Source organism: Vipera ursinii, assembly GCF_947247035.1.
Source record: "Vipera ursinii genome assembly, chromosome: 3".
Lineage (NCBI taxonomy): Eukaryota > Metazoa > Chordata > Lepidosauria > Squamata > Viperidae > Vipera > Vipera ursinii.
The window spans coordinates 37,724,637-37,796,725 of NC_139516.1; the positions used below are offsets into that span (position 1 = coordinate 37,724,637).

At 38.0% G+C, this 72,089-nt stretch overlaps 1 protein-coding gene across 1 annotated transcript; it reads right to left on the minus strand.

Moving 5' to 3' along the window:
- Window positions 1-14,249: 14,249 nt before the first annotated feature.
- Window positions 14,250-54,907, minus strand: LRIG2 (leucine rich repeats and immunoglobulin like domains 2). The gene is made up of 18 exons (XM_083358272.1): window positions 54,610-54,907; window positions 43,454-43,525; window positions 41,260-41,334; window positions 40,700-40,834; window positions 39,030-39,173; window positions 37,783-37,926; window positions 33,465-33,608; window positions 33,134-33,277; window positions 29,781-29,861; window positions 27,939-28,010; window positions 27,769-27,837; window positions 26,881-27,044; window positions 25,629-25,949; window positions 23,759-24,040; window positions 22,892-23,341; window positions 21,974-22,123; window positions 20,417-20,701; window positions 14,250-18,701 (listed from the first exon to the last, which is right to left on the minus strand). The coding sequence occupies exons 1-18, from the start codon at window positions 54,822-54,824 to the stop codon at window positions 18,472-18,474; spliced, it is 3,177 nt and encodes a 1,058-aa protein (XP_083214398.1). The 5' UTR covers window positions 54,825-54,907; the 3' UTR covers window positions 14,250-18,471.
- Between the last annotated feature and the right edge of the window lie 17,182 nt (window positions 54,908-72,089).

Below are 72,089 nucleotides of genomic sequence, written 5' to 3' on the forward strand. Positions count from 1 at the left end.
CAAAAGCTCCCCACTCACTCACACTTTGCTTACAAAAGCCTCTAGTCACTCTCACTCACTCCTCTGTCTCTTTCAAAGGCACCTCGTTCAGTCTCTCCCCCACTCACTCCGTCTCTTTCAAAGGCCTCTTGCTCGCTCACTCACTTACTGTCCCATCGCTTCCAAACGCCACTTGCTTGCTCACTCGCTTACTTCATTTGGAAGTGATGGGGCAGTAAGTGAACAAGTGCCGGTGCTGAAGGCCATCAGCTGTTTGGTGCCGCAGACCACTGCCACGAGGAACACAGCTCTGGGTCGGGGTTCGGAGCAGCTCCAGGTGGGGGCTCAGCACAGGCCGCGGAGTGGCAACTGCAGGGAGGGGAATCCCCACAGTGGCTGTGGGGAGGAGAATCCCCGCGTCATGTGGCTCCAACCCACAGGGGCGGGGGTGCAAAGGACGGGCAGCGATGCCGTAGCAAGACACCAGCATCGCTCCCAGTGACAGCACCTCTGAGTTCCGGCACCTTGTTTTTTTTAGAAAAAATGCACTGGTCACTTTAATTTATACAAAGAGGAAATGAAACTATTGTTTGAACTTTCCAAATTTGCACGGCAGATAACTTGCCTTTTTCCCCTCTGAAATATGATTTCCAAACACAAAGTAGCATCTCATAGGAATAGTTGTTAAAATGAGCCAACAAATCATTTTCAGTATACTGTGAAACTGTTTTTAACCATTCTATGAATTAAAGATGGCCTAATTAGAGAATCAAAGATTATAGGTGCATTTTAGAATAACTATTCAAGCAGTATAGTCTGAGAAGTTCAAAGATAAAAATACATACAGGATTTTTATATTGCAACGTGTTCTATATAAAAGTACCAGTCTGATTTACTGATCTATTTGAATAGCATTCAAGGTCACCCACAAGAACCTGAGATTTTGGCAAAATGGTGAAATGTGGTGTTATAATGTCAAGACACAAACTCCCTGCTTCCTCCCTTATGTACTTACATAAAATGCTGCAATGCAAATATGAAAGGGGAGAGGTTTGTGTCATAACACTGCAATACACATTATGCTTTTGGCACATGTACACACCTGCTGCACAGATGTCCATGGTGACATTACATTGGAATAACTAGGACAGAGATAAGAAAATCTTACTTCGCAATATTGAAAGTATTCAAATTAATCTAAATCACATGTACATGCCCACCACCAAAGTACTGGCATCTCAGAGGAGAGCACTTTATTTTAACAGAGAAATTGACTGGCATTTGTCAATATCTTATTTCTTCTTTGCCACCAAATGAACAGCTAACCAATTCTTTTTTATTATAAAGACATACAAATAGCATTTACGCATTAGAGTAATAATATGTATTCTAAGATTTGACATTAGTATGTATAGGCAGATATCATGAATACTTTATACAGGTAACCCTCGAGTTACGAATGTAATGGAGCTTGCCAATTACATTCGTAATCCGAGGATTTGTAGAAGTGAATCATGTAACTTGAATTTGATCACTCCCTGCTTTCGCCCAAGCATGCTAATCCAACGTGCGAGTCATTAAGTGCACAAGGTATCTCAGGGTGGGGAAGGCCAGGGGAGCCTAGTGCTTCTGACCATCCAAGGCCTCCCCCAACCCACTGAGATATGCTTCCCCCTCCTCCCATCCTGCCTAACCAGGTTACTTACCTTACATAGATCTCAATGATCAAGGGAGCTGCCTCCTTTCCAACCTTTCTGCAGCAATTTTGCCTTGAGCAAAGGTTTGTCGAGGCCTGCAGGGACAAGATATTGCATCCCTATAGGCTCTGGACATTTTTGCAAAAAGCCTTTACCACTGAGAACAAAGGCCCAGAGGGGTGCGCACAGTGGTAAAGGCCTTTCCTCTTGGGTGATCTTGTGGTATTTTAGGCCTCTATTCTCTGTAAATGCACTGAAGCAGGCCAAGAAACCAAAGGCTCACTAAATCTACACAAGGTGAGTATCCACATGCCCAGTGCCTGTGGAGACCTGGCCGGGGTGGGGGTGGGGGAATAGGCAGGGTGAATGTCATTCATAAGAACATTCATAACTTTGGGATTGTGTTGTAAGTACTTGGGGAGGTTATGTTATAACTTCAAAAGGTCACTAAGTGAACTGTCATAACTTAGGGATTACCTGTACTTGTTTATTGTAGCTTCTTTAAAATATATTCACTATTAGAATTGTACAAAATGTGGGGGGAAAAATGCCTCAGAATGTGGGGAAGCACAAATGAAACCTCTTGCTCTGGATCATTAAAGCTTATCCAGCTGCTCAAAATCTGCTCCTGGCTGTCCACATGCACGTGAGGTGTGCTGAGTGAGACATGACATTTTACTGGGAACCAAGAACTGGACTTAGATCAGCCAACCTCTTGGGGCATGTAATTTCACATATTTATTTCCAGTCTCATGACTTTAGAAAGACCTCAGAATTGTCCCTGAAAAAGAGCACCAGAACAGCCCTGGATGTCTGTATTAAAGTAAGAAGCAGTTTCTGGAAACATGTCCAAGAATTATTAATAATTTAAACTACTCTTAGGTCAAATTATAAAGCAGAATAAACTGCATTTGTAATAAGCATCAAAGTCCTGAGCTGTAAAGACTCCATGGTTAGAAGAATGATATAGCAAATTTTCACTGCTCTTGGGCAGCAGAGTTCCTGGAACTTTAACAGGAATCATTAATAAAGGAACTTATTTTTTAAAGCAATATTTGCTTGATAATACAGTATTGTACAGATGTAAACAGTTCAACTCTCTTCTCGCAAGTCCATTTGCTTCTTCCATTATGGATAATTCTACAACAATAAAATGAACAAATATTGTTCGTTATGAAGTTTCAGGAATCTCTGCAGCTTGCAAATGGCATCCTTGGGGGGGGGGGGCTGAAGGAATGGTTCTGGGTATTCTGAGGTTCTGTGCAATCATGCAAGCCTGACAGCACAAATCAATGCTGCCAATGGGTCATCTCAGTGGGTTTCATTCTCAAAATAGTGCACTCTGGATGCTTTGGAAAGACTTCATAAAGCTTCTGAGGCCTTCTGAAGCATTGTGAGAGTAGAGAGCACTGTTTGGAGAATGGTGTAAGGGCACTCAGAAAGAAGGCCTATCATGGCAAGCAGCTGCTTTGTATTGGCTGAGCAGTGTGGGCAGCATGGCACTGTGGCACTAAGATGGCTGGCCATGGTGTGGGTCTTAAGGTGACATTCCTTGTCAGTGGCAATGCTGGGGATGAAGTTGAGACCTGGGTGGTGGCAGCCAGCTGAGACTGCTGAAGGTCTCAGATATGTTAATATCTAATGAGTGAATATTGTTATTTTACATGATTTAATAAATAAATATTCTAGGAACGCATCGATTTTAATTTTTAATAAGGTAAATATTGATAAATATAACTCATACAAACAAAAGCTCTTTTAGGATCCTTCAAATTTATAAACGTGGAAGGGGTTCCTGAGATCAAAAACTTTAAGAAATATTGTATAAACCAAGAGATATAGCAAAGCTCTCTACATTAACTCTCCACTGAGTTATCTGATCCACCCATAAAGCTCTTTGTTTTCTCCAGATAGCATAAGCAGGAGGCTTTGTTGCTCAGAATCTGCTACATTGATCAGTAAAGAGATAACATTTTTTTTTCTCCCCAATGTGGACAAAGTGGCTGTCAGCCAGTGAAATAAACACAGTGTGAAATGTTATTGGGAAAAAAGAGAAACAGCCTTCTAGCAGCTGTAATTCAGGATCCCTGTGGTAGTGAAAGCAAAGCATGGAATGCAGATGAGAGCTAAAAGTGGCATTGCTTGGATGACCCTTTAACAGAACCCCATCAATATATATTTATGGTTTAATCAGCAAGCGTCCTTTTAAGGAAGCAAATCAATAGCAGCTCACCAGAAAGAAAATGAGATAAACAGAAACTCTTGTGTGTCCCTATTCCTTCAAGTTACGAATTCCAGAATGTAAGCCAACAACAAGGCCACCCCATGAATGAAATGAGAAATCTCGTGATTCAAAATTTCAGTCCTGCATAGGCTGGATATTGAGTCTTAAACAAAATCCTGTTATAAGCCTAACAAGCTGAGGGGTGTGCATAGAATTTGAGATAGAGAGCACTTCAATTTTCATAATTATTATGTTTATATATTTTTTATTAATTTTATTAAAAATTACAATTAAAAATATAAAAAACTAATATAAAAAAAAATAAAAGAATAAGAAAACAATAGAATGTATAGAAAAAAACTATAAAATAAAGAAAAAAGAATATATTAAAAAAAGAAAAGAAATATATAAAGAGATGAGTTTATATTCCACCTTCATCATAACAAGTGTAAATAACCTTATCATCATCTTCTCTTAAAATAAAATAGGTGATTTGTCAGAAAGAGACTGCTGAGACAAGGGAAGGAGTCAAATGGGGAATTAGTCTGGTATCCCTATGTGGACATAAAAGGGCAAAGTCTGACATGCCCCCCCCTTAAATGCTATTGAATCCTATCTAATCTGACCCAGCTGCAAATAATCAAGTCTGAGAATATTCCTGAATTGTATGTTTGAACAATATAATAGCTAATTGAACACTTTGGTGTGGATCTGATTGTTCATGCCTGACAGATCTCTTCTTCCCATCTCTTATCTATAAACAAATCTCATTATTTCAGTCCTCATCAACAAAAGTTCATTAAGGTTTACCAGAGATAACAACATATCTATTTTAATCTTGATCAAATAAACCAACTTTACATTCCTTCCTTTTTTCAAAAATCTTGTTCTTTAGTCCCCTCAAATAATGATATAGAACTTAATTTCTTTTAATTTTTTTCATTGCCTTCTTACAAAATTCTTCAAAGCTTCAAACCTCTTTTGTAAATCCAATATAGGAAAATTATCCAGTGCACTCTCTTTGTTATTTTAATTTTAATTATTAAGACCGCTTTTTATTAAGCTTGATAGATGTGAACCTGATTGTCACTGATTAGAAAAAAGTTATTGAACATATAGGAATAACCAATCTATGGCTGCCTGTTACAAAAGAAATGTGAATACCATATTGATTATATTTAGGGAACAAATAAAAACAAACTGACATCATAATACTCTTAAATAAATCAGTGTGTCAACCTGCTTCAGCTTGAACCTCTAAGTAAGAATGATCCTTAACTCCATTTGTTGAGAAAGATATAGTTTAATAGAGATCAAGTGAATTACAGTAATGCAAAGCCAGAACTGAGATTCACGCGCCAAAATCATTAAGTTCTATTCCCTCCCCCATTGTCTGCCTCTCACTGCCCACCAATCAAGTTCTTGCGGTTTGTTCTATAACAGCCAGTCTGAGCCCACGTTTGTATGTGGCTCCCTCCTTCTTCCAGCTGGGTGACCTTGGAATGGCATCTCAAGGTGGCTTCTACTTTCGTTTTCCCCCTTCCTTCATTCCCCCTTCCTACAATTCATGGCAGACTGTCACCGCATAATAGAGAGGCACAAGCATGCATAAGGTGGCAGCTGGCACAGTATTATGAGCACGTTTACAATAATGTGCAGGGTCCCAGTTATTAAACTGCTAAACTTTGTTGAAGTATTGGAAAGCTAAAAGAATAAGCTCCAAAAAAGCTAAAAACAAACCCTTAATAAAGAAAAACATAGAACACTGAGTTTTTCAATCTCAAAAAAGCCCAAATAAATGAATAGCAACATACATATAACATTATACAGCATGGAAAATTGGACTTTTCCTCCCATTTTATAATGCTAGATTTGATGAAACAGAACTGTGTGAGATTTAGGTTAGACAAAATGTTCTTCATATACATTTATATACATAGTGAAGATACTGAATTGACTGCCATAAGATATATAATAGCCCCCACCTCAAAGCCCATTAATGAAAATGTGAATTAGAGTGCTATTGAACTTGTGTCCTGCTTGAGGGCTTCTTATTAGGAAAATCTGGATGATTACTGTAAGAACAGAAAGCTAGATTAGGTAAGATTTTGGTTTATCCAGATGAATTTATCTTAAGCTTTTAAGTATAAACTCTCGCAGTTCTCTCAGGCATAATGGAAATGCTGCCAACTGTTAATTGCATAGGAAACCCTAAGAACACACAGCCCTGAAATTTTAAAAAAATTGCATTTCATTAAAGGAGAAGCAATAGAAGAGAGAAATAGCTACAATAATATCAGGAAGAATATGGACTCACATCTTAGAAAAGGGGAGATTCATTTAGAGATTAGGCCAGAATGAAAAAGGTGGGCTACAGGAGAGAGTTAATTATTTAGAATGTATCATTAATTGTTCCCAATTGTTCCCGAATAATGATATACCTACTTCAAACATGCAGAATAATCCTTAATATGACATTTAAAAATAATCAACAGTTACTCAAATTCATTTGCTTGATGAAAAAGGGGTACAGTCAAAACATCTATTAATATAATTTCATATTGTGGGGAGAAGAGGAAAGCCATATTTGACTATTCAATATCACCAGTAACATTAAAATTGCTGTACAATCTACAATCTAAACTGATAAGTCAAGGTGGGGGAAGTACACAGAGTATGACCTTTGGGATTCTTTCCAACTTAACAGAATAACAAGAGTGAGAAGGGACCCTGGGGGTCTTCTAATCCAAACCCCTGCTCAAGCAGGGGACTCTATGATTTCAGACAAGTGGCTGTCCAGTCTCTTCTTAAAAACCTCCAGGGATGGTGCGTCCACAACTTTTGAGGGCAAACCAGTCTACTGATTAATTGTTCTCACTGTCAGGAAATTTCTTCTTAGCTCTAGGTTGCTTTTCTCTTTGATAAGTTACATCTTGTCTTGCCCTCAGGGTGTTTTTGGAGAATAGGCTATAAATTTGCAATGACTGTAGGAAGTATTTGTATTTTCTTGTACATAGAAAAAAATGTAGTGTATTGCATCAGTGTAAATATTTCTGCTGTCCCTTTGTGTTGCAGTTGACTGTACATATGCCCTGGGAAGCATGGGACACGGTCCATATGTTCCACTCTGGATCCCATGACTGAAGCATGGGGGCCTAGAATGAAGGAGTCAGCAGGATGCAAGAGTGTATTGGAAGCTGCTCTTTTTTTCCTGGAGATTTTTTTTCCAGAATACCCATAGAGTCCTTTTTTAAAAAACTCAGTTTTTCTGCCATCTCAGAAATTCTCAGGTTTTATTTCTGCACAATTGCATAATGGATGTGAACAGAATTGCAAACAAAACCCCACCATTTTAATGTAAAAATGGTGAAGATTTTGATTTAAAAGGGAGAATCAAATAGAAACAAGAATATTAATTATATTTAATGTTACTTGTTAGTCAAAATATACCGTACTCAAATTAGTAAAATAAATACATTTACAAATTTGGGAATACTTCTTCATAGCTTTCTATAAGCTTTATTGATCTCATAAATTACTGCAGTTTATATATATTGTGAGGAATGTACAACCCAGTATAACAATTAGGGGAGTCACATCAGCTTTTGTGTTTCTGGAAGGTGATTTCCATACTGTAGCGAAATAGATGCAAAGCCAGAAGTGTTCCTGATTCCTGAAAATAGTGTCTAGTTATGATGAACAGAAGGAACAGGCTGAAGAAAAATGCATTTGTGGTGTTAGGTAATGCTCTCTAGGATTGGCTTAACAGCAGTATCAGACAGCTGAAAGATGTAACACTATACAAGACTTACCTGGCCGGCCGCATAGAGTATTGCATGAGCAGAGCAGTGTTAGAATGTCAGAAAAATGAATTTTTACAAACTATAAACATCAGAACAGAATGTAGATGTGTGCTTCAGTTTTTTGCAAACTCAGTTAAAAGCTGGAGCTTGACAGCTAAAATAAAACATGGCAAAAGACTATGGTGTTGGGCACAGAAAAGAAGCACAAAATCTTTGAAAACAACACATATTTTTAGCTGTAAAGTTGCTGATTTTTATATGTTCATGCAAGCCACAATACTGTTGAGAAAGATGGAGGTTCTTTTTTTTGTAAACATAACCCTCTTCAAAATGTTTTTCAGTATTTGATAATTTTCAAGCAAATACCCAAACTAGGATGCCTTCGCGATAGTTGATAAGATCATCTCATAACTAAAGTATTGCAACCCGTCTTGGAAACTACAAATTGTGCATAATGCAATGGCTAGAATACTAGTTTGGGAAACACAGAGTTGCAGTATTCACATCCATCCTGAAGTCACTGGACCCAGTTCACAATTCTGGGTATTACCTCTGAAACTCTACATAGTACATAGCAGTACAAAATATCAGGGCCAGGTATAATTCTGCCCACTTAGTCCAAGCAGTGAGGAAAGACCTGCTAAGGATTCTCTCCCCCATTGCCCAGAAATGAACGGGCATAGATTAGGAAGCAGGCTTTCTCAGTAGTAGCCCCCACGTTCATGAAAACATTCCCAGCACTGTGATTGGCCCCTTAGGTTTCATTTAGGAAATACCTTAAAACCAGCCTGGTTTTTTTTTGGGGGGGGGGTTCCTCAAATCCTAGATAATTGGGAATTGTGTTTTAAATTTTATTGCTTTTAATTTCTGAATAATCTGGTTGGATGAAAGGGGTTTGGGGTTTTTTTTGTTTGATGCTGAGCTTGTCGATCAGAAGCTCGGCAGTTTGGCGGGTCAAATCCCAAGTGCCACGTAACAGAGTGAGCGCCTGTTACTCGTCCCAGCTTCTGCCAACCTAGCAGTTCGAAAGCACATAAAATGCAAGTAGAAAAATAGGGACCACTACGGTGGGAAGGTAACAGTGTTCCGTGTGCCTTTGACGTCTAGTCATGCCAGCCACATGACCACAGAGACATCCTCTGACAAGCGCTGGCTCTTTGGCTTTGAAATGGAGATGAGCACCGGCCCCTAGAGTTGGAAACGACTAGCACGCATGTGCGGGGGAACCTTTACCTTTACCTTATGGGCACTGCCCAAACTTGCCATAGAATGGAACAGTATAAATTTTGTAATATAAATATAAAAATACAGTGGTAAATATAAACATGTGTCATTGTTTCAGAGGCAACAATTAATATGTGTTAACTGAACTGCCACAGCATGTAGTAAGTTTAACTGTTTATTTAATCAGAAACATTCCATTAAAGAGATGGAAGCCAATAGAATCACTCTGGAGGTACAAGTGTTGAATTATGATATTAGGTTTCTGTTTCTAATGACAAAAATCACTTATCTGTTTGATCTTGGTAATGTATGTTTTAGTTTGCAGTACTCATTCTTTACAAGTTTCGCATTGAATAAGCTTTGCTAGCCATTGCCACTACGGGAATGGAAATCATGAAACTAGATGACACCAGGCTGCAAAAGACTGCTTTAGAAATTAGTAACCTCTGCCTCCAGGATCACAACACAATTTTTTAAAAATATGTAAAATAAACTGCTATTGTGCTTGTTCTGGGCCTTGCCTACTAGGTTTCATGTTGCATGATTGTGGCTGGTGGAAAAATACAATCTCACTTCAGCACAAATGCCAACTTGTAATCAGGTAACTGGATACTCCATTTCCATTATTATACAAAGAAGCTCTTGATTACAAAGCTCACTACTCTTCAAGATGGTTGAAAGTGTAATATTTTTGAGACAGCGGATGAATAAATTCATTATATAAATTTTATTACCTAAAGGCAAAGAACGAGGACGAGGTGGAGATAACAGACATGAAAAGCCCAGAGTCATTAGGAAAAGTAAATATTACTGCTCTAAACTAGGATTTCATCAGTGCTGGTAATTATTCATTTTCTGTGGAAATGGCCCACTGGATATTCAATATATTTTTATTTTCTTGTTATTATGCCTTCCAGTTGCACTTGCCAAAACAGAGCAAGCCACTACACCCTTCAGATTCTCTGTAGCCTTTTTGGCAGCTATTTAAGCAGTGATGCGCTGCCATCTAGGGACATTTTGCATATAATATGCAATCTACATTCTCAAGAGAAAAGTAAACTGGTTGCTGGAAGACAGACTTCCTCCACCTGTAGGTACTCATTAATATTTAAAGACTGGTGTTCAATGAAGATTGCAAAGAGGCCACAAACTGTTTAGGAAGAAAGCATTGGATTCCAGCAGTCGGAAATTAAGGATAAGAGAAATGCTTCCAACACAGTATCTAATTATCTTTCAACTCTCAGATGATTAAGGCAGTAATCAGATAAAGATAAAGCTACCAAAAGGAGGTAAGATATTAACGAAACTCCAGGGAAGAAATATTTGTTTTCCATCATCATGTTTTGTTGTTGTTAGTTGCGAAGTCATGTCCGACCCATCGCAACCCCATGGACAACATTCCTCCAGGCCTTCCTGTCCTCTACCATCTTCTGGAGTCCATTTACTGTAAACTCACGCCTACTGCTTCAGTGACCATCCAGCCACCTCATTCTCTGTTGTCCCCTTCTTCTATTGCCCTCAATCTTTCCCATCATTAGGCTCTTCTCCAGTGAGTCTTTCCTTTTCATTAGGTGGCCAAAGTATTTGGTTTCAACTTCAGGATCTGGCCTTCTAAAGAGCAGTCAGGTTTGATCTCTAGGACTGACCGGTTTGATTGATAGAACAGGAATTTATCCTTATTCCTGTCTTAAGCTAACCAATAGTTTAGCTGTCCTTTTTCATTTGTGGGTATTTATTTATATTCAAAACAAGGAGGGAAATTTACTGAGTACTTAAGAGTTGCATGCGAAAATTTAGGATCTTGCTTCTGTTCAAACATTTCCATGAATCCCTAAGAAATAGATGCTCTTCAAATTGCTCCAAATAGGTACAACATTTAACACAATGTCTTGATACAAATTTTGAACACATACCTACTATTTTCATGTAGTTACCTACTGATTCGAAGTGAGAAAACAATGAATATGGCAGGTGCAGAAATGCAGACAAACTTCCAGATGATTCCTTGCTCTTTTTTTAAAAAAAAAGGAAAATTGTTGTTAGGCTTAAATACTATGCACCTATATTAACCCTTAGGCACAATAGGCACAGCATCAGGAAGTTGTGAAAATTTGGGAACACAAAAAGTAATGATAAAATCAACATTCTACACAGTACATGTAGTCCTTGACTTATAACAATTTTTATGATCAATTGAAGTTACAATGGCACTGAAAAGAACTGATTTAAGAACTAATTCTCATACAATGGTTTCAGCATCTCTACAGTCATATGATCCAAATTTGGGTGCTTGGCAATCGACAAGCATTTACAATGATTGTGGCAACTTGGGGTTATGTGATCATCATTTGTGATCTTCCCGGCTGATTTCTGAAAAGCAAATCAATGAGGGTAGCTGGATTCACTTCATAACCATGTGATTCACTTAACATTTGTGGCAAAGACGGTCATAGAATGAGATGCAACTTATTTAACAACTGCCTTGCTTAGCAATGGAAATTCTGCTCCCAGGTTGTGGTCTTAAGTCAAGGGCTACTTGTGTATCCTAAAAATAAATATATTTAACTCATTCTTGCTATTTACTATGATTTACTGCTGTGATTTATTGAAGAATAAGTCAAGGGCATACCTTTATAACATCCAGAATACTGTCACAATGAGTGCTTATGGAGATGAATGCATTTTGTCTATAAGAGTCTTAGTGGAACTGTGGACCAAAATATGACTGAATTGTTAGCCAAATGAAGAAAATTCCCATGATGCACAAATAATGCTGACTTTTCTAACACTTCTGGTTGTAATTGTTGTTTTCTTTACTTTCAACAACAAAGGGATCCTCTTCATTCCGCCGGGACCTGAAGACCTGGCTCTTCGAGCTCTCTGGCCCAGGCTGAGAATTATTCTTAATTTTAACTGGGGTTTTATTTATGCAGGGACAAATATAATTTTTTTTAAATTTGTTTTTAACTTTTGTATCTTGGTTTTTTAATCACCCTGTAAACCGCCCTGAGTCCTTCGGGAAAGGGCGGTATATAAATGTAATAAAATAAATAAATAAATAAATAAATAAATAAATAAGTAGCAGTCTGAGCGTTTGTAAATGAAAATAGTCCACTCTTACAGAAACAGGAGCAGTCTGTAAAAAGAAAATCTCTAAACACTTTCATTTATAGATTCAGCTGTAAGAAACACTTATGGAATGTAACTCAAGTGTAACTGAAGGAATCAAGGCAAAATTTGGAAGACCAAAAAACCATCTTTTGCCAGAATTGCCTGAAAAGTAATCATATAGGCAAAAATAAAATAGAATAAAATAAAATAAAAGAACCCACAGACTATTGTACATTCTGAAAATTGGAGTTAGCTGACACCGGACTAGTTCTCCAAATACCATTGCTGATATAAAAGTAATATCTTGGGAAAGTTATCAGAAGCAAACCTTTTCTGTGACCTTGTCACAAAAGTCATCAACTCGTGCATGAAAAAAGAAAATTTTAATAAACCTGAAACATTTTGGAAGAAAAGTTTAGGATCATGCAAGAGAAAACAAGGGTGAAATGGCTAGCTGGTAATATACTGCATGATAGGAAACCAAAACTATCCAATGCAAATTAATTAATTAAACTATGTTCTCAATTCTTAAGGAACTTCCAGAGATGCTTTTTGAATTAGATATAATAAAATGAATATGGGACAAAGATTTTTATTACTCATATTTTGAATGATTAATTTTATTAAGCTATAATCTTGTCCAATGCTACTACAGATGTCTGTGTGTCTCTTTCTTTATACAGATAAGGAACTGTCGTTTCAAAGTATCCAGTGGTTTGAGTGCTATGGCCAGCAAATCCTTTACTATTCAAACAGATTCATGTATCATTATAAAAAAAAGAGCTTTTAAAGTACTTACAGTATATTTGCTGATGTGGGAAGAAGATTGACACAGCTATCCATGGCAGCTCTATGAATCTAATGCACTACCATATACCCATAAAATTTGTAACCAATACTTAAGATAACCTTTATTGTCATTTTTTTTTGCTGTCGGCACAATGGCACACATCAAAAATGAAATTTAGTTGCCCGTTCTCAAAGTGAAACACGTACATGACACACACCTAAACATACTATATACAACGTATGTACAGACCCACACTCCTACATATACATAACAAATAAATATTAAATACTATTCATCTTGAATATATAACGGAAGGAGGAAGCCTGAGAGTTCACAAGGTTAATGCTGTATGGAATGAAACTATGCTGAATCTGGATGTTCTGCTTTGGATACCATGAAGCCTCCTCCCAGAAGGTAACAGGGAAAACAGGCTGTGAAGAGGATGTGTAGTGTCCCAGACAATCTTACAGACCCTGCTCAAGCAACGCTTCTATGCTATGTCCTGGATGGGAGGGAAGGAACTGCCAATGATCTTTTCGGCCATCCTCACCACTCTCTGCATTGCCTTCCTGTCTGAAGCAGTGATGCTTCCAAACCAGACTGTGACGCTGTATGACAGGATGCTCTCAATCGTCCCCGTAGAAAGTGGTAAGGATAGGAGAAGGAAGATGTGCTTTTCTCATGTGAATTAATCTAATCCTAATTAGAAGGCAAAAATAGTATTTATTCATTTATGTGATATGAAAAGTAAAAATATAACAGAATAAGAGTTGGAGGGGACCTTGGAGGTCTGCTAGTCCAAGCCCCTGCTCAGGCAGGAAACCCTGTACCATTGCAAGTAAATAGTTATCCAGTCTCTTCTTAAAAGCTTCCAATATTGGAGCATCCACAATTTCTGGAGGCAGGTCATTCATTAATTGTTCTATCAGGAAATTTCTCCTCAGTTCTAGATTGCTTCTCTTCTTGATTAGTTTCCATCCATTGATTCTTGTCTTTCCTTCAGATGTTTTGAAGAATAGGTTGATCCCCTCTTCTTTATGGCAACTCCTTAAATATTATCACCCCTACTCCTTCTTTTCATTAAGTTAAACATACCCAATTCCAGCAACAATTCTTTATATGTTTTAGCCTCCAGTCCCCACTGCTGGCTCAAATTTAAGTGATTGTCCACTAGGACTCAAAGTTCCCTGTCACAATTATTACTATTGAGTCAGATACTACCTATACTATACCTGTGCATTTGGTTTCTCTTGCCTAAATGTAGAACCTTACTTTTTCACTATTGAATTTCATTTTGTTAGATAATTCTAGTTGTGACAAATTCAAGGCAGCCCGGGTGTTCAAACATGGAGCACAAGTAATGCAAACTATGCAATTGTTCAGAAGACTACTTACCTAACAATTAGACCATGACAAACCCAAAAAGTTAATTAAGTATTCCTTTATTGGATAAGGTATATTACAATAGACAAACATTTTACACATGCTGTACAAAATATACATTCTGATTACATGAGAAAATATAAATAGTTACAAGGAAAGAACAGCTATAAGAAAACATTGATTTCCACTGCCTTGGATATTTACAGCTATAATTTCTTTGGCATTGGAAAAAAGTATTAGAAATTTCCCCCCCCTGCAAACTGCCAAAACAACCACTTTAAAAAAGCACAAATAAGTGAAATATTTCAAAATTGCCTAAATTCTAATCCCAGACACAATTGCTGATAGATTTTGTTTTCAGAATAGTACAAGTATTGGCTTGCTAGGAAGTCATTTTCCCAAAACATAGCTTAAAGAAGCTATAAAATGTTTAAATTCTTTGCTCTACAATTTACTTTTAGACATCCTTGTGCTCATATTCTCAATACTTCATTCATTCCAGATTTCTAGCCTGACTGCTGAACCCATCCTAGCCCCAAAGCTGTCTGAATTGTTTTACATAAGGATATGTGTCTTGAGTTGTTTTTGAGCACCTCGTTGACTCAAATATGTGCGAAATCCTTTGCCTGTATCAGCCCAAACTAGGGCCATCCACAGGCAGCAGTTGCAACTGCGACAATTGTTGTATTAATTTAATTCTTTGCCAGCAATCCAAATTTATTTAATAAGGATATGTAAATATGTAGTTCTTGTTTAGCCACCATTGTTATCATGGTGATGAAAAAGTAACTTCACAATCAATCCCCGCATTTACAAGTTTCACAGATCTATAAAGAAAAAGAAAGCTGAAGATCCTAAGACAGCCATGGTTTCACTTTCTGACTGCTTAATAGCTGAGTTGCCAGTCCCACTTGTGGTTGCTAAATGGGAATTTCCTTAATCTAACAAGGAAGTTTGGATTACCAAATTTGTCTCTGTACAGTGAAGCTTCTGAACTTCCAGAGTGAATAATAAAATATTGAGCTGTGCAATATGTCATTTGCAATCTGGCAGGAAGCATATACAAAGATGAAATGAAGTTCTGGTCTTACATATTTTTCCAGCTTTGCCGTATCAGATTCTTCACAAACTGTCTCAATTTCCCATAACCTGTTTTCATCACTTAGTGAAGGAAAATTATCTCAAGTGCTAACTTCACATCAGGTAAAATAGAAATGCTTTAACTATCTGGTACATGTGCACCCTGAAGAAGATGCAAAACCAGCAGCAAGAAATTCTAATGCAGAACTTTCTGTTGCTGGCTATTTTAGCACACATCTCAGAGATACAAAACAGAGTTTTAATGCAGTCTGACTCTTATCCTTTTCAGAGTACCTATATTTTACCAAAGGTTTTTAAGTGGAACCTTTCTCTTATACATTTCTAAAACTCACACTTAAAATGATAATAAAGTGCCTCTGTTATCTTATTAACAGAAGTATCATCACCTTCCTGGCCATTCTGTATATTTTATATCTCCATTTTTGCTGCTAAAGTTCAGGTATGGTTCTCACATAAAATAATGTAGCAAGCATTAAAATTGTAGCTGCAAGCAAGATTAATCAAAAGCTAACTTTTGGGGGGTTCAATACTTTGAAGCAAACATCTTGGATAAAAGAAGACTGTTATTTTGTGCCCTAGAAAGCCGAGCTTTATCTACTTGCTGACAATAATCTGCCTTCACTTTTGTATTTTCAGCACTGCTGCAGAACTCAGACAAGAGATCCCTGTAAGATTTGGGACACTGATATTATGAAGAAATAAGCAATATGTAAGTTGGCACTTTCCACTGGTACAAAAACCAAAAGGGCAAGCAACCACTACTTAAATGAGTTCATTCTTTCATTGCTTAGTTACCTGGCTGGTTACTTTTTGTAAGTGGGACAAGCCCATAGGGATTCTTAAGTTACAAAACAAAACACAGGAATTTTACTGCTTCCAGCCAGAAATTCAGGCTTTATATAATAAGAGTCTTAACAGAAACACTAAAATTCCAGCTAGTAGAAAGAGGCCTTTTCCAGTTAACTATTACTCATGAGCTTAGTACATATTATTTCCATTAGTGGGGATACAGTCACTGATTGATTAATTTACTATACAATTTTTATGTCAATGCACATAAAGAAATACTATAAAGTAACATAGAAATAAGGCAGATAAAACCCAGTACAATATAGCAATAGCACTTAGACTTATATACCACTTCATAGTGCTTTATAGCCCTTCTCTAAGTGGTTTAGAGTCAGCATATTGCCCCCAGCAATCTAGGTCCTCATTTTACCAACCTTGGAAAGATGAAAGGCTGAATCAACCTTGAGCCAGTGAGAATCGAACTGCCAAACTGCTGGCAGTTGGCAGTCAGCAGAAGTAGCCTGCAGAATTGCATTCTAACCACAGATCAAACACCAAAAGCTCTCCAGAAAAGCTCAGTCTTCATTTTTTTCTACAAGGCAGGAATATTGGACACAAATGAAATATATTTGCCTTAATAAATTTTCATGCCAACATTTTACTATAGAAGCACACCAAATGGTTTACAAAGTACCTTTTATTGAACTCTGAGAAAAGATGTTACAAGAAATTCAGACTGTAGCTAATTTGCTAATTATAGGACTACAATCCTATAATTACTTACTTGAGAGTAAGCCTACTGCACTTAATGGGACTTAAATCTGAATAAATGTGTGGGATTACACTGACAGCTAATATTTTTCCTACATTTTATCAGAATACAAGCATTTGCCATAGCAAACATTTATGAGATGTTTTCTAGCTGCAATCTAGAACTCTGTATTATTATAATAGGAAAAATTAGCAAACAGATTATTCAAGAATAGCAAAAAAGATTATCTCAGTATAAAAAGCAATCTGAGACTATTGAGGGTCTATACCAGGGGTGTCAAACTGCTGGCCCACGGGTCGGACGCATCATGAGGAAACCGTGCCCACCCCAATGCCAGCAATGGGGAAAAAGCTCCGATACGTCGCACGACGTTGCGAATTTGACATATCTGGTCTATACCCTTTGTTATTCTGAGATAATCTTCCTTTACTGTTACACTGTTATATCATGTGTGTAGACTCAGCCTGCATCAGGGAGTATGGGGAAGACAGCATGGCTGGCTGGGGAATCCTGGGAGTTGAAGTCCACACATCTTAAAGTTGCCAAGGTTGAGAAACACTGTTTTCTGACTAACCATTGATGTTCAACTCATTTAATTCTTCACATCTTACACACTCATTGCTTAATTTCTCAGCCATGGGTGTGAACAGAGATAATCAGTTTAAACTTTCTAAGCTTTAAAAAAGTAAAATTTCCAGCATCCATGAAATTTTAAAAATGATTTCACATTAATAGTTCAGATTTCCAATAATACATCAACTTAACCATCTCACACATCATACATATCATATTCTGTGATAAAATCCACAGACCAACTCACAAGAAATTCTCCTTATGCACAATCTTCCTTCCATCAATTACTACCCATACATAAAACTATAAAGTGGAAGAGCCACCAAAGAATGAAAATCTCCAGTGAATGGCAGAGCATTTGATAACTCCAATTGTGGAGTGCAAATAATAATAATAATAATGAATCAACCCATCTGCATCATTCTTAGTAAACAATTTCTGGTTTCTGGAAGTTAGGGAAGTCAGAATGATGTGATATTTGGCATGATTTAAAAAAAAAACACCTTACATTTCAGTCTCTCATCTCCATTAGTGTATACAAAATATTTATATTATATGTATATATTTACATCTGAATACTTCAGAGAGAAAAAGTAAATAGATTTTGTGATCGGACATACTGAGGGGAATTCTTGCTAGTTGTCAGATGGATCAAAAAATCAAGCAAGTTTCATATTGATGAATACTAAGAAATCTTGCAAAGAAGCTCTTTTAAAGTTTTTTTTCCCAGCAGGAAATATAACGTATGTGAACCATTCTTGGGAATGTTTCCAAGACAACAGAGACACTTTTTATCAATTTCCATCACTGTGTTGTATCTTCTTTTTTTTCACCATCCGTTTAAGACTGAACTTTAATATATGGTACTTATTGGAAAATAGCAGAAGTGATTTTGCCCTCCAGCATGCAGTGTTCTGTTCCATTAGGCCTCTGTTGGAAGCATGAAACATTTTTTGCCATGAGTCAAAATGTGAGGTAGCAACAATACTAACAAATGCTTCAAGCTGCTAATGTTTATTTCATTTTTATGTAGCTTCACGATGCTCTTGCATGTCCCGAGTCCTGTTAAAATCAAAGTTGTATTCATGTAATCTGTGATGAAGCCTAGGAGGAATAATGTGCTCTGGCTCCTTCTCTGTGATGCCTTCATTTCGCAGAACTTCTGGCACCTCATGGGTCTTAGATGGAGATGAACAATGAGGGTGCAACAACCCCAGATCATTATTGATACCCCATAAAGACTGTTGAAAAAGATCTGTGGAAGGAAAAATTAGAAATTTGAATTTGTAAACAACCTCAGCACTAAGATTCTCACCAACAACACCAATTTTACCTATAATAGTACATTTAAATCATGTATTTGCTATTTTTCTATGTTTAGGAATATTTTTGTACATTTTATAAAAAGCTATATATTCGGATATATCTACAAAAACATAAGGTAGCCAAAGTGTATTCCAAACTACTAAATACACTTATTAAGAACCACATATATCTAATATTTATAGAAGCATCCTGGCTTCCAAGTTAGTAAATTTATTAGACCTTTTTTTAGTCAAAAATTATATTTTATTTCCTGCATTAAATGCTGCAAGGCATAGTTGAAAGATATTGTGTAATTCTGATTCTTATTTACATGACAGTTTACATTGTGGGATAGTCCCAGTTTGAAAACTTGAGCTTAATCTTTTTTTTTGGGGGGGGGGGGAATTCATGAGCTAATAATATTAATTTCTGATTCATCCAGTCATCAAAAAATTGAAAGAAACATTCAGGTTATCTAAATCTATGGAGTGGCAACATATTAAATTAAAATATCTTTTATTTTCCCTATTTGGTCAAAACCACATTTTTTAAAGAAAGTTGGAACAGAAATTTGGAATAAACCAGATTTACAAATGAATTGCAAGAATCGTAAACATTAAATCTTATTTAAGTCTTATAATCTCAACGTGAAAGCAATTCAGAATTTTCATGTTTATTGGACACTTGATAAAATGTTTTAAAAGATACGGCCATGACTTCATTATATTGGAAAATAAAATTATGGAGAGGGACACATATGTTTTCCTATTTTGCTTAATATCCATAAGTTTGTTAATATGATTTTAGGAAAGAGCAAGATAGTTATTATTATGTGATTTGGAATTATATATCAGCTATTTCAAATACATTACATGAAGAATAATGAACTTATCAACTTATGGGGCACAACCAAAAATATTTACTCTTTTACAATGGCAAGACAGAACCATCCTAGATTTACAATCTTGGATTGATGAAATATATTCATTGTCTACTTATGAACTGGCTCTCTAGTGACATAATGGAAAACTAATTAATATTGCTCTGTATGGTCATAGTTAAATGTTATGTTTAAAAGTATCTCTCTCTCTCACACACACACAGAGTTTTTACTTTTTTCCTTTTTTTGTATCTTTTTCCTTTCTTTTTATACAAGAAATCAAATTAAAAATAGACTTCTGGAAATATGAAAGACAATGTTTACATAACCTATTCTTTTGGCTTCATAAACAAATTACATTTAGATATCTTTTGAGTAATGGAGCTTGGAGACTGGACATCAACAATAAGAGTAAAATCTGAGAGCCAATTAGATCTAGTGGTTAAGGCAACAAGCTAGAAACTGGGAGTCGATGAAGTCAAGTTCCACATTAACCGTGAAAACTAGTTGGGTGATTTTAGGCCAGTAACACTCTTAGTTAAACCCATCTCACAGGGTTGTTGTATGGAAAATGGGAGAGACAGGAGTACTAGATATGCTCAATGCCTTTGAGTTATTTATAAAAATAAGGCAAGATAAAAACAAATAAAATAAAAACAAAGCTCTGAAAAAGGCAGATTCAGAATATATTTTGCAATGTAGCTATGAAGTATTTTACAACAGACAATTCATTATTCAGATGAAAATGAAATCATTTAAACATCAACCAAAAAAAAAGCCCTTACCACTGCCACAGGACTGAGAACATGGTTTCCTCTCATGTAGCCTGTCTTGACTGCTAACACACAGAGACCTATCTTGGCCATCTGAAAAGTTATTAATAGTTGTGGTTTCATGCTGAGGGCATCCAGGATAAGGCTCTTTAGACATCTGTACCATTAGGCTGGACAATGACTGATCCAGTGGATCCTCCTCTGCGTTGTATGTATAAGGACAATACTCCCTGTTTCTGGAATAGATGTTGGCATTGTCATAACAATCCGAGCAGATCACCAATGGCTCTGTGCCACCTAATGAAAAAATAATAATGGTAAGTTAGAATACTTTGACAGGATCGCTTCTACTAAGAAAACAAGCATCGAAATCAAGCAACTTTACTATCTATGGGAAAATCTTGGAGGATATGGAGTTTTGCAAACAAAAGCCAGAAGAAATAGAATCAGACATTTAGAAGGGACTTTTGGAAGTAATTTAGTTCAATAATTCAACTCCTGCTCAGTGCAGGAGCGGCTTGCTCATAATGAGCATTTAATGAGTCTAACAGCAGGAGGGTGGGGGAGAGAAGAGAACCCAATTTCAGCATTGTGTCATCTGAATTAGGAGGAGAAACTAGCAAACCTTTGCCAATTTATCCCAGGCCTTGCCCCTCAGGCTTAAGAGATGCTTTCTCCCAGCACTTGACTTTGTAAGTGCTATTAGGAGAGCTTCAATCGGTCAGAAGTATGATAGGATTTTAGTCCAGGAAAACTGGAAGGCACCAGTTAGAAAGATGGGGGGAGGGAAGGAAATGCTTCTTTAACTATTCTCCCCTTTCATGACTGTCAGGAATTGGTTCTGGGTTTGCTTGCTTCATACAAGTGCATCCAGAAAAGTACAAGAATTTTCCCTTCTCCTTATAGCCTTCTCCTTTACCAAACATTCTTAGCTTCCTCACCCTCCACCACCTTCCTGATTTTAATCATTTTGATGGGAGTAATTTTTTTAAAAAAGAAAGCAAATACACACAAAAAAAGAAAATAAACCAACCAATGGAATCATTTTTTAAATGATTGAATGATTCTAAAACTAGCCCCGCAGCGATGGTGAACTGACTGAGGAGGTAGGGCAAATGTTATCTAAGCTGATGCAAGGAGTATATCAATAAAGACAACATTTTCACACCTGACACCCAAATTGGTTCACCTAGCCATGTTGCAAACTCAGAATATGCTTATAGAAGTAGTCCTCAACTTACAACCATTTGTTTAGTGACTACTTGAAGTTACAACGGCACTGAAAAAAGTGACTTATGGCCATTTTTCACACTTACAGCATCCCTATAATGTGATCAAAATCCAGACGCTTGGCAAGTGGTTCATATTTATGATGACTGCAGTGTTGAAGACTACCAACAGTATGTACTACATAAGAGATTAATTATATCTTTAATTGTGCTTTGATTAATTGTAATTCGGTTTACATTCTTTGAAAAATCTCAACAATCGAGAATTTGGTGGGTCACAGTAAACTGGCTGTGGAAAATAATCTAATTTTTGCCTAAGAATAAGATAAATAGGACTTACCATCTGTGCCTTTGTGTATGTAACTATTGGAGGGAGGCATAAGTTGCTGATTGCTTCCTGCCTCAGAATTACTATAGCCTTCCTGTGGCTCTGACAGAGTCCCTTGAGAAGATAAGTAGCTAGGAATATCAGGAGGCAAATTTACCTCTTCTGGAAAAAAAGGGGGCGGGGAACAATAGTTAACCATTATATTTTTAATATGGTATTAAACTATCCAGCAATTAGGTATCTATTAAGACAGTGACATTCAGGCAGCGTATCAAGAAACAACCTCACACTGTACAAAGCAAACTTACCTAGTATGTCTAGAACAGGCATGTCAAATTCGCGATGTCACATGACGTCATGTGACGTATCGTGACTTTTCCCCCATTGCCAGCAATGGGGAGGGCGCAGTTTTGTCATGATGCATCCGGCCCGCAGGCCGGCAGTTTGACATACCTGGTCTAGAAGAATAAAATGTCTTGAAATCATTTTCATTTATTCTTTTCTAATGCTAATTTACTGCCATTTATTAAACTATAAAAAATTAATAATTTTCACACTAATTCCATAATATAACACTAATTTTTCTGAAGATATGACAAAATGTAATTTTTGAAAAAAATTATGCAATAACCCCAGTTAAACACTGCAACCTTATCACAAACAACAAGAAATTTGTGTATATTCATTTACAGCTTTCTTAAACTTCAGTATTTTGACTTTATATATGATCACTTCTATAGGCTGTATATATGGTAATCAAAGGCTCTGGCATTACGTTTCTGAAAGAGGTTTGATGGTTCATGAAACAGGTATTTCTGGATGTGCAAACAGATTTCTACTAAGCCACTTTAAATGGAATTAACTCAATTCCCTTTACCAATTGTCATGTTAACTATGAAATCAATAAAATTAAATTAGCAGGTTTCCCACCTGTGTTAGTGATGCTATAATCTTCACTTTTTCTTCTCATGTGATAGATAACAACCACCCAAACTAGAGAGGTGCCTACAACACAGCAGACCACAACAATGATCACAATCCCAACTGTTGTCCAGCCATCATCTCCAATTCCAATGCCACTTTGGGATGAGTCACAGTTCGGTGAGGATAATACATGTAGATAAATATGGCCACGCACTGTACCAAGGGTATTAGACATAATGCAAGTATATTTTCCAGCATCCTCTAATCCCGCATCTACAATGATGAGCAGTTGATTGGCAGCTGCAAAGAAATGCCGTTCGGTCACTGTCAGAGGACCATCATCTTTGGTCCAGTTTAGGCGAGGGGCAGGGCTGCCACTAGCAATGCACTGCAGAACAGCTGTTTCACCTTGAGCTACAGTCCTGTCTTCCAGAGGCCTAACAAATGAAGGAGTTTCTGGAAAAATAAAGATAATATTTAAAGTACTTACAAACACAGAGACTAAATATCTTTATACTACATATTCAAGGGAAAATATTTCCATAAATATTTGGAGATGTTCAATTTGATTGTGGGATCTGACCACATTTAAATTCAAACCAAATAAACAGTACTGTTTTTCATTGCCTAAATCTAAGGCTAGCATTTTCTGATACTGCACTATGTCACTATTATTTTATTATTATTTTAACCACAATCCTAACATTCCTCCCTTGTAAAAATGCCAAAGACCTAACACATAATAACTGATTTTAACTTTCTCAGTGGGACAACTGGGACTTCTGATCTTATCCCTGTAGGTGCAAATCTCCTGAAATATATCCAAGTATGAAGGTCTAGTAAAATGACTCATGTAGCTTTAAGTCTGCTTACCTAACACAGTCAATGTTACGTTTGCTGATATACTGCCAGCCACATTTTGTGCCATACAACTATAAATCCCCATATCTTCAATTTTCACATTTACTATGAAGAAGACGTCATCTTCTGGCATCACATGCATGCGCCTTTCACGAGCTGCAGGGAAATCTGTGCCACCATCTTTTTGCCAGGATATCTGGGGTGGTGGATGGCCTTCTGCAGCACATTCCAATTTAGCCATGGCTCTGGTACGTACTGTCAAGTCCATGGGAGTTTTCACAAAAGAAGGCAACTCTGAATGACAATGCAGTAGAATTAACATGAGAATTTTCCTTATGCAGAACACATAGAATCCACAATTCTCTCCTTGTTCAAAGCCTTAAACATTTTTATACCAAACATTTGGAAAAGATCTGGATTTTTTTTGGGGGGGGGATTAAAAATTACCCGAAAATGCACTTTCTGACTCAAAAGATAGTTGTTGTTTGCCCACTGAAAAAAAAATCCAAAAACAAACTCACAACCATCAAAAACTAGATTTCATCAATCCGCCTTGTTTCAAAATATAATTTACTCCCAAGATTTAATAATGATTTGGAAGGGGGAAACAAAAAAGCAAAATGATTTTTAGTTTCTCTGGAACAACCCATATTATCTTAGCTTTTTAAAATCTTTTCATCCTTTAAGATTAAAAAAGTAGTTTCATAATAGTAAACACAATAAAACATCCTCAGTCTGGGCAATCTTACTGGGATGATGTGATTTAGTACATTAAGAAATAAAGTGCAAATATTTTCCATGTAATTTACTTCTTGGTTAGTTCAGTACGATTCCTGTGAATTGGTTAAGATTTTCCCCCATCTGGAGGTAGAATGCACCATTTCCCTGCAACGGCAGCATTCACATGCCCAAATACTTTTGGGCAGTCATTCTCCTGATGTAAAGGAAGGGGCATGCTGCTACCACTAACTTCTCAGGTTACAACTCTCTTGACTCTACTACAGGGGTCTTCAACCTTGGCAACTTTTAAGACTTGTGGACTTCAACTCCCGGGAAGCTGGCTGAGGAATTCTGGGAGTTGAAGTCCACAAGTCTTAAAGTTGCCAAGGTTGAGGACCCCTGCTCCAGTAGACATAACCAAACAGGCAGCTCCAGAAAAACACAGAAGCTGTTGTTGCTGCAGTTGCCCCAACCATCTCCACCCATGGAACTGCTGTGGCTGTCTCTTCCTCTTATTCAGCTTAGTCCTTTTGGGAGCACTGAGCCAAGAAGCAAGTTGGCTGTTATCTAATTTAATTAACACACTGGGTTAAACTGTAACATGGCTTATTTGTTTTGGACTTAACTCATTTGTTATGGCTTTTTCCCTAAATTACAGTTAAAAATCCTTAGTAATTTTGTGCTGTTTTTTGTTTCCCCCTTTTTAAAAAAATGAAAAAGGTCCTTATGCCTAGCCTCTATGTGAGAAGTCTTTCATAACTTTTCAGCACCAGTTAATTTTTTTTACCTACTATTTTAGGGAGAAACTGAAAAGGGAAAGACTGTTGGCACACATTTGGAAGCTAAACAAACTATGAAATCCTTTTTTTTTCTGATGAAACCACAGAAGTGATCTGTTGGGTTTGTATCATGTATCAGTGAAGCTATAGTCAAAGGTTATGTAAACACACATTTCTTTCTCTTAGATGTCTCTTCTCTCCACACAGCACTACCTGGGAAAAGCAAAATCACTTTTGCCAGAGATCTAAATTGCTTGCTTGCAATGGACTGTTGGAATTACATGAAAGATAAAGGCTCTCAATTCCATCTTTTAAACATATTCATTTCAAGGATTTTTTTTCTTCTTAAAACAAAGCAAAACAAAACTCTCACTGCTGCATACCATTGATAGTCAACTTGGCCTTGTTGGAATAATTGGACCCAAAGTGATTGAAGATGATACACTGGTATTTTCCTTCATCAGTAAAGTTCACGTTGAAAACATGCAGGATAGAAGTATATTCCAGGATTTCACCATCTTGTTGTTGGTACCTGACATAATTTTCTATATCTGTGCCATATAGTATTTCACTGTCCTTTCTCCAGGCAGCAGATATAGGCAAATCACTGCTGCTCACTGCCTTGCAAGTCAGGGTAACATTGGTTCCTCTAAGCGCAACTGTTGTCTCAGGATGTGTTCTAATTTGTGGCTTGGGAAAGTCATCTATGAAAAAACAAAACATGGAGACAATATATTGGTTGCTGCAAAGTGCCCATCTTCAAAAAAATGTCAAAGCTAACATTATACTGTACAACTGCTAATGTAAAATAAAACCTTTCATAAAAACTGTGGCCAAAGATTTGCATGTGGCCCATTCTTCTGTAGCTCCCAGAGCTTCCTCACAATTGATGGGAGCAAGAAATTGAGCACTTTCTATTTTTGTAAGCAAACTAATGTTTTAGGAGAAAAATATATAAACATTTAAGTGCTGCAGATTTTTAAAATATACATTTCATTCATTAGAAAAATATTTTTCAATCTTGGCAATTTTAAGGTAAGTGTAATTCTGGGAATTGAAGTTCACACATCTTACAGTTGCCATATTTGAAATAGTGTCTTTTATTTCACCCTGTCAAGTTGACTTTTGGAGACCTCAGTATCCCATGCAAGGCCAGGCATGATCCATAAACCAATGGAACTTACCCCTAAAAATATTAACAATATTGCTTTCAAAGAAAGAAAATTCCAAAGTATTAAGGCCACTGTACTTATATTTTTTCTCTATCATTTAAGCTTTCCTGTAACATCCAGGTTGACTTATTTGAAGATCTGGCTCTGCTGAACTTTGTTCACTGAACAAGTTTGTTAACTGAACAAACTAGCAAAAAATGTTCCAGACAACTTCTGAAATCTGAGTCTAAGGTTTTTGAACCAACATTTGGGCTAGCAATATATATGCTTAACATATACACCAAAAATCATATCAAATTCACACAATCAAATTCACATAAACCAGAATGTTTGATGGGCAAGTTAGTGAACTCATATTTTCCTTCATAATTCATACATGCAACCATTTTTGGGATAAAAATTATCAGTAGGTTCATTATAAAATGACATTTTATTTTTTTAAAAAAGGTAAGAGAACACAAACCACAAACAAAATCTTCAGTGTTCACACTGAGAATGCTCCTTCCAGCTAGCCGTTCAGGATGAGCACAAACAACATTGACAGTGTCCTGCAAACGGCTGTGGAAAAGCCAATGTGGGAACCATTTCAACTGGCAGTCACACAATAAGCTGCTAGTGTTCAACAACCTGAAAACATAAGGCACAAGGAAAAATGCTGTAAGCTGGAAGGCAAAGAAATAACAGCTTGCTTGTAGTTACAGGCATGATTCTTTTTTTCCTGCTTATTCCTGCTAAAAATGTTTGAAAATCTTCATTAACATTTCAGTATTATATGCCTGATGTTCCTAAAATGTATTGTAGATGTTAACCTTTAATATTTTACATTCATATCAACCAACTAACTTAAAAAAACATCATCCAACAAAGTATAATGAGAGAGAGAGAATTCTGATAATATACTGTACAGATCTTTTCTTAAACACAATCTTGTATATAGCTGGTGAAACAATATGTTGGATCCTTTGATGTCTTGATGCTGTTGGTCTTTATCTGCTTTTATTCTTCAATAGTTATTACATATGTTATCTGAAATGTTTAATGCACTCTGCATTTTACTTTTCAGAATTTTTGTATATATTGCCTAACTTAAATAAATTTTGCCTCTGAAGTATTGTGTTTTTTTAAAGTAAATAATTCAGAGAAACCACTTCAGAGATACTTGTGAGCAAAGATTTCCTGAGCTCTCTCACAGGGAAGATAATTCAAAACTAGTTTAACTAATCAAATTATCGCTTTAATCAGAAAAAAATCCATATCGATTAAAAAGTGTGTTAGAGATAGAAATTCTTTTCAGTGCAACTAATTTATAAATATTGATTGCATTTAACATTTTGCAAGATTAAATACTTACAATTCTTTAAGAAGAGGCTGGGAAAAACCACCTTCTTGAATAGATACTATAGCATTGTTGCTCAGATCTCTACAAAATAAAACAAGAACCACGTGTTCATGAATTTGTTTCATGACTGAATTTTTAAAACTCGGATATGTTCTACAGAAAAACAGATAAGATATACTTACAGATATTCAAGGGCCTGAAGATCAGAAAGTGCTTTCTTTGTAATTGACTTAATTTGGTTTCCTTGAAGAATCCTTTGAAAAAACAAATAGCCAAAAATATTTATATGAAACAAAACAAATATTGGTGTAAAAAAAAACAACCTGAGGCCTTTGATAACTTATGTTCTCTGCCTTTTGTAGCAACATGGCTATAACAACTATCACAAAAATAAAGTGAAAAGTATATGAATACTAATTTATTTTAATAAAAAAATAATTTACAAAAGCACAGGAAACATTTTAGATAGACCACAAGATGGTGCCAGTCCGCTATAATTAGCAAGTTGTGACAGGATCTAGAAGAGAGATTGCTACTACATTAAATTTCATTACACAAGTTGACAAAGGAAAAAATGAATAGTAAGTATATGATCACACAGAATACCCAACCTGTTCAAAGACAACAAAGCCTATATAATACCACACAGAAAAAAAATAAAGTTAGAACTCTTACCAGTTTTTATTTCTACTTAAGTATTGCAGCACCATACAGAAAAAATAAAAACTCTTACAGCTTTTATTTTGACTTGTTAGGTATACCTTAGAGACAAAGAGATTATTGAGGCTGAAGTTCTCAACTTTTCGTGTTTGGAGGAGGAGGAATGCTGCCTATGACCTCAGGAACACCATCCCCCACCATCAAAGATGGAGGAGGAAACATGCTTTGGGGGTGTGTTTCTGCTAAGGGGACAGGAGAATTTCACCGCATCAAAGGGACGATGGACGGGGGCCATGTACCATCAAATCTTGGGCTAGAACCTCCTTCCCTCAGCCAGGGCACTGAAAATGGGTCGTGGATGGGTATTCCAGCATGACAAACACCCAAAACACTCAGCCAAGGCAACAAAGGAGTGGCTCAAGAAGAAGCACATTAAGGTCCTGGAGTGGCCTAGCCAGTCTCCAGATATTAATCCCATAGAAAATCTGTGGAGGGAGCTGAAGGTTTGAGCTGCCAAACGTCAGCCTCAAAATCTTAACAACTTGCAGAGGCTCTGCAAAGAGGAGTGGGACAAAATCCCTTCTGAGATGTGTGCAAACCTTGGTGGCCTACTACAAGAAACATTTCATCTCTGTGATTTCCAACAAAGGTTTTGCCACCAACTACTAAGTCATGTTTTACGAGGAGGTCAAATACTTATTTGACTCTTTATAATGCAAATCAATTTATAACTTTTTGAAATGCATTTTTCTGGATTTTTTGTTGTTATTCTGTCTTTTATTGTTAAAATAAATCTACAATTACAATTACAGACTGATCATTTCTTTGTCAGTGGGCAAATGTACAAAATCAGTAGGGGATCAAATAATTTTTTCCCCTCGCTGTATAGAAGTCTGTCCAAGGAAATTTATAGCAGGACTTGCAAGTATTTTTTTTTAAAAAATAAAACTTTTGTAGTCTTGTGTATACTGATTATTTTTCTATTGACCCTCAAATTATAAAGGAAAAGAGTTTTAGTGCGGCAGGATGAAGGCTTCTTCCACATGTTTCCAACCAATAGGGTCCTAAGCTTTCTTTTGCCAATTGGGCCCTCAATACTTGCTGATGTCAATCTGTACATTATAAATAAAGTCCTGCCTTCTTGAAGGCATAAGTTTTTAGGATCCTATTTTTAATAAAGTGAGATGAGAATCTTTTTGTATCACATTTATAAGACCTAACATGCTCAACTAATCTTTTTTTTAATACTCTAATATCAGACCTGAGTCTCAAATGATGTGAAAGGTTTCTAAAAATGTCAAACAGTCCCATACTCTGAAGGTTTCACTTTTAAGTCAATCAGTTCTACAACTTTTAAAACTTACAGTTTACTGAGTCTCTCAAGACCTGTAAATGCTTCATTTGCATCTTCTATGGCCCAGGATATCTCATTATTCCGTAGATCTCTAAAAATATAAATATATATTCCTAATAAATATTTGACCAAGCAAAACAAAAACAAACAAATTCTTCCAACCCCAATTTCTCCTCTCCCTTTCAGGTCTTGTTATTTTTAAGGTTTGGTTTTGCAATAAGTTATCCTCATACAGATGTTCATACTTCCATTAGTATAAATGCTGGCCTAAAGAGATATTAACTTGGTTAAAAGAATATGACTGGAGAATAAATACATGAACATAACCCCAATGGAAAGTGGAATTATGTAAAATCACTAGAGCTAAAGCCAAGCAGCACTGTTACTCCAGCTGAGTACTATCTATTAGTCTTTAATGGCTTTAGTATGTCATTTACCACCAACTGGTAAGCCTCTACAGTTGAATTAATGTTGTACCATTGTTGTAAATTCTTTTGTGTTAATGAAGCAAGAAGCTTATAACATTAGCATAGTAATAGATAAGATATAGGTTGATTGAACAATTGTTATCCAGGAAAAAAAGGTTTTCAGAGACATATGTGGGTGGTTTTATTCACAAATTCTATTATATGCCAATTTGACTTTCATTTATGCCTTTATGCTCTACACCTTTCTAAAGTATTGAACAGAAAGCTGTTAAAATCAATTCAGTGAACTCCTAAGACAGGCTTGTCAAACTCACGACGTCACATGACGTTGTGTGACGTATTGTGATTTTTTTCCCCCAATGCCAGCAATGGAAACTGCAATGGGCGCGGTTTCGGCGTGATACATCCGGCCCATAGGCCGGCAGTTTCACATGCCTGTCCTAAGAGGAAAAGAGGATGCTTTGCTGAAATCTAATAAACTTAGCAATGCTAAGGACAAAGGATAAATTTATAACAACTTTTACTTCCCTCTCAGTTTAGTGAATTCAGAAACTTAAGCAATAGTTTATCAATGATAATGTACAAAAAACTTTTTAAAATACTCAATTTCTGTCATTTGGTACAGGCAGTCCTCAACTTACAACCACAATTGAGCCCAAAATTTATGTTGCTAAGTGAGAAATTTGTTAAATGAGTTTTGTCCCATTTTACAACTTTTCTTGCCACCTTTAAGTGAATTACTGCAGTTGTTAAATTAATAACACAGTTGTTAAGTGAATCTGGTTACCCCATTGATTTTGCTTGTCAGAAAGCCACAAAAGGTGATCACATGGCCCGGGGACACTGCAACTGTCATAAATGTGAGTCAGTTGTCAAGCATCTGAATGTAAATCACATGACCATGGGGATGCTGCAACGGTCATAACTGTGAAAAATGGTTGTAAGTCACTTTTTTCAGTTCCCTTGTAACTTCAAATGGTCACTAAGAGAACTGTTGTAAGTCAAGGACTATCTGTATAATGTTCCAACATTTTGCACCATCAATATAACCTCCCTGAAGTTGTATTCATACTGCAAAATGTGAGAATATTTAAGATGTTTATTATTTTCATGAATTAATTTCTTAACCATAAATAAATGGTTAACTAGTTCCTTAATAAAAGCAGTTTCACGGTAAATCTCTCCCCTACCCCTGATATAACTTAACAGAAAGCTTGTATAGGAAAAAAAATGCTATGCATAATAATAATAATAATAATAATAATAATAATAATAATAATAATAATAATAATAATAATAGTGGTGGTGGTGATGATGAACCTTGGAGGTCATCTAGTCCAACCCCTTGCTCAGGCAGGAAACAGTATACCATTTCAGACAAATATGGAACACATATTTCCAGCCTGAAACCAGGGCAGTTAGTTAGTTTACAATGCAAAGCCACAGACACAGGAAAAGATCTATTAAAGGACAACTTTTCCGGCTGTTGAAATTGACACATTCCGATGTCATATGTAACTAGAACAAGTTCATTTGAGTAGGTCCTTACTGGGTGGGCCAATAGGCATTTATTTTTCATGCCCAGTTAGGCATAAATACTTGGAGTCCTGTTAATCACTCTCAGACCATTGTCTATAAACATCCAATGACCCTGAACCAAAAAACTAGCCTCTCAGCAGCTTGATGTTTCTCAAGATTCCAACAAAATTCACTAATTAATCTGCTGTTCTTTTGTTTCATGCTACTCCATGTTTAAAACATTAGCTTTAACTAATCCCTTTAAAAGCCTGCATTGAATTTAAAACAGTGTGACTGATTATGCAAGTCTTCTGTAGGCTGTTAACTATTTGGGCAACAGATTATTCTCTTTTCTTCCCCAATAATACTTAATGATAGCTGGGAGTGATAGGATAGTTCCATCGCTTCCTCATGCTATGTTTTAGTTATTCTCCCTGAAAAAGACCTGTTACCCCAACTCAATCGCATTTACACTTAGTTGTGCAGTTTACATCTCTTGGAAAGAATACACTCTTTCCAAGTACTTCTTTTAAAATACTTCTAAGGATAATAATATGAAGGTTAACCAAGTTCTTTATGTTTTATACATTCAGAAGAATTTCAAACATTTTACACATCTCTGGAGGATTTTTCCATCTCTCAGAACCATTTAAAATTGACTGTGCTGTTTTTGCACCAGAAAGAAAAAGGGCAATAAAAAACTGTTTGACAAAAATAACGGGGGGGGGGGGTATGTGGATTAATGTTACAGAAACCTTGAGTAGATTTCAATGGGGGGAAAAATGGAAGATTGTGTGTAGTATCCTTTTGAAAACTGATGCTTGTATGCTACAGCAGAGTTCACCAGGGAAATGAGTAATGCTTAATTTCCAGAAAGAGAAATGCCGGAAATTCCTGAGGGATAGATAATACCATTTTCCCATTTAACTGATTTTTATGAAGGACAGGCTGCTCTTCGCTGGACTGAAAGGGAAACGTATTTTGCATATGTTCAGATGCTAGGTTTGTGCACTATTATATATATTTTAATATGTATCTACCTATACTTCAGCCTCCTATCCTAGCATAGAAAGAACTCAGCCTGAAAAGAAAGGCTTGCTTAGGAGTTCATGAAGACAGATGGTTAGATAAAGTAACACCAATCAATACTCCATAAGAATTATTCAATGTAGCATCCGCTACATTATACACAAGTCCATTTAAGCACTGAATCTTTTAAAAAGCACCTAATTAATCTGAGCAAGCTCTTTGATAAAATAAACCTCTCATATTTTGAAATGCATATGGATAATCTAAGGTCAATCGTCAGAAAGGGGACCCACATCTCCTTTTGTTCTTAATACCATAGGCTTAAATTTTATTTCTGCTAACTTTCTTCTGATAAATGTTATTTTCCCTCCAAATTATATACACTTACAAAGTCTGTAGATATGAGAGTCCTTTAAAAACTCCATCAGCAATGTAACTGAGTCTACTGTCACTCAAATTTAATTTTTCCAATACATTCACTCCAATAAAAGCAAACTCATCTAGGCGAGTCAGTTGATTGTATGACAGATCTCTAAAATGAAAGGCACAATAAAGAGAAAAATGTAAGTAACAAGATAGTTGAAATGTTGTGACACCACTAATCAATTTGATTTGAGAAGACAAATACATTTTTATAAAGTATATTAAGAAACTTTCCCAACTGAGATAGCAATTTATTCCACTAAATTTACCTCAATAAAACAAATGTAAGTACTTACAGTTCAGAAAGACTTTGGCAGAATTCCCATGCATCAGGTCCAATCCTACTAATGGCATTCTGACTGACATAGAGCTTTTGCAGTGCCTGCAAGCCATATAGCCATCCCTTATTTATTTCTGTCAGATTATTCTGTTCCAACTCTCTATAGAATCAAAAGAAAATGTCACGTATGCTTTAAATTATGTATTTAAAAGTATGTATTTTAAATGCAAACCATATATAGCAATTTGCTAACAGAAATGCAAAGCTATTGTTAAATACTATTGTACCTACAAGTCCTCAACTTAGAAGCCAAGAAGGCTTCCAGTTTTGATGTTGCGGAAAGGCCCCACTAGGGGACCCTGGAAAGTGTTGAAAGTCGCCCCGTAGAGGCAGCAAGCAAGGAGGGGACCCTCGTTGATCACAGGGGAACAACAGCCCTCCAAACTGGCTGGGGAAAGACTAGCTATATTCACTTAGCCAGTCAGAAGCTGCTGTCAATGGAAGACAACAAGCACTATCAAGCAATCTTACAGAAACGTGGATGAAACTCTTTATGACCTCTTCCTGAAAATCTGCCCAAAGCACTCCCCCACAGGAGGGACAGGGAAATTCCACCCCATTCCCTCAGGAAAGCAGCAAATTAATTACTTGGAGAAAAAGGAGAAACCTACAAGACCAACGTGGAATATATATAATTTGGGGACTAAAATTGTTTTTAAGACCTTTTTTTAAAAAAGAAAGACTTGAAAAGTTTACAATATAAATTTTGGATTTAAAAACTGAAAAATGGCATTGATGACATCTAGTGGTGAATTACAGCACTACAACTTATTTATGCCTAAAAGATACCTGGCTAGAAGCCCAGAGTTAGATAAGATTTTGGCTGGCCTTGGAAGCTTTTGATAATTGCAGCTGAGAAAAAGGAACAGACTTGGGGGCTGCTTATCTGTGTAGCAGAGACAATAATATTACTCTAAAACTGGCCTGTCTGAATTATGAATACAAATACTGACTTTCAGAACTGTATTGTGGGACTATTTTCCTGTAGAAGAAACATACACTATTGTCTGATATGATGGAACACTTTGGATTATAAATCTTGATTGTTAAACAACCTTTAATGGTTCTTTTTTCTCCCTGGACAGAAAGGATATATTTCTCATTGGACATAAAAAATTGAATTGTACTTATATCTGCTTAGGGGAGATTTAAGAACAGCTAAGTTGGTTGGATAAATTTATAAAGGCTACTTACAAAAAATAAAATGGATGTTCCATATTTAGCTCTAAATAGTAAAAAAAAAACCATCTTTAACATCTGTCTCCAGAAGCCTGAGTTTGCCATATCACCAAGAAAATACTGATGAACCACAGAAAGAAATTCTCTCCATGTTGAAATTAATACAAGAAACAATTGCTTTAGCTCATGATGAGATTAAAAATAACACAAAGGAGAAAAAAGAACAATTTTCTAATTTAAATCTACAAATCGAAATAAATATTTAAATCTATAAATAGAAATAAATAAATAAATAAATAAAATCAGAAAATAACTACAGAGAAGGAACCCCCAATTCAGAAAATAGAAGGAAAACTAGAGAATGCTGACACAAACATTGAGGATCTAAAGCAGACATGTCAAACACAAGGCCCGGGGGCCGGATCCGGCCCGCAAAGTGGTTTCATGCGGCCCACGAAGCCATCCTGGAAACAGAGAGGGAACGGCCCCCACTGCCTTGGCCCTGGCCCAGAGACCCTCCTTCTGCCAGAGACCCTCAGATCTGTCCCACTCCTGCCCAGGCCCCCATTGGCACCCTTAATGCGAACGATGTAGAGCTGGCCACGCCCACCCAGTAGGCCATACGCACTCTAGCCACGCCCAACCAGTAGGCCACGCCCACCCTGGCCATACCCACCCGGCCCTTTGAGGGCAACCGCAATGCTGATGCGGCCCTCAATGAAATTGAGTTTGACACCCCTGATCTAAAGGAAGAAACTAACGGCTAGACCGTCTCTTGCGGCTCCCAGCCGCCCGGTGCGCGCGCACCTCTTCCAACGGGCAGTGGTGCGCGCGCACCTCTCCAAATGGAGAGTGGCACCGCCCGTTTGGAGAGGTGCACATGCACCTCCCTGAATGGGCGGAGGTGCGCGCGCACCTCCCCAAACCTTTGGAGAGGTGCGCGCGTACCTCCGCGCGAATGGGCAGCGGTGCCGCTCTTTGAGGAAGCTGCCGCGGCCCGTCTGTGAAGCTGCCGAAAGCGGCAGCTTAGCAGACGGGCCGCGGCAGCTTCCTCAAAGAGCGGCGCCCCTGCCCATTCCGAGAGGTGCGCGCGCACCTCTCCGAACGACCGGAGGTGCGCGCGTACCTCCGCGCGAATGGGCAGCGGTGCCGCTCTTTCAGGAAGCCCGCCGCGGCCCGTCTGTGAACCTGCCGAAAGCGGCAGCTTAGCAGACGGGCCGCGGCAGCTTCCTCAAAGAGCGGCGCCCCTGCCCATTCCGAGAGGTGCACGCGCACCTCTCCGAACGACCGGAGGTGCGCGCGTACCTCCGCGCGAATGGGCAGCGGTGCCGCTCTTTCAGGAAGCCCGCCGCGGCCCGTCTGTGAAGCTGCCGAAAGCGGCAGCTTAGCAGACGGGCCGCGGCAGCTTCCGCAAAGAGCGGCGCCCCTGCTCATTCCGAGAGGTGCGCGCGCACCTCTCCGAACGACCGGAGGTGCGCGCGTACCTCCGCGCGAACGGGCAGCGGTGCCGCTCTTTCAGGAAGCCCGCCGCGGCCCGTCTGTGAAGCTGCTGAAAGCGGCAGCTTAGCAGACGGGCCGCGGCAGCTTCCGCAAAGAGCGGCGCCCCTGCCCATTCCGAGAGGTGCGCGCGCACCTCTCCGAACGACCGGAGGTGCGTGCGCACCTCCCCAAACCTTTGGGGAGGTGCGCACGTACCTCCGCGCGAACGGGCAGCGGTGCCGCTCTTTCAGGAAGCTGCCGCTTTCGGCAGCTTCCTCAAAGAGCGGCGCCGCTGCCCCTTCGCACGGAGGTACGCGCGCACCTCCCCAAAGGTTTGGAGAGTTGCGCGCGCAACTCCGGTCGTTCGGAGAGGTGCGCGCGCACCTCTCGGAATGGGCAGGGGTGCCGCTCTTTGAGGAAGCTGCCACGGCCCGTCTGCAAAGCTGCCGAAAGCGGCAGCTTTGCAGACGGGCCGTCGCCATCAGGCAACCGGGAACCGGTTCCATCTCATTTTTAAAAAAATGGCAGCCGCGTGCGTCCGCGCATGCGCAAAAAACCTTTTTGCGCATGCGCGTGCACGGACACACGCACGCAGCTCCCTCTTTTTTTAATTTGTGATGGAACCGGTTCCCAGTGGCTCTTTTTCTTTTTTAGGTTGCCGACCCCTGGGCTAGACTCAGATAAATGAAGACTTAGAAGACACACAACGATAATATTCAAAATGGAAAAGACATTTTACAAACCAAGGAGGATAAGGAAAGAGAGCTGATGGAATGGAAGATAAAGCCGTTAACAATAATGTGGGAATTGGAGAAGGAGGGAGGCTGTTTAATGAATATCAACGGGCTAGTTCCTCCAAAAATGCTTTAACTAAATCTCTTGTTTCAAATAACATACATAAAAATAGAGGAAGAATTATTTGATAATCCAAATGTACTGACTTGGAAAGTTAGTGGGCAAAGGAAGAAAGCTAGAGTAAGACTGAAGGAAATAGAAGCTTTGACCTATTAGAGGGGATGTTATAGTACTAATCAGATGTTTGAATATGGTTAAGAATATATTGCTAGAAATAGTGTTATTATTGTAACTAGATAGATAGGATTTGTAATATCTTGGTATGACAAGGGAAATAAGAATATGCTAAGAACTTTGAATAAGGGAAACTTGGTTACCCAAATATAACTTGTTCTGAAATTATAAATGATTGGGATATTTTGAACATGGATGGGAAATTAAAATTGAAAAAAGCAAAAATAGGATATGGACTGAATAATGGGCTCAGTCATCACGTTGTCTATTAGGTACTTGATTGTAAAAATAGAAAATTAATAAAATATTTATAAAACAAAAAAGAAGTCAAGAGAATTTAAAAGCAAAGAAAGGAAATGTTTAAGTAGAAAGCAAAAGAGATTCAATTCTATATTCATTCATTTTGTTAATGTTATTGTTGTAAGTAGTGCCATTGTTTTCTGAAGTGTACTATGGAATATTTAAAAAATATTAACACTGTGATGAAATGTAATTGGTAAATCAATACATCTATCATTAAACTTAATCATCTCTTTCAGCTAATCAAATCTAAGATTTTTAATGAAAAGTTTATATAATATACTCACAATTCTTCCATATTATTCAGTCCAAAAAAGGCACCATCCATCAGATTACTAATTCCATTGCGTTGCATTTTTAATGATTTCAATGAGTCCAAGCCTTGGAAGGTAAGGCTTTCTATTACCTTAATTCGGTTTCTTTTAAGTTCCCTGAAAAATTTTAAATATAAGGTAACAGAAATCAAGCACAAATGTAACTTTTTCTATGGTTGCTATTCTAATAAAAAAACATTACAAAGACTTTGAGGTAAGACTTTGATGTAATTTAACCATCAAAAAACAAAAACTGAACTACAAAACTAAATGGTCAAAGCCATACCTAGTACTAACATATATTTAAATACATAAATCTTCAGATGACCAATATTTCCACTCTGAACAAAGAGTTTAGTTGGTACTCTTTATACCAGGACTTCAGCAGAGGATAGATTTCTTTCCCATATATATTAACAATTATTTTATTTGAAGAGTAATATATTTATTGTACAATGTGAACTTTATTCCAAAAAAATAATAAAATCTAAGGCCTGGAAGGCACCATCTTTAGGCAATTTCAATTTACAACCAGTTATGCCAGACCTCCTCTTGGGGTACTTAAAACTTGTTTCTGAAGTTCTAATGGTAACCTGACTGCATTTCAGATGCTTGGCAACCGGCCTGCATTTACAGTTATCACAGCCACATGCCCATGTTTTACGATGGTTTTGCCAAAAACCAGCATTTATTTTTGCCAAAAACCTGCCCACAGTGAACCATTGGTTCACTTAATGAGCTGATCACATCAGTCATGTGGATGACTGATTTATGACCATCACTACTTATGAGTGTAATGGGCAGGCTCTATTACAATCATATGTCAAACACTACCTATAATTCAATACCCTGCTCAGAATTCAGAACTATGATATGTTGGGAGCTATTATTGCTTTGGATTCCTGCATTGAGTAAATGGACTACCATTAGAAATTTCTCAGAAAGAAGGAAAAAATGTCAGTGAAGCAAATGAAACCTGATATCAAATCTGTATCCCCATGTAATGAAGCTGAGAGCTGAAAAGATAACTTTTAGCATGTAAACTAGGAATGGTAGCTTTGGAACTTTCCACTTGATATTTATCCAATACACTTATTCTTTTATTAGACACATACATTGAAAAAAATTTAAAAAATGAATTACTTCTCTGGCATGAATTTATGACATTCGTTAACATGCTCCATATATGGGCTTCAAACTGACAATGTATAGTCACTTACAAGAACTGCACATAAGGTAGCTTGAAAGTCTTCGGCGGAATCATGCTTATTCTGTTTCTGTTCAGTTTTAGAACTATTAAGGAATTGGACAGGTTATCAAAACAGCCTGCTTCCAGAGTGGTTATTCTATTGTTGCTCAAATTCCTATAAAAACAGAGTTTTAGAAAGGTAGATGTTAAATTCTGATGGAATAATTTAACAAAAGAAACCATTCCTTACTTCAAGAAAATTTACTTTCATAAAACTTAGCATGCTGTTTCACTAATTGTTAGATTACGGGTCCCCAACCTATGGGCCGCAACCCACTACCAGACTGTGGCCTACTGGCCAACAGGCCGCACGCACTCAACCCAATTGCACTAGCACCCGCAGACCCGTTTGTGCATGCGTGTGGACCTAGTGGCGGCTAATGCCTGCACAAATGGGCCCACCAGCATGTGTGGGGGTTGTGCAGCCTGTTTGCGCCTGCATGCAGTTGCTAGTGGGGTGGCTAGCGCCTGCACACCTGCGCAAATGGGGCCACTAGCCCCGTGTGGGCTGCATGGCCTGTATGCACAAGCAAGCAGGTGCTAGCAGTGGTGGTGGCTAACCCCTGCGCACATGCACAAATGGCTGCTAGTGTTGTGCAGGTGCTCACAGCCCCGTTCACGCATGCGCACGCACACCCAAATTTCCCAGCTGTTTCCTTTCCCTCCGGGCTGCCAGCATGAAAAGGTTGGTGACATCTGTGTTAGATGATGTCATCAGAATTAATCAGATGCAATTAAGTAATGATCTTTTATTCACAGTTTGCTAGATACTATTCCTTGTAGAGTTGGTATTTCCCACTGTCACTCTGCAACTTATCTTTTTAAGCAACCTGGACAATCATGTAAGAGAATCTGAAACATATTACAACTTTGAGGGATAGAGACAATTGAGACAAACATTCCTTTTCCAATCTGTCCACATTGCACTTTTAAACTGCAATTGAGCTGACTCTATTCCCACATGGCTGAAGAGTGTTTGTTTCTGCTATTAATTGTGGCTTGTGTTTTTGGAGCTACTAAGTGTGATTAACATTAATCAGTTTATGGTTTGTTTTAAATTACCAGTTACTATTAATTACAGTTCTTGGTCCAAACGTACATGTTGCAATTAACTAAAAGTGAAAGCTTTTCAACTGTCTTGCAGAATAAACTGAGAGTATATAAACCTGGGAGGATACTACATTCACGCACTCTCACTAAGCTACAGTTTAGCATGTTTAGAATCATATTAATATTCCATATAGTAAAGATCTATTTGATATTATTAAAGTCTGTCTATCCTATTTCCAATCTCTAGTCACGGTTAATAAATTAATATTAAAAATTTCTACTCAGCTTGCAACTGATTTTGGGGGATACCACCTCCTAATCTGGGAATCCATACAATCTCCTGTATATCCATTCCTCTATTCAGTGATTCCTCCATTACTAAATCTACTCTTCACAACATGTCTAATTTCATTAGTACCATTCTGAAGCTTTATTATTTCATTAATATTATGATTTCATAAAAATGGCACACAGAAATCCATTAACAACCCTTGCAATCTTTTTATATAAAGGAAAAAAAATAGATCAGATATACAAACTGGAAAAGAAACTACTTTCAATGCCTCATGCTAAGTGTTCCCATGTACTTACAGGTACTTCAGCTGCATATGTGGGAATGAAGAAACTTTGATTTCCGTGATGAAGTTGGAACTGAGATCAAGGTTCTCCAGGGAGAAATAAGTTTGTAGCTGTTCAGAGACAATCTCCTGAATTGAATTATGCACTCTAAAACATAAATAATCAACTTAGAAGCCATACTTATATCATCTTTGAAATTTCAGCTCGTTAAAAAAATACAAATATCTTGTAGATTAAATGTGAATTATAATATTTAGAAGCTTCTTATTATGATATAAATTGATGATTGGATTGGCTACTATCCAAACAGCTTGATGGATTGCTTGCCAGTATCATTTGATGAGCATTTTAACTTATTTAAATGTTCAGTATGACAGATAGTATAAATATAACAAAGGAATTCTGATATTACTCTTGTTAATTGCTCTTTCATAACATTACATAAATTTTTCAATTTACTTTTCAAACATCCCCATGCTTCATTTTTATTTGATTAATTATCTAACACAATTTTATTTTCTACATTGCTAAGTTTAAAAATCATCCTGAAAATTTTGTGAATATTAACTTACAGTGATAGTAGTGTGATATTAGAAGTTAGTTCACCAAAGTGGGGAATGCCACTTAGTTCATTGTGATTCATCTTCCTGAAAGAAGGATTATTTATTAGCACTCAAAAAGAAGTCATATCAACAAAAATAGAGTAAATTTGCCATGCATTAATATTCTTGTTCTATGTGCATTTTAAAAAAAATCTACATTCTCAGAAGTAAACTTCATAAAAAGCAAAACAACTCAAAGCACCTAAATACATTTATTTTATCATTTGAATTCAGTGCAAACAAGTATAGACTAGTACAGAAGTCTGTGCTGAAGTGCTACTTCAGAAGAACACTGTTATTCTCAGTGAAATACTATGTCAAGGATTATTGGAACAATACATACATTAGAGCAGACATGTCAAACACAAGGCCCGGGGGCCGGATCCGGCCCGCGAAGTGGTTTCATGTGGCCCGCGAAGCCATCCTGGAAACAGTGGGGGAACGGCCCCCACTGCCTTGGCCCTGGCCCAGAGACCCTCCTCCTGCCAGAGACCCTCAGATCTGTCCTGCCCAGGCCCCCATAGGCACCCTTGATGCGAACGATGTAGAGCTGGCCATGCCCACCCAGTAGGCCATACGCACTCTAGCCACGCCCACCCAGTAGGCCACACCCACCCTGGCCATACCCACCCGGCCCCTTGAGGGCAACTGAAATGCTGATGTGGCCCTCAATGAAATTGAGTTTGACACCCCTGCATTAGAGCTTCAAAAGTAAACTGAGTTATTATTTGAGTTAAATTAACAGAACTGATTCCCAAGGATTCATAAATATATTATTTCTCAGAACTAGAAATCTACTTGTTTCTGGAGAACATTAAACATGTAAATACCAGTTACGGTAAATTCTATATTAAATGAAAAACATTTCTATACATGCAAACTAGTTTAAGAACCATAAATTAACCAGCAGAACTTGAAACTAAAAACTGTCACCAATATTACTATATTTATAATACAGATATACATTCAATGCAACTTTCTAAATCTGGAATTCTATGTATCTGGATGTAAGCCTACTAAAGAAACACACTCAATTTTAAAAATAGTATCATTGTCCCTTGTAAAATTAAAACTGTCTACTTCTCAGCTAAATTATTTCTAATGATTAGAAACAAAAGTGGTACTCCCTAGCCAAACTTAGAAAAAGCCAATCAAGGTTAGATTAGGCTAATAATTTATTGGGAAGCCACCAGAAACCTTCGGACTATAGGTTTGAGTAAGAACTGGGGCAGAGGGGGCCGAAACCACAGACCCTAACCTCCTCCCTATTGTACCAAAGAAGCTGTATGCCCTTGTGATCATCAGATGCGATCTGACCTAAAGTCAGACTTTTTTAAACAAAAAAATATTTTGAACCCAATGCTAGAGAGAAAAGTGTTCAGGACTCTTATCTGTACATCAACATGAAACTCTGAAAATGTAACACATATTGACCAAATTTGGAGTGCGGAAAGAAGCTGTGAAAAGAAAGATTACGCTTAAAAATAAACCAGATCCAGCTGGAGGTTTCAGAGAAAAAAAAACCTGCCCCAATATATCCCTACGGCAGACAGTAAGGCAATGGCCTGTAACAAAGTTGCATATTCTAAACCCAGAGTTCCTCAAAAAGGTTGGGAAAACATTTCGGCTTTGCAGACTGGCGGGGGGGGGGATGGCTCTCTGTGTGTGGCAAGAGTGCGCATAGCTCCGTTTGAGTGGTGGGCACGCTCACCTGCTGCTCACGCAAATGGATGCACGTGCGTACCCTTGCCTGCCACTTCCATAAACCAGGCCCAAAAGGCTCAATGCCCGGTAGTGGGCCACAGACCAGAGGTTGGGAACCCCTGTTCTAAACCCCACTCCCTCCTCCTTCTTAGTCACATGATGCAGAAATATTAAAGGCTCAGAAATGATTGCAGAAGCAATGCCTTCTTTTCCTTTGCATTTGCAACCTACACCGAGTGTGTGTAAGGCAGTTCAGTATTAATATGCCATTATATCACAGCTCCTATCGTATTTAATTTTTTTTCATTTCCTTATTAACTCTTTCACTGACAATCCTACTATTAGAAGCCTTTTGTAAATTTTTATCCTCAACCTGTCATTCTCAAGTATTACATCACTTGACACATTACAACAAATGTCACATCCCTTAGTTTATTACATTACAGCTAAAGTAACTTACACTTCTTGCAGCATTTGACCTGATGAATCAATACTCCAATTAGAGGATAACAAATCATTATGACTCAAATCTCTGCAAGCAAAAAAAAGTTATAAGATTATTTAAAGTTTAATATGAATTTCATCTCACAAAACCCTGAAACTATGCTTATTTCTAACTTTTCTAGTTGAATAGGACTGCTGCAGACCGGTACCAGTCCACGGATCGGGGCCTGGGGACCCCTGTTCTACAGTGTCGGGCCCAAAACCAAAGAATGACACATGGTAATTCTTTCAAGCTGGGATTTTTTTTTATTGTTTTACACCTATAGACACAATTTGGTCAGACTAAAGATTCTACTATCTGCATCTATAATACACTCTGTGAACAGATAGTCCTCTATTTATGACAACTCAGCCAAAAATTTCTGTTAAGTGAGACATTTGTAAAGTGAGTTTTGCCCCATTTTACAACTTTTCTTGCCATAGTTGTTGAGTGAATCACTGCAGTTGATAAGTTAATAAGCTGGTTGTTAAGTGAATCTGACTTCCCCTGACTTTACTTGTCAAAAAGTTGCAAAAGGTGATCACAAGGCCCTGGGATGCAGCAAGTCAAAAGTGTGAACCAGTTGCCAAGCATCTGAATTTTGATCACATGAGCATGGGGATGCTACAAAGGTTGTAACTGTGAAAATGGTCATAAGTCACCTCTTTCAATGTCGTTGTAACTTTGAATAGTCACTAAATGAACTGTTTTAAGTAGAGGACTACCTGTATTAAGGAGGTGTTAGGCCTCATGATATCTGAGCTGAGTTCAGGAGTTCCCTGGTACTCCTCTGGAATGCACCCCCTCCCTGAGAACCCATCTCCTCACTACATTCCATCATACACAGCCAACTAATAGTCTATATGTTCACATTTGTTTAGTTCAGCAATGATCTTTATTTTTATTGCAACAATATTTATAAATTAGTTCATTACAAAGATATTTCACTAATAAAAACATGTGATTTTTAAAATTGGCAATATTTAAAATTAACAGCACAGCCAAAAATGGCAAAACAAAATCTATGAGACAATTCAAATACTTCCTGATATGATGATGTTGTGACAGACTTACATTCTTTAGCACATGACTCAGCATTAATTTCAAAACACAGTTTCTAATGAAATGTCAGAGACTAAACATTAAAACCAGTCTTAATTTGAAGGTTACCATGCATATTCCATAAAAACACACTCAAATATGTCCAACTATCTTTTTCAGAACAAAATCTGAAGCCTTACATAAAGGGCATCTAAAGTATTCTTTCACATAATGTTCCTGAACTCATAACATTTATAACTCTCCCACTATAACCCTGTTGATCCCAGGAAAGGTAATACTTTAAATTGTTATTAAAAATTATTATAACTGCTGGTGCTCTAAAAACTCAAAAACATAAAAGTCTCAAGCGAGTATTGTTATAAAGTTCTAATCTTTACTTATATGCAGACTTAAACACTAGAAATAAACAGACCAAAATCACCTGGAATGTCCATACTTTATAGCCTTTCTTCTGACCAATTATGCACCAACAGGCTGTTGCTGAGTGTTAGCAACCACATGAAACTGTACCTAACCTGTCTTCAGCTCTTCTACCAGTGCCTTTCAATTACAAGAGGGTTTAAAGAATGGCAATAAGAACAGTGAATACCATGGATTAAGACAAAATAAAGGCCCATATCTTCACTAGAGTAGGAAAACTGAATTATTATTTAGCTGCTAGCAAATCTGGCTGTCACAGGTTCTTTTATGTATACCAAAGTCAGTTCAAAAACCCAAGAGAGCCAACACAACCACACAGGTTCTAGGCAACACAAGCACTCAAAAGTCCATTGCTCATTGCTCCACTTTTTCCTCACTTCTACTACACATCCTCCTATTGCTCCTCCAAATACTATTCTTATGAGGCCTACTGGCGGAAAACAGTATCTTTTTTCTATCTGCTTTAGATTGCTTTACAAACACAGCACCAGCACATCCAATTGACTCTCTGCTCAGCTTACAGCAGGGGTGTCAAACTGCCAGCCCGTGGGCCAAATGTGTCATGGTGAAACCGTGCCCACCTCATTGCCAGCAATGGGAAAAAAAAGTCACGATATGTCACATATCACGTGACATTGCGAGTTTGACACCCCTGGCTTACAGGGACAGAGTAACAGCAGCACAGGTGCTAGCCATTTGGAAGCAATCTGTCCTCTCACTGGCTTAATTTCTAATGGCCCTTTAAACAAATGTTTGTCATTCTGGTCCTGCCTCTAATGATAACTTGCATTTATTTCAAAGAACTCCGGTAAAAAAATGATATCATTCATCCAGTTAGCTCCCCCTCTATTTAACCTTGCTAGATTTTTCTTTTCTGGTCCATCCTCCACTCACATCACATGCTCATAAGTATGCAAATTTCTATTTCCTCATTGCCTTAATGGAATATTTAATCTTCATTTGGACCACTGTTAGTTCCATTAAACTGTATCCATCTCCAGATCCATAATTTAAAGGCATCCATTTTATTTTATTTTTCTTTCTCAATGTCAAGCTTTCAAAGCTGCATATTAATACTGGAAAGACAACTGCTTTAAGTATTCTCTTTCATGGTTTTGTGTTAATTTGTCATTGTGCTTCTCTTAATTTTGGATAACAAGTTATCGATGCTTATAATTGTGATTCAAGCTGTCGTCTCTTCCAGTAGTAACATACTTAGAATATATTCAATATATAATTTAAATAGATATGTTGACGATATAAATCCTTTCTCATTCCTATTCTGAAATATTCTGTTTCTACAGTTTCTGTTCTTATAATAGCTTCCGATAAATGTTACTCAAAATACTAATAGAAGAGGGAGTCAAGCTATTCTCCAAAGGACAAGAAGCAACAGATGGAAACTGACCAAAGAGAGAAGCAACCTAGAAGTAAGGAGAAACTTCCTGACAGTTAGAACAATTAATCAGTGGAACAACCTGCCTCCCGAAGCTGTGAATGCTCCAACCCTGGAAGTTTTTAAGAAGAAACTAGATAGCCATTTGTCTGAAATGGTATAGTGTTTCCTGCCTGAGCAGGGGGTTGGACTAGATGACCTCCAAGGTCTCTTCAAACTTTATTACTATTACTATTAACTATTTTGGAATACTTGTTAGCTTTAAAATATTCTAAATTTTGGGGTGGTGGTCAAATGCAGGAATCCCCAACCTCTGGCCCGTCCATAACCAGGCCGTGGAAGTGGTGGACAAGTGTGTGTGTGTGCGCATATGCGCGCGTGAAGCTGCAATTGTGAAAGTGGCGCACAGATGCAAAATTATTCTCTCTCCCTCCCTGCCGCTGCCATCGCCTCTGCCAATCCATCAAGCCGGAAAGTTTAGGGAACACTGGTATAATGGAGAGCAAAATGTTCCTGGAGGAGCAGGGATTGCACTAGGCATAAGGCAGCAGCCAGATAATGAATTCTGATCAGCAGATTCTGTCTGGAGAAGGAGAAACTGAGAAATTGTTCATCTGCACTGCAGGCAGCTGCTTCTTGTGAGGAGGATTGTGAGTTTTGTAGTCACTATGTGGATCCAGCGTCTGGATTCAAGGATTTATAATCACATCCATAATGCAATGCAGCCTAAGGTTTGCAAAAGCTTCACTTTCTTAACTGCTATCAGATAGAATCAATTTAAAATTAAAGAGAGATCTTCCCATTGGCAGGGTAATGGAAAACCTCTTGGTGAGTCAACTGTGTTTCTAGATCAAAAAAGTTGAAGAAATAATGTTTTAAAGCAGCAGTCCCCAACCTGTAATGGCAGGGGTGGTGGGAGGGGGGAAGACGAGATGGTTTTGTGCATGCATTACTTTCACAAATGCAGCTTTGTGCATGCTCACCCACCACTTCCATGGCCAGGTTCCCAAATTTTAAAGGATTTTGAATTACTACTAAAAATCTACTGAAGAAAGTATAAATGGGTAAGGGGGACAATAATGTTGAAATATTATTTTTTGGCAAAAGTGCTTTTGAAAACATTAGAACTAAATACATAAATGGACCAGAGCTTTGTGGAAACTCCGCTTTTTATTTCCCCCACCCTTGTACATGAGGTACTTTCGCTTTTGGATTATATTAGAATAGCCATTGTTGTTGTTAGTTGCGAAGTCGTGTCCGACCCATCGCGACCCTATGGACAACGTTCCTCCAGGCCTTCCTGTCCTCTACCATCTTCTGGAGTCCATTTAAGCTCATGCCTACTGCTTCAGTGACTCCATCCAGCCACCTCATTCTCTGTTGTCCCCTTCTTCTCTTGCCCTCAATCTTTCCCAGCATTAGGCTCTTTTTCAGTGAGTCCTTCCTTCTCATTAGGTGGCCAAAATATTTGAGTTTTAGCTTCAGGATCTGGCCTTCTAAAGAGCAGTCAGGGTTGATCTCCTCTAGGACTGACCGGTTTGATTGCATTGCAGTCCAAGGGACTCGCAGGAGTCTTCTCCAGCACCACAGTTCAAAGGCCTCAATTCTTTGGTGCTCAGCCTTTTTTATGGTCCAAATTTCATTGCCATACATTGCAACTGGGAAGACCATAGCCTTGACTATACGCACTTTTGTTGACAGGGTGATGTCTCTGCTTTTTAGTGTGCTGTCTAGATTTGACATGGCTTTCCTCCCCAGGAGCAAGCATCTTTTAATTTCTTGGCTACAGTCCCCATCTGCAGTGATCTTGGAGCCCAGGAAAATAAAATCTGTCACTACCTCCATTTCAGAACAAAATTATTCTTCAAAGTTGATATAGTCCAAATAGTACAATCCAACATATGATCTTCCAAAAAGTTTCAAAATATATACATAAAGGACACTTTTCATTTAAATACCGATGAATATATACAAGTAAAGTATCCTCTGAGCTGAGTTCAACTCGTGATGATTTCATGGATACATCTATATCAGACATGTCAAACTCGCAAGGTCACATGTATTGGAGCTTTTTCTCCATTGCCAGCAATGGAGTGGGCGGTTTTGGGATGACGTGTCTGGCCTGCGGGCCGGCAATTTGACACCCCTGATCTATATATTTTACTTAGCAATAATAAGGAAGTTGCTTGCTTCTGGGATTTTTTTATCTGACTTTCCAATCTAGCTTATAGTATTGGAATATCCTGGCAGTCTCTTGTCTAAGTATTTATGAGGCCTACACCTACTCTGTATTTCTGAGGTTATCCAAGTTAGATAGGTGCTTCTACCTAGCTGTACAGGTAGTCCTCGAGTTAAGTCCATTCATTCAGCAATGCTTCAAAGTAATGACAGTACTGAACGAGGAGCACCTATGATGGGTCCTCAGTCACTTTATCATGATTGTCAGTGTTCCCTGCCGGTTTTCCACAAGCAAAGTCAATGGAGAAGCTGGCAGGAAGTTGAAAGTCATGGTCACATGAGATCCTTGCTTTAACAATCTGCGTAGTCCTTGCTTAATAATGGCAATTGGGATTGCCATCAGTAAGTAATGTGGTCCTGTGACATCATGATTTATGACCAGGTCACTTAGTGATGGCAATTCTAGTCTCAATGCCATTGTAAGCTGAGGACCACATGTACATAAATAACAGTAAAATCATCATTCAAATGAAAGTAGCTATACTGGAATATATGCAGTCTGATTTGCGCTTATTTAAAAATAAAATTTAAGTTTTACAATGTTATTCAACAGGATTTATCACCAATTACATACAAGATGCATAGTCACAGATAAAAATACAGTTGTGAGAAGATAAGCTTCTAAGACCTATTCCAACATATTAGATCATACACATCACAGTATTTTTTTCTAAAAGCTTAACATTCATTTCCATTTATAGTATGCCTGGTATACATATAGTTACATAACAGGACAAAGTCACAGATTTATTACACAGGTTGGAAAACAAATTGCCACATAGTTCCCTTATTTTGATAAAACAAATCCTACACTTAGAAACAGAACACTTTTTGAAAATTGGAATCATATGCAAGGATGGCACTTGTTTTTTTCTCAATTAAACCAATTCTAATTAAACTTGAAAAACATCTAGCAATAATTCAATGCATTATGAAAGCAACAGAAAATTCCTTTGTGATTGGGCAGTTTTATGTGCCTACACAGAAGCCAAGTCTATTGAATTCAGTAAGACTTAGAAGCAGCTATTTGAGTACTTTCCGAATGAAAAGGGTTATAAATCAAATAAAAAATAATAACTTATGGTTAGACTGCAAGATCTCACATTCATAGGTATGAATCTAGTTAAGTAAGTGTTCTCTTGTATTCACAATCATAGCCTTTATAAAATATAATTAGAATTTAAGTTTTTTCAGTAATTTAAAAAATTAGGTAAAATCACAGATCCCATTAAATTATCTAAATAGGGGAAAATTAGGGAAGAAGTTATTTGATCCCCTGCTGATTTTGTACGTTTGCCCACTGACAAACAAATGATCAGTCTATAATTGTAAGGGTAGGTTTACTTTAACAGTGAAAGACAGAATAACAAAAAAATCCAGAAAAAAATATTTCAAAAAAGTTATAGATTTGAATTTTAATAAGTGAAATAAGTATTTGATCCCCTATCAATCAGCAAAATTTCTGGCTCCCAGGTGTATTTTATACAGATAACAAGATGAGATTAGGAGCACTTTCTTAAAGGGAGTGCTCTTAATCTCTGCTTGTTACCTGTATAAAAGACACCTATCCACAGAAGTAATCAATCAATCAGATTCCAAACTCTCCACCATGGCCAAGACCAAAAAGCTGTCCAAGGATGTCAGGGACAAGACTGTAGACCTACATGGCTGGAATGGACTACAAGACTATCGCCAAGCAGTTTGATGAGAAGGTGACAACAGCTGGTGCAATTATACGCGAATGGAAGAAATACAAAATAACTGTCAATCTCCCTCGGTCTGGGGCTCCATGCAAGATCTCACCTCGTGGAGTTTCAATGACCATGAGAACGGTGAGGAATCAGCCCAGAACTACATGGGAGGATCTTGTCAATGATCTCAAGGCAGCTGGAACCATAGTCCCCAAGAAAACAAATGGTAATACACTACGATGTGAAAGACTGAAATCCTGCATCCCCCGCAAAGTCTCCCTGCTCAAGAAAGCACATGTACAGGCCCGTCTGATGTTTGCCAATGAACATTTGAATGATTCAGAGGAGAACTGGGTGAAAGTGTTGTGGTCAGATGAGACCAAAATTGAGCTCTTTGGCATCAACTCAACTTGTCATGTTTGGAGGAATGCTGCCTATGACCCCAGGAACACCATACCCACCATCAAACATGGAGATGGAAACATGCTTTGGGGGTGGGGGGGTTTCCTGCTAAGGGACAGGAGAACTTCACCGCATCAAAGGGACGATGGATGGGGCTACGTACCATCAAATCTTGGGCCAGAACCTCCTTCCCTCAGCCAGGGCATTGAAAATAGTTCGTGGATGGGTATTCCAGCATGACAAAGACCCAAAACACATGGCCAAGGCAACAAAGGAGTGGCTCAAGAAGAAGCACATTAAGGTTCTGGAGTAGCCTAGCCAGTCTCCAGACCTTAATCCCATAGAAAATCTGTGGAGGGAGCTGAAGGTTCGAGCTGCCAAACAGCCTTGAAACCTTAATGACTTGGAGAGAATCTGCAAAGAGGAGTGGGACAAAATCCCCCGAGATGTGTGCAAACCTTGGTGGCCTACTACAAGAAATGTCTGACCTCTGTGATTGCCAACAAGGGTTTTGCCACCAAGTACTAAGTCCTATGTTTTGCGAAGGAGTCAAATACCTATTTTACTCATTAAAATGCAAATCAATAACTTTTTTGAAATGCATTTTTTTGGATTTTTTTGTTGTTATTCTGTCTCACTGTTAAAATAAATCTACCATTAAAATTATAGACTGATCATTTCTTTGTAACTGGGCAAATGTACAAAATCAGCAGGGGATCAAATATTTTTTCCCTCACTGTAAATATAGAGATATCATCTGCCAACTAAGGTTATTACTTTGTGCATTTTGACATATTGAGTTCAAACCTATGAATCTTAACCTGAAATAAATGTTAATCTTTAAATTGCTGTTAATAAGTTTTTTTTGAATATTACAAAGTTGCTTTGGCCCACCCTTTGCATTGTCTGACAGGTTTATAAAATTGATGAATAACCATCCCAAATTTCTCCAACTTGAATAGTATTCATGTATTTCAAATCACCTAATAGGAATTAACTTAGTTAAATGGCAGCTGATCTTAGTTAAGCTCAAAAGCCAAAAAAGGTTAATTCTAATTGTTATTTGAACTTGCATCTAAAAACTCCAGGTTGTAGAATAAGCTGTGGAATCAGAAAAGTTCCAATAGTAAACTAGCTTTCTATTATGCCAACAAAAGTGCATTAATGTAAGTCATCAGTAATATCAGACTTCCTCCAAGAGGCTACTAAACAGACCAACTAGTTTTCATGACTAAAGTATTAGGAAAGATCAGAAACAAGCTTATATCATAATCAGTCTCAGAATCAAGTCACCATCCTCCACAAAATACTACTCCAATAAACAGGTATATTCCATCACATTTTACATATAATTTGCATATTTATCATATAAATGCAATAGAAATATGTAAATCAGCATCACTTTGCCCTGCTCAACTTATCTTAATATTCTGTCTTCATAAAGTTAATACTTGTCACATAATCTATCCCACCCATGACAAAACTAGGCAGATCAATAATACAGTCTTAAACCTGTTTGATAGCCATTCCACTCAATAAATCATAGGATTAATATCAATTTTCCAACTCATTTGAGAAAGTTTTAAATGACAGTAAATTAATCTACAACATGCATATGGAAGCTTGTAATGGCACTTTGTAAAAGATCACAATCTATACTATGAGGAACTTTCAGGAACCAGAAGCCATAAAGAGAATACTTTATGTGAGAAGACTGAACAATGAACCACTGAAACAGGTTGACCCAATGTATATAATTATGTATAGCTAATTATACACAATAAATTATTATGTATAATTAATAAAAAAGTTCAAACAAAAAGAAAAACTTGTAACTTGAGCCAGTTTCTCACTCCAAGATGTAATTATATAATATTCCACATATGTATCCAATCTGTCTAGAAAGAATTTAGTAAGATTGAAATATCTCAATCAATGTCAGTTACAAACAAGCCCTGCTGTATTGAACAAAATGACTGCTTAATCTAGCATTCTGTTCCCACAATTACCAACAGAATTAGAATCTTAGAAACGTAAGATTGACCTGTTACCACTACCCAGCAGCTAGTATAGTATATTAAAGAACACTTCTGTATAACTATCATTAGTTGCCACTTATAATCTTATACTCCATATATTAGTCAAATCTTCTTTTAAAATTACCTTAATGACCATAATTTATTCTGAGAAAGGAAATTATTTTATTGTGATTAAGACTAATCTCCTTTTACTTGTCACAGCTCTTGTACAATTCATCTTAGTTTAATTAGGCTCCAGTACTGGAAAGAGAAAGAAAAAAAATCTGTGAATTTTTCCAAGGCATGCATAATTTTATACTCCTCAGTTATCTCCCTCTTCAGCTGCACTTTAAAAAAACAAAAACAAATGTCACTTGGAGTGAAACTGCATACATTATTCTGAATTAGATAACTTCACAGATTTTTTTTAATAAAAATAGCTTTTAAATCTATTTTAATACTGTTGCTAAAAAAATATCTTACATGGCTGTCACATACTAGGCTGAGGTACCATGACCTCAAGTTTCATTTTCTGGAGGTTTACAATGAGTGTATAAATGAAATTATAGTCAGGCGATATGGACATATATCACTACAGAAGATGTACATGAGTTTTTTCAAAGTTCTGTAACTTTAATCATTAATTTTCTGGACATAAGCATAAATAGACAGATGGTACTGCAGATGACAATTTCTTATTCAGAATTCTCAAAACAAAACCAGAATTGAGGAATACTCCAAAGCAACAGGAAAGAGAGCAAAATGACAAATGTGGCTCAGTTTAATGAAACAATATTCTTTATTTGAACTAAATAAATATCTAATTCACATGAAAAGCAAAGAATTTATGAAATTATTCTAAACCAGTACAATTTTCTTAGAGATTTGTTTTGTAGGGGTGCACAATTGACAGAACTTTTGAGAGCTCACTGTCAACAATTCTGTATCTAATAGCCTTGGAGTATGCATCTCAAAATAATTCTGAAGTGGCTTTGAATTAGTCTTGATTTCTAGCAAATACATGGATAAGTCCATGCAATTTTCTTGGCAACTTTTTCTACAAGTGGTTTGCAATTGTAACCTTCCTAAAGCTGAGATCATTAAGGCCCAAGATCATTAAGTGCTAATGCAGGACTAGAATTTGGGTCTCATTGGCCTCAGTCTTAATACCTAGACCAAACTGGCTCTCAAAAAATCTGATAGATGTCTTAATATTAGAGTGCAGATTTTAACATCAAGCCAAAATAATACAACCCACCAAAACTTTACTGTCACTTAATACCCAATAAGGTTCAAGCAAACCTACTGAAACTAGGCCATCTGAAGAGGCAAATTGCACAAGTTATCAGGAAAACTAGTTGAAGGATTTCTCTTGCTCCCTGGAACTTTTAAAATACTGCGAGTTGATCATGACTCTATTAATTTAAAAACTGCAATCTCAACCGAAGAATTGGGAAGGGATAAGGGGAAGAGAGAATTAGGCAGATGTTTTGATACCCAGCCACCCAGCATGTCTGATTCTTTATATATATAACGCGCTTCGTGTCCCAGTCCAGATAAAGCAACGAACGCAAATGTCTGCGATCTTAGCAAATAAAAACTCTTTAACAATAAGAACTTGGGAGCAAATCTACAGCTACCGAGAGGGAGAAGCACCTACTAGGTCCCCCACTCGGCCTTGAAGCAACTAGGTCAGGGGTAGGCAACCTTGGCTCTTTTATGACTCGCGGACTTCAACTCCCAGAATTCCTGAGCCAGCTTGGCTGGCTCAGGAATTCTGGGAGTTGAAGTCCGCGAGTCATAAAAGAGCCAAGGTTGCCTACCCCTGAACTAGGTGAAGCTTTCCAGACCCGCTGAGAAACGGGCAGAGGCAAGACGCCGCGACCCGACAGGAGCGATACTTACAGCGCAGTGATGCTGCGAGGCAAAGGCGGCAGCAGGCCTGCTTCTAAGCTTCGACCCGACATGCGGAGGCGGCTGCAATCCAATACACCTCGCCGGCAAGAACAAGGCGCGGCGGCGGCGCAAGTTTCCCCTGCAGCCTCCCGCAGGAGCACTACCAGCATCAAAGGTAACAGCGGCCCCAACGCCCCTGGGCCAATCTCCTCGTCTCGCCGCATTCTCTTTCCCCGTCTTGCGCGGGGTCTACCGCCCCGGAGATCTAGTCAGGCCGCGCAGCTGCTAACTGGCCTTCTTCACACACCGCGCCTGCCTTCGCGCAGGCCGAACAGGAGGAGCCAAGCAGGGCCTGCTGAGCGCACGCGCACCAAAGACTAAAGGAGCCGACGCGAAGAGCATTCGGGAGGGGGAGGGGCTCAATGAGAGTGGGCGGGGCTTCGTCATTGACAGTTGGAAGGGCGGAAGTGAGGGAGTTTGTGGGGAAGGTGGAGGGGTGGGAGATTCTCGCATACGGTTGGATTTCAAATTGTGATTTGTAATGGTCTTTAGTTTGGAGCAAGTGTGAACTGACTGTACTCTCTGCCGTAGAAGAGCCCTTTGTTGTCCTTCTGTCCGTCCCGAGTTACTCCTTGAGTCTCCCGCACTACTTTGATCCTTAGACTTATTCAAAAATACCATCCTTGTTATAAACGGATTATGGCTAAAGAAAGTTTATAACTTTAGCTTTAAGTATTCTTGCTTAAAGAAGCATCAGTAAGAATATTCTCCTGCAAAATACTACCATATGTAGAATATACTAAACAAAATAAGGGGGGGGGGGGGAAAGCCCAGAAAAAAATAGTGATAACGGAACAGTTTGGATCCTGACAAGTTTTGCATTGCTATACTGTTTATCAATTGTACAGCAAAATTATTCGGAACCAACATTTTGTGCTATTCTAATGCACAACTGCACAAATATGAATGTAATCTGAGGAGGCTATCACATCAGGGCTACAAAAATTTGGTTAAAGCATTTCTGTTTGCTGATATTTTGTGGTCCAAGAATTTTGAGACAAGATCTAGTCTTCCCAATTTAAAAGGAAGTAATTACAGTAATGATTCACACTTCAAATTCATATTAGCACTGGATCAATTATTTTTTCCAATTTCATTGTTACAAATATATATTCATGTATAGTCATCACTCTATTCTTTTTTGATGCAATTTCAAGAAGAGAAAATGAGTAAGAAAGAGGGTTGAAAAACAAAGACCCCCCCATCTGGTCACCCTTATTCGTTTGTAGGTCTCCCATTCTCTAATCTCATTCTCATCTATCTATGCATTCATGTTTTCTTAACCATAATTTATCTTCTGGATCACGGATGACATTAATTTCAAATGTTGCATGTTTTTTCTCTCTCAGACTTTCTCCCAATTTCATTATTGCCAGCCACTAAGGTAGTATTTCTCAACCTTTCTGGCTAGAGAATTCTGGGAGTTGAAGTCCACAGATCTTTAAATAGCCAAGGCTGAAAAATCACTGCACTAGATAATATATAGCTATTACTAACCTATGGATTCCTGCTTACATATGTCCACACAACAATCTAAATAAGTTCAGTTCTGGTTTTGACATTTGAACTCTTTCAGTTTTAATTAAAATCCACTTTCCTGTATTCATGAACTCCTCAATATCAGGCCCCCTTTCATCAGATGTAAATTCTTTTCTCTTTTTCTTAAATTCATAGGCATACAAACCTTTCCTTCCTTCCTTCCTTCCTTCCTTCCTTCCTTCCTTCCTTCCTTCCTTCCTTCCTTCCTTCCTTCCTTCCTTCCTTCCTTCCTCTGTACCACTTATTTCACTTACAGTCTAAGCTACAGTCATCCCCAATAGGCCCATCTGATCATATGCACTAGCTTTTTACATATAGTAACAATTTTAATGAGCTAGAGAAATTATATGACGGATATTAGCCATATTTCTACTTATACCACATGCTGCATAACGTATGCAAGCTAGGGTCTCAAGTCTGGAGAGACATTTTAACTGTAGAGTATTCAACCTACCAGGAGCTACATACTAAGAACATTTCTGAATTGAATGAAAACTGTATCTAATCCTACAGGAGGACAAGGAGATGCCTCTGAGAAACGTATGGCAGGACACAAGTCCAATACATCCTCTCTTCCTTGTTCCCAGCCCCTATTACAGTATTTTTATGATCACCCTGAATATGTTTTTGTTTCTGTGACTTCTCTAATATTTATTCCTTATGTGTCATTCCACTGCTGTCTTCCTTTTGTTATAGGGTGCCAGGAACACCATCTATCTTTACTCTTTTAAAATAGAACATGGAAAAAAGCACTAGTTATATTATTTCTTATATTATATTAGTTATATTAAAGTAAAGGTAAAGTTTCCCCCGCACATGCGTGCTAGTCGTTTCCGACTCTAGGGGCCGGTGCTCATCTCCGTTTCAAAGCCGAAGAGCCAGCGCTTGTCCGAGGACGTCTCCGTGGTCATGACTAGACGCCAAAGGCGAACGGAACGCTGTTACCTTCCCACCGTAGTGGTCCCTATTTTTCTATTTGCATTTTTACGTGCTTTCGAACTGCTAGGTTGGCAGAAGCTGGGATGAGTAACAGGCGCTCACTCTGTTACACGGCAATCGGGATTTGACCCGCCAAACTGCCGATTTTCTCATCGACAAGCTCAGCGTCCTAACCCACTGAGCCACCGCGTCCCTTTATTAGTTATATTAGTTATATTAGTTATATATTAGTTATATCAGGGACGTGGTGGCTCAGTGGGTTAGGACGCTGAGCTTGTCGATCAGAAGGTCGGCAGTTTGGCGGGTCGAATCCCAAGTGCCATGTAACAGAGTGAGCGCCTGTTACTCGTCCCAGCTTCTGCCAACCTAGCAGTTCGAAAGCACGTAAAAATGCAAGTAGAAAAATAGGGACCACTACGGTGGAAGGTAACAGTGTTCCGTGCGCCTTTGGTGTCTAGTCATGCCGGCCACATGACCACGGAGACGTCTTCGGACAAATGCTGGCTCTTCGGCTTTGAAACGGAGATGAGCACTGGCCCCTAGAGTTGGAAACGACTAGCACGCATGTGTGGGGGAACCTTTACCTTTATATTATTTCTAAGTATAAACACATATCAAAGAAAAAATGGTTTGCCAAATCTTGATTTCAATGAACTATGTATCTTGATTTAAATTTAAGGATATTCTTGTGTATATTGAAAAATAAATTGCTTCTGTATTACATTAACTTTCTTTTAAGGGGAATCTTAACTACTTTTAATTCAATCACAAAAATGACATACATGAACAGCATAACTATATTGTTAGTTACTCAGAGGGATGATCAGAAGTTGTTAACTATTTAAGCTTTGCAAAACAAAAAAAGTAGATTGAAAAAGTATAGACTTTTTGTAGATGTTAAGCACCCTATGCACAAGTGAGAGGTCTAGATGCGTATTCTCTATGGCCCAGAGGAAGAATAGGACAGTTCATAATTTAGGATATTTCCTGTTCTTCAAGCCCTATTAAGAACTTCCCAAGCAACATTCCATTAAATCCTCTGTATGTATTGGCAGGACAAGCTAGACAGGTGTTGCCAAAAAACAGGAAGAGATTAATTCCCTTCAGGTCCTTGATGGGTGGGGGCAATCCACCCAGGATGTGGCAACACCCTCTGTTTTGATCCCAAGTTTCCAGTATTTATTAAGAACTTTTTTGGTTCCACTGTCAGCCTTGTGTGGAAAACAAATAGCTTTCTGCCATCTGATTGCTTGATTTCTTGCTCATACTTGCTCAGCTTTCCTCTCTTCCCTCCGCCAAGATTTGTGGAACCTGGAATTCCAGAATCTCTTTGAGATTTGCAGATGTGTATATTATGCACACACATGTAAAACCAGGCACCCATGAAGGATTAGTTTTGATCATCTGCCTAAAAGCAGTAGAAGCTGGAAACTTTGGCCATTATCACTAGAATTTCTCAGTTGCAGTCCCACCACATCTTGAAAGTTGCTTTTATTAATAAATATCATACTCATTTCTTAAAATTCATATGATGCTCACATACAATTTGATTTCCATTCATCTTTATATTTAAATTATGTAAGCATGTGGATAAACTTGAGCTGCATGTGTCTTTTCCACTAAGATTTTTTTATCTGGTTAGGTTATTTATGTTCTCAGCAGCACAATACATGCTACCTCCATGTCGCTGATATAGCAGTGAAAAACCATTCTGTGGAAACTGATTCTTCAGCAATGTTGACTAAATCCTGCTACTAAAGTTGTATGTGTCTGCTATTGTTACAATGGTGTGATTTTACTTAGAATTTTTAAAATTCATTTTATATCTCTGTATTGTTATTGAATTTTACAATTTTATTCTTGATCCTAATTCTCAAAACAATTATGTCTCTGCTTTGTTTGGATTTTTATTTAGTGTGTTCTATGAAACCAACCTCTGTAGTTTGGAAACATTGATTGATGGGTTAGTATGTTATACCAACTCAGCCAATTGTGGTTTATTTAATAATCATTGATCACTATGATATGTGAATTGAGCAAATACCTCTATATTCTAGAAAGTTGTCTCTTTCTTGCTCCCTTTTTTTGACAACGTGGTTCAGATAGATTCCTCTGCCTGGTGACTCTCATCAACATCTTTTAGTCTGGTATCTACATGTTTGTTTTATACCTTTCCTTTTTCTATTAGGGCAGTTTCTTTTTTTGCCATTCTTCCACGACAGAGTGAACTGCAGCCCCTCAAGCCTAATTCCTATGGCTTTCAAAGCCTTCCAAGATCAGCATTCAGCCACAAGTCACCAATTTTACACAATGTCTAATGCCATTTGGCAGGAGAGATTTAAAATAAGTATGCTAAGCACCAGATATACAAGAAAATGCTTCACTTTAATGAAGCAAAGCCATATGCCAAAAAACTTTATTTTGACAAAAAGAAATGTGTTTGTGGAACAAAGATTTTTGTGTAAGAAAATCCAACCCATCTTACACAGGCTTAGAATTTGCATTGAAACAAACTCTTGATACCGCCACTTCTGAAAAAGAGCTCAAACATTTCAGCCTTGTCTCCTTCAGTTATGGAATCAGCAGGTACTCCCAGAAGATTGTTCTTTTTACTTCAGCCATTTGAACTGTGGAGGCAGAATTTTTTTAAAACTAATAATAAAAATTGGAAGTTGGAAAAATTGAAAGGCTTGAAAATTCTCATTTGCCATTTAATGGGCATTTAATTTTATCAATTACCTTTTCCCCAAGTGAATTCTTTAAACTATTGCATCATTGATGAAAATGGTATTTATTTGTTTATTAAATTTATATGTGACCTATCTTGTTATCCAGAGTGAGTCTAGGCGGCATACAATGCAATAAAAATAAATGTATAAAAACAATTCTAAATATAAGATCTGTTAAAATGATAAGAATTGAATAGACTAAAAAACCAAGGGCTCGAATGGAGAGTGCCTTCTTCTGTCACTGTACTAGCCACCTCCAGCCTACAGTGTCCTCATTAGGTTATCATGCCAACTGGCAGAGCCAGGTCTTAAAGCCCTTTTGGAAGGCCAGAAGGGAAGAGCAGACCTCATCTCCGGTAGCAGGATGTTCCAAAGGGCAGGAACCATGGTAGAAAAGGCTCTTCTCCTAGACCCTGCCAGGTGAAATACCTTGGCTGATTAGGTCCACAGTAGACTTATTCCACCAGAGCATGGGGGCAGGTATCTTTTCTGTTTTTTAGTATCAGTGTTACAGTTGTAAATATTTAAATATCTATTCCCATTATTTTCCAAAGTGTTACTATATAGATAAAAAAACAAAGGTATGTACAAGAAAGAAATTCTTCTGGAACAAAATTAATGTCTAAGACGTGAAAGGAGCCACTATAGTGCCTGACTACTTTATGTGAACCAATGTTGCATTTTAATTACAGTACAGTTGCCTGAATTCAGATAATTCTATTACCTTCTTTTTCCAGCAAGATAATTCTCCTTATAATTTTTTCTTGAATTATATATGCCTCTTTTGTGCCCTAACTCTTTCATCTAAATAATTAAATCAGGGTAGGCAGAATTTTGTTGCATCGTAACTTCCAGTAACTATAAGGATGGGACTACAGCTGCAGGTAGCAAATATTTCTTGTTGCATCATATCTTCTATTTTTCTGCTATCCATTTTGGATACGTTTTGAGAAGACAGGAGTTACCTGTATTTGAACAAATATGAAATAGTCACTGACCTAAATACCAATTATTGTAAGTATATATGTACAGTATGTATGTATGTATGTATGTATTTATTTATTTATTTATTTATTTAATTTTACATAATCTGTTTTTAAATAAACATGCAATAGTAAAGCCATATGTGGCCAGTATAATTTCAGGTTGGAAATGATTAATTGAATCACAGAATTATGGAGTTAAACTTGTTACGATGTGTAGGAAGCATCTTTCCCTATTGTCCATTGACTGAAGATTAGAGGATGATAAATGAATGCCAGATGATTGTCTGAGTTCCTGTACCTAAAATGATCTAGAAAAGGGTTGTGCAGCCTCCTAAACTGATGGTAGTCCATTACAAGGACCAGCATGCGTCATCTTGATAAATAAATCTACTACTACCAAAATAGTGACAAAACTGCAGAGTAATATCCAAGAAAACTGTATCCCATGATCCAGAAGGGGAGTGGGAGGCGGCTACAACTAACCAGACCAGGATTGCTATTGCTAAGTGTTGTGATCACATAACATCACGCTTTACAATCAGATCACTTGCAATTAAATTCTGGTGCCAATTGCTGTCACAATCAGAAGTTGACCTGTACTAATTTCTATCTTACTGGAGTCAATCTAAAAGGACTCCTTAAGTAATAAAACAGCCATATGAGCCATATGCAGTTGAAACAGTTGGTCACATCTTATTATTAGGATGTATAAGTACAATAAGCTAATTTCCCATTCCTTATCAAAACTTCTGGGTCACATAGATATTTACTTTTAGTAAACATCCAGAATCTGTAAAGCTCTATATAAAGACTTATTTGAGATAGCAGTAGGCTTGTCATAATATGAATATAAAATTAGTTGTTTGGACTAACTAAATAACTAATTATGATTTGGATATAGTTACTCCTTTTTCTTACTATTTGTCTTATTAAGATTGCTTATTAAGATCCTTTTTGGTCAGTTAAAAATTTTCATTCGTTAATGCTGCCCCCTAGCGACTGCATCAAAATTGATAATAAACAATTTCCTCAAGTTAGTAAGAGCTGTTTTTAATTCTAGTTGTGCTGCCCTGCCCAGTCCCAGATGTAATTGGAAATACGTTTTTTTTTTAATAGGAACTTTGATTTTATTCATATCTTCCTGGGACTTAGAAGCTTATGACATTAACCATAAGTGAATGGAATTTTGTTTGCAACAAAATACCTTCCTATTCAAGATCCTACTGTCTTTCATTCAATCTGTTCAAGCAATATACAGGTAGTCCTTGACTTACAACAGTTCATTTAGTGACCATTCAAAGTTACAATAGCACCAAAACCAGAACATTTTGCAACCTTCTGGCAAGCAAAGTCAATCAGGAAGCCAGATTCACTTAACAACCAGGTTACTAACTTATCAACTGCAGTGATTCACTTAACAACTGTGGCAAGGAAGTCATAAAATGGGGCAAAAATCTCTTAACAAATGTCTCACTTAACAGCAAAAATTTTGGGCTCAGTTGTGGTCATGTCGTCGACTACTTATAGGATTGCCTCTTCTGCTTTTTAAATTTTTTTTATTAAAATAAGTTTTACAATAATAAAAGACAAACGTAGTATAAAATTATGGAAAAGGAAAAGAGTGGAAAAAGATATAAAGCAGGCATGTCAAACTTGCCACGTCACATGACGTCGTGCTACATATCGCGACTTTTTCACCATTGCTGGCAATGGGGTGGGCGCAGTTTCGGCATGACGCATGCCAGCTGGCAGTTTAACATGCCTGATATAAAACAACTAAGTGAAATAAGTAAATAAGTAGAGAAAAAGAAAAGAAGAAATATGCAGGTAGTCCTTGAGTTACAATGGCAATTGGGACTGGAATTTCCCTCACTAAAGTGGTCGCAAAGGCAATACCATATGACTGCATTGATTAGTGATGGCAATCTTTGCTCTCCCTGTGCCATGGGTCATTAAGCAAGCATCTTTTTGCAACTTCCTACTAGGTTGTAACAGTCAAAGTCAATGGGGCACTCTGTGCTTCGATACCTGCCTCTTGCCAGGAGATTTAGCCTCCATTTTCAGCATCACAGTTTGCCTGCTTATTTCTGCAACTTTTGTTTCCCAGATTTTAATTTTGCCCCAAAGCCAGACCTGGTATCCTTAAGGACTAAGCAAACCCCCAAAGTCTTGATATCTGCTTTAGGCCCAGATCTTCCCTCACCATTCAGGACTTGCGTTTCATAGCAGATTTTCTTGAGTAGTTACTTATATCCCCAATACTGCCATGGAACAACCTCTCTGGGCACTGTGATCATAGCAACCTACCAGAGATCCTAAATATGCCAAGCTACCTAAAATGTCAAGTCCAATCTGAGTGCTGTGTCCACATCATCCTAACCTAAAAGAAAATGGTAAATGAAAATAATTTTCCACATTGAGATATACCTGTAAAGTTACATTTACCATTGATTTCTTATGCCCTCTTTTTTCCCTTTTTGTAGTAACCTGTCTTGAAAAGCCAGATTTGATTTGAATGGTTTTCCAGTTGTACTGGCTCTTGGTTTAATTTTTATCTTGACTTCCACTGTTGTTAGGATGGCTTTTTTTCTTATTTTTGGGTACATTATGATCCAATTTGTCTTTGGATCCCCCAAATGACCATCAGGAACACAACAGTATATATATTTTCTTTCTTTCTTTCTTTAAAATATTTATATATAAATAAATTATAAAATATTTATATGCACATCATGAAACAAATTCTAGGCAAACAACAAACCAAGGATACAAACATTATATACAAACAATAAAACAAAAGCAGTAAAGCCAATAAAAAAAAAACCTGGTGCCACAGCTAAACCTTCCAATGCTCACAACACACTCCTCCTTTGTTAATCTCGTCCTATTGCAGCACTTGGGGGAAAGCCAGGTCTTAAGTGCTATTTGAAAGAGTAAGAGCCTGCCAGACTTCAGTGGGAAGGATGTTCCATAGGACAGGGCTGCCACTTCCTTCCTAGGTCCCATAAAATGGCAGCATTTAAGAAAAGGAACATGAAGTGTGCCCAACCTTACACGATCTGGTAGCATGGACAGATGTTTTCAGGGAGAGGCAGTCCTGCAAACTGATTAGAATAGTAGTAAAAAGAGTTCTGCATGAGGAAAGTTAAAAATTAGATCATTAGTTTTTGAATTGAAATAGTACATGTCAAAAAGTAATGTGACTCTGTAATGGAGGTCTGTTATAGCAGGGGTCCCTATGCCCTGGTTCATGGACCGGCACCGAGGCGCAACATGCCAGAAACTGGGCTGCGGAAACAAGCGAAGCCCTATCTGCAGTATTCAGGCAGCATGTGAAACCCCTCCAATCCATGGAAAAACCTCTCTCCATGGTGCCCAAAAGGTTGTGGGCCGCTATGTTATAGGACCATTGCCTTCCAAGTGTAAGATTTCCTAGCTGCAACTTGGATGTGTTTTAATGCAGGAAGGTCTAATTGAAACTGCATCTTGAAATGCCTTGTTCTTTCATGAAATTTGGTAAAATTTCAGTCAAATAGCAAATCCTTTCAATTCAAAATATAATTGAGCTCTGGAAGGAAAACAAGCACTTATCAGATATTATCTGCAGATTTCCACTAGAGGTCATGAACATTCCAATTTTGCTTAAACTGTGGTGCAATCAGTAAATGATATTCCAGAGAGATGCTATCAGTTTATTCCAGGAGTAAGACAAAATATCTTATTATACTTAAAAAGAATCAGACGTCTTGTAGCATACGTTTTTGCGAACTGTACTCAGAATTATAAGATGCATGAAATATTCTCAGCTGGCAGACACTTTAAAATTCTCACATGCTTATAAATGAAAACATTGGAAACTTAATCCAGGGTTAAATAGAAACTTGGTAATTGTGACAGCAACATAGGCTTCTGGCAAGGTTCTGATAGGCTAAACCTTTAATTTTGGAAGAAAAAAATGGAGGCTATAGTAAATGACAGAAAGTTTTGATCATTCAGTATGCAAATCAAATTTTATAGAATAAAAATGAATACTTTTACCATATTAAGCCATAATATAATTAGTTTAGCTTTGACATAATCACAGTTTCTTATAAACTGACTTATAATATTGTGATTTACCAAATGTGATTCTTAGCATTATGTATGAATCAGTCACTGTTGATATTCCTAGCTATATTAAACTACCCAAAAGCCAAGCAAATATGGAAATAACATTTATTTTAACGTCAATGAAATATATTCCTTCCCCATTACTTTTAATAATATTGGTATTTAATTTCTTCAGATAAAGCTATGTGGCTATAGCCAACTTGAATTTATTCAGAATAAATAATGCAGAATAATGCAGAACCAATTGATCACAGGAATGCCGTGAATATTGTATATCTTGATTTCAGGAAAAGATTCAAAAAAGTCTCAAGTGAATTTAGTAGAAAAAGATGGCAAAATGTGGGCTGGATTATGCTGCTATTATATAACAAAATGAATAATTATATGTCAATAGCTCTGAGTCAACCTGGAAGGAAATACTGAATAGGGTATCTCAGTGCTTTGCTTTGGGCTGCGTGCCCTGCAACATATGAATAAATTATTTGTATGAGGAGTTCTAATTTATATATTGCGTGATTGTCAGATTTGCAGAAAACAAAAATGGGATAATAGCAAACATCTCAGAGGTTAGTATCGAGATTCAACTGACAAGCTGAAACATTCAATGAAACCTAGCAACATGACTTTCAACAAGAATGAATTCAAAATCCTACATTTCAGTGGGAAAATTTATGAATATAGAATGGATGCGGTGGTGTGCCACAACTGAGTTGTTCCAGCTTGCAAGAGATCATTGTTAAATTTTCTGGAATTTTCCAAAGCAGAATTGAGCCACAATGCTTAGTATACTGATCAGCTGTTCAGGGGCTAGCAGCTCAGCAAGGTAATGACAAGGGATCTGTCACAACCAGTTGTTCAACGTGTACCAGCACACCACTATTGAGGTCATCTTACTATGCATAAATGTATGTGAAAAAGGATCTGCTTGTCTTCAGCACAAGCTAAAAATGAATCAACAGTGTAATATAGCTAAACAAACAAACAAACAAAGCAAATATATCCCTATATTGTGTCAACAGAAGTATGGTAACAAGATCAATATCCTTCCTCTCTATTCTGCATTGATCAGGCTATATCTACAATTCTATGTGCCAATTCTAGAAATTGCATATTAGAAAGGCTATTGACAAAGTAGAGTGCTCAGAGGAAAGCAACCAAAAAGATAAGGGGACAGAAGGGAAAAACATATGAGGTATGATTGGAGATGGTTGGTGCCTTTAGTTTGGAGATGAGTATAGGGAATAGTAGACATGTTTAAGTATCTGAAAGAGTTTTCATGTAGAAATCAGAATTGTTTGTGTTCTAGAAGACATTACAAGGAGGAAGATATCTGTTGTATGTCATGAAAAATTACCTAACAGTAAGAGCTGTTCAATCATACAACTGAGTGCTTCAGGTTGTGGTGGAATCTTCTATACTGGAATACCGAAAGTATTTAAGCTGAGGCTGGATACACATTAGCTGGAGATGCAGTAGTACTGGATTATTGCACTGGCCTGGGGTTGTTTTAGATCAGTGTTTCTCAATCTTGACAACTTTAAGATGGGTATACCTCTATTCCCAGAATTCCCCAGCTCAATTTAAGAGAATATTTATATGATGCAGCTACTTTGCATACATCATTTTCCCACATATTTCCAATGACTTTTTAATCATAATAATATAATCATAATAATAATTTAATTTCTATACCGCCCTTCTCCCGAAGGACTCAGGGAGGTGTACAGGGCAATAAATACAATAAAAATACAATGTACAAAAGATAAAAAAGAATTAAACATTGTAGCCCAATTACAGTAAAAACAATAAAATTAATATTAAAATACCCCAAACCCATCAGACCAGGCCAGCTTGTTCAAATAAGTAAGTTTTTAGGTCACGGTGGAAGGAGCGAAGGTCAGGAGCCATCCGGAGCTCAACCGGTAAACGGTTCCAAAGGTCTGGCGCGCCCACAGAGAACGCCTTCCTCCTGGGGGCCACCAGTCGACACTCTCTGACCGACGGTACCCTGAGGAGGCCCTCTCTGTGGGAGCGCACTGGACGAAGGGAAGTTGATGCCGGCAGCAGGTGCTCCCGTAAGTAATCTGGACCCATGCCATTTAGGGCTTTATAGGCCATCACCAGCACCTTGAATCTCACCCGGAGGGCAACCGGAAGCCAATGCAGCTCGCAGAGTAGAGGTGTTACATGGGAGTATCGGGAAACCCCCACCACCACTCGCGTGGCCGCATTCTGCACCAGCTGAAGCCTCCGAGTAGTCCTCAACAGCAGCCCCATGTAGAGAGCATTGCAGTAGTCTAAACGAGAGGTCACGAGCGCATGAGTGACTGTATGCAAGGCATCCCAGTCCAGATAGGGCCGCAACTGGCACACCAGGTGAACCTGGGCAAAGGCCCCCCTAGTCACAGCTCCTATATGATCTTCCAAGGAGAGTTGTGAATCTAGGACACCCAAGTTGCGAGCCCTATCTACGGGGGGTAATAACTCACCCCCCATAATTAGAGATGGAATAATCTGAATTTCCTGAGATGCCGGCATGTACAACCACTCAGTCTTGTCGGGGTTGAGCCAAAGCCTGTTCCTCCCCATCTAGACCCGAAACCATCTCCAGGCAACAGGACATCACATCAAGGGCATCACTGGGGTGGTTTGGGGTAGAGATGAAAAGCTGGGTATCATCAGCATATTGATTATACCCAACCCCAAAACCACGAATGATCTCGCCCAGTGGCTTCATATAGATGTTGAACAGGAGAGGCAAGAGGACCGACCCCAGAGGAACTCCACAAACGAGAGGCCTTGAGGCCGACATCTGCCCTCCTGCCAACACCGACTGCGAACGTCCCAGGAGGTAGGAGGAGAACCACTGCAAGACAGTGCCTCCCACTCCCAACCCCCTGAGACGCCACAGTAAGATACCATGGTCGATGGTATCAAAAGCCGCTGAGAGGTCTAGTAGGCCTAGGACAGAGGAGCAACCGCTGTCCCGAGCCCGCCAGAGATCATTCACCAGCGCAACCAATGCCGTCTCCGTGCTGTGCTAGGGCCTGAAGCCCGATTGTTACGGGTCCAGATAATCAGCTTCCTCCAGGAACAGAGGGAGCTGATGCGCCACCATGCTCTTAACAACCTTCGCAAGAAAGCGAAGGTTGGAGACCGGACGATAGTTGTTTAAAACAGCTGGGTCCAGGGCACGCTTCTTGAGGAGGGGTCTTACCACTGCCTCCTTCAAGGCGGCGGGAAAGCTGCCCTCTCTCAAAGAAGCAGTTATCACTGCCTGGAGCCAGCCTCGTGTCCCCTCCCAAGCCTCATAAACCAGCCAGGAGGGGCACGGGTCCAATAAACATGTGGTGGAGCTCAGCTTCCACATAATCCTGTCCACATCTTCCAGAGTCACAGGATCGAACTCCTCCCAGATGACATCGCCAAGACCACCCATGTCCTCACCGTCAGACTCTGCCCAGTCGAAGTCCAAACCTGTCCGGATCCGAGTGATTTTGTCTGACAGATGTTGGCTAAACTCCTCGGCACGACCCTGCAAGGGCTCCTCCCTCACCTCCTGATTAAGGAGGGAGCGGGTCACCCTAAACAGGGCAGCCGGGCAGTTATCTGCGGACGCAATGAGGGTGGCAAAGTAATTAGACCTTGCCGTCCTCATCGCCGCGAGATAAGACCTCGTAGAGGACCTTAGTCGCAATCGGTCGGATTCAGACCAGCTGGACCTCCAACAGCTCTCTAGGCCCTGTCTCCGACGCTTCATCTCCCGGAGCTCCGCGGAAAACCATGGAGCCCACTTGGATCTGCACCGGGTCAGGGGCCGCATGGGTGGCTGCCTTTTCCCAGGCTTCCACTAGGGCATCGGCCGAGCTGTGAGCGAAGGCGGCAGGTGGGGACCCAAGCACGGCCTGGAACTGCTCAGGGTCCATTAAGCGCCTAGGGCGGAACCATCTTGTTGATTCAATGACCCCATGACGGGGAGTGGCAAAATGGAAGACCAGCTGCAGGAGATGATGATCGGTCCATGACAGGGGCATAACAATTGGGAAACCCCCACCCAGATCATCTAACCACCGTCCAGATAGAAAAATCAAATCGAGCGTGTGACCCCCCCATGAGTCGGGCCCTGAATTACTTGCATCAGGTCCATGGCCGTCATGGAAGCCATGAACTCCCGAGCTAACTCAGATGATTCCCCCAGGGATGGCAGATTGAAGTCACCCAAAATAATAAGTTTGGGGAATAGTCTGTGGCTGAACAAAGACTAATTGTGTTGGCCAAATCAGAAGGGGGTCACTATTTCTGAATAGCATTTATTGGAATTGTGAAATCATAATTTAATTTTGGTTTCAAATACTGACTAGTGTTAACTGGAAATGTGTTTAACTACAGAAAATCTCAGAATGATTAAATGATTATGCAGAATCAGTATTGATCAGTTAATCTATTACAATGGTTTAGTGTCTCAAGAAAATATCCTCAAGGAATGTGGCCCTCAATAGAAATGTTTCCCAGCCCTGTTTTACATTTGCTGTCATTAAGCTTTATAGTATGTCTAGGCACCAGTAGATGGCAATAGAGGGCTAATAGCAGGTTTTTTCATGATGACCTAGAAACATTTTCTGAACAATATTTCTTACCGTTTTTGTAACTTGTGAAAATTTGCTTGGGCTTTTGGCCTTTCCCAACTTTGCATAAATAAGAATCCAGAGATCTTTTCAGCCACTTATGTTAATGCAACGTGCTGCTTAATGTAAACTGCTGGCAATGAGAAAAATCTTTCCAAACTATTTCTAAATCTAGGAAGAACTAGTACCTCTCTTCTTTCTAAACCATAGAAATCAAAAATAGCATGCCTAGTATGTTTAGAATGTGAATACTATTTAACAGTGGAAAATACCTATTAACGTCTGCTTGATATTAATTGATTTAATGATGCAGTTAGAATATTCTGACTCTAACTCTTTAATTTCCTTTGTTATCACTATAGCTTTATAATATAAATTCAGTCTCTTGCTAAAATACTGTTTGTAATTTAAGAACAAAAAAGATGGGCAAGACAAAAAGATAATCAAGTATTGATGCATTGTCACTTATTCAAGTATCGACTGATTAATTCTTGTGCTGGTCTGTGACCATAATAAAGATTGAAAGAATCCGGTCTTCACAATCTGGATATCAGGTATGTTGGAGACATTTCACATTAAGACATTGTTTGCTTATCCATGGTTGTTGAATAAACCATTCCTGCTAAGTCATGTTGAATAAGCCATTCCATGCTATAGGCCACAGTAGCTGAGTTCCCCATCCTGAAAGTGAAGAAAAAGTATCAAAGTTATCAAAAGGAATTTTTTGTAAAGAAATATTATTCAATTTTTCTTTCTCTCAAAGCATGTTCTACATGGAGATGTATAAATATGAGTATTATTGTCAATTCCCTGTCCCAAGATATCCATAAAGATATGGGATCCTATCTTACAATATCACACAGATCAGTGGCATCCAGATATGATATGATATGATAGAATTATAGAGGATTCATAGCCAAAAGCAAAATATTCCCATGAATGAGAAGCATACTATTGTTGAAGGAAAAGTCTTCATCACGGTTCAATCCAAGCCGTGAATAAACAATATGGTGACTGCTTTAGAAAGAAGGTTGCAGTTCATTGAAGAGGAGAGCCAGACAGAAAGATGGCTCAGGAAGAAAAGAGCAAGAGCACATATAAGGAGTCGGTTTTTATATTCTCTAGGGCTCTTGAGGTTGGTTCCTGTTCCTGTTCCTAACCCTAACCCTATTATGTCCTGTCTTAGAGTTTGGGTGGGGTATGTAGATTTTTAGGTGTCTTTGTCTTCCTAAGCTTCCAGCTGGGGGCCTCCAACTTTCCTGAATGGATCATTAATCTGCATTTCTATAAAGCTGGTTTCTGCTTGGGGGAGGGAGACTTGGAGCTATTAAGAAAAAACTGGGCATGCTTTTCTGCCTCTTTAAGATCCTTTGAGGGAATATAATAGTGTTCCCTTTTAATATTTCTTTCTCCCACACTATTTTCCTCCAGAGTGTATACATTCTAATTAGATTACATTACTGTTTGTTTAAGTCCCATTCTACTCTGTATATTCTATATTTTTCATTGTAAATTATTTTACAAAACATGTGTGGTTATTAATGAGTTTGTTTCTGGATTGTACTTTGAAAATTTGGCACAAATTTAAATTTTCAAATAAGACCCTCAGTAGTTCAAACTTATTACTTTTGAATAAAATCAAATCCAGTCATTGACACATGTTTTCTCTTACTTCAAACTTCTTAAAAGAAATAGCTTCTGTCTTTTAGGAAAATATGAATCAGTGAGGACACCCTTTCAGACTTCCTTTTTACCAGGGTTGTTAAAATGGTTTAAATGCACCATCCCCATATAGCTCAGACTTTTTCCCACTGTGACCAGAGATTTAAGAGTATTTCTTAAAGGTACTCACTGGCACCAGTTCTGAAAGATATTGGTATAAAAAACTGTTTGAGTTGGTATTACAACAGAGGTTTCTGCTTCCTCCTGTTTTGGTCCACTCCTTAAACTGGTAAGAATTAAAGAGATAAGATAACCATTATTTACCAGCTAAATGAATTTGAGCAATATAGATACTTTAAATGGGAAAAAATGATTTCTTCAGAGAAAGATTAGGGTGGGGAGAGAGAGGGAGAGATCTCCAGCTAGATTTTATGAGCAACAAAATAAATTAAATATAATATCTAGTTCAGTGTGAGGGCAAAATGTTGAAATCAATCTCACAATACCAAAAGTGGAAGGGAAGGGCTTGATTTTCAGCAATATATAAGCCAAAGCAGATATGAGGCAAGAGAAAATATAGATCTAGCATAAGGACAGAAAAGAACCTTTATACAATAGTCTTCCTTTCAATGGACATTCATAGTATGGTATATATGAGTCTCAGACCAGTTCTATACTTTGCCAAGAAGAACCTGGACTTTTTTTCTCATAACATGCAAACTCAGTTTTGGAATGTTTCATGCCAAACAAATAAAGAAGTTCTTTTTTTGAATGCAAAAAATATTTTAAGTCGATGGGGCTGTGCCTGACTACAATTAGACCCCTCTCTTTAAAAATTT

Bases quoted from the DNA above. Each gene is read 5' to 3' on its own strand.
- LRIG2 (XM_083358272.1), bottom strand. From the start codon at position 54,824: ATGCGGCGAGACGAGGAGATTGGCCCAGGGGCGTTGGGGCCGCTGTTA. The intron at 37,927-39,029 runs GTAAGTGACTAT...AAAATTTTTCAG, and splicing joins CTACCTTATGTGCAGTTCTT to GGAACTTAAAAGAAACCGAA. The intron at 20,702-21,973 runs GTAAGTCCTATT...TTTTTTCATTAG, and splicing joins CATACACAAAGGCACAGATG to GTGGCACAGAGCCATTGGTG.